Source organism: Malus domestica, chromosome 13 (assembly GCF_042453785.1).
Source record: "Malus domestica chromosome 13, GDT2T_hap1".
NCBI lineage: Eukaryota > Viridiplantae > Streptophyta > Magnoliopsida > Rosales > Rosaceae > Malus > Malus domestica.
Window position 1 is genome coordinate 9686200 of NC_091673.1, and position 63083 is coordinate 9749282.

At 39.0% G+C, this 63083-nt stretch overlaps 2 protein-coding genes and 1 long non-coding RNA gene across 8 annotated transcripts; 2 read left to right on the forward strand and 1 right to left on the reverse strand.

Moving 5' to 3' along the window:
- Nucleotides 1–13281: 13281 nt before the first annotated feature.
- Nucleotides 13282–18871, forward strand: LOC139190781 (uncharacterized). Its single transcript, XM_070811255.1, has 5 exons — nt 13282–13638; nt 18109–18167; nt 18304–18391; nt 18485–18547; nt 18623–18871. Exons 1-5 carry the CDS (start codon nt 13282–13284, stop codon nt 18869–18871), a joined length of 816 nt encoding a protein of 271 aa, XP_070667356.1.
- Nucleotides 18872–21414: 2543 nt separating this feature from the next.
- On the reverse strand, nt 21415–35478 carry LOC103452534 (uncharacterized). 6 transcript variants are annotated; one of them, XR_011574902.1, is made up of 6 exons: nt 35059–35476; nt 27779–28031; nt 27541–27623; nt 21921–22030; nt 21719–21801; nt 21415–21635 (listed from the first exon to the last, which is right to left on the reverse strand). It is a non-coding gene; the product is annotated as an uncharacterized lncRNA (long non-coding RNA). The 6 variants fall into 6 exon arrangements; XR_011574899.1 differs by having other exon boundaries at nt 21719–22030; nt 35059–35478; XR_011574903.1 differs by having other exon boundaries at nt 21415–21795; nt 35059–35475.
- Nucleotides 35479–55648: 20170 nt separating this feature from the next.
- On the forward strand, nt 55649–56888 carry LOC103452504 (small ribosomal subunit protein eS27y). The gene is made up of 4 exons (XM_008392003.3): nt 55649–55815; nt 56150–56251; nt 56364–56392; nt 56513–56888. The coding sequence occupies exons 1-4, from the start codon at nt 55813–55815 to the stop codon at nt 56637–56639; spliced, it is 261 nt and encodes an 86-aa protein (XP_008390225.1). The 5' UTR covers nt 55649–55812; the 3' UTR covers nt 56640–56888.
- The last annotated feature ends 6195 nt before the right edge of the window (nt 56889–63083 follow it).

The window sequence follows — 63083 nt, forward strand, 5'->3', positions numbered from 1 at the left end:
AAATACATTTTTATGTTTTGGATGTGACAATATGATATGTATATACTTATTTAGTATTATGTTTTTCATTTGATTATTTATTGGTTTAAAATATATTTTCCTTAACCGGTAACGGGACGGGTCATATTACCTGTTAATATTATCGGGTCGATTTTGAGTTGGGTCATTTTACCCGTTTATTTTAACGGGTGTTACACGACTCGACCCGTTAAGATATCAGGTATGACACGAACACGGAAAACACGACATGAATGCCAGGTCTAGTCTGAAGTCACCATATTTGAGATATTACAGCTGGGTAAGAATATGTAATCTTGATCAAAATCTTAACATCCATGCACCAAATCTCATCATTTAATTGCTTGCAATTAGATGCAGAGTCATGACGAGGCCAGGATGGTCCCATGCCTATCTTGATATTTTTTTCACACATTAAAGTTTAGTATTATGCTTATGATTTTCAAGATTTCCCCGTAAGCTCAAGGCCCTAATCCAACGTTTTTACTTTAATTTCGTTTATCGAGTTTGATTTGAGGTTGGTGGCTCCTATGGAGTTGAGGCCGTTTGTTGCTTGTGAGTTTTAAGGAGGACTCTGGTCTAGGAATTAGTGGAAGGAGAGGAAGAAAGTCAGAGAGGCTTGAGGTTTATGTTCAACAAAGAGGATGATGAGAACAATACCGTAACAGATCCAAACGATGTAGTCAGTTGCACACCACACGATAGAGTAATTTTTGTAAGATTAGGAAAACATTTTAGATTGAGACTTTTGGGCCCTTCTAAGCTAAAATATTGGCTCTGCCATTGCTTGCACCAAGATGTCATAGTAGCAACACCTCAAGTTAATAACCCATTACCATGAGGGAAAGTTAAATCACATTACCGTACGTGACTAATTTAAAAAACACTAATGTGGCATCTCATCTCATGTAAGTTTCTGCTCTCAAAAAGACATGCTAAGAGTCACATGGATCACATTTATCTTTATTCAGGTTTAGGCATTAACACAAGCATATGAGGTGCATTATGAATGATCCAGTCCTAGTAAAACAGCAATAACAACAATCGAGCTTTATCCCATCAAGTTGGAGTCGGCTGTATGAATTCTAGAACTGTCATTACTTTCGGTTTTGTGCCAAATCTTCTGTTAACTTTAATTACTTCATATATTTTCTAAATGATTCAATCGTGGTGAGAAAATGAAAAATAGTCTAATTACCACAATCCACTGATGATCACCCATGCGTTACTGCAGAGAAAAACTTATATACAGAAAAAAAATGTTTGTCATGGTGGTAAGTAGTCAATCGTATGTCATTTCGAGGACCCTATTCTGGAAATTGGAATCACCAAATTTATGATTAGACAAAACGAATGGAACAATATTTATCGGGATCAAACAAGTAAAGCCCCCCATGTTGGATTATAAATTTCTGGACTAAATAGTCCAACACTCAAGAAAGTGTTGGCTTGCAATCTGTCCCATCTGGTAACTGTAGGATTTGAGGACAAAGAGGGTACTATTTTTGGGTAAATAATTGTCCAACTAATACACAAACCCCAGCATACCGCTAAAAGTTCCTATTTTTCATAGGCTCCACTCATGTCCCAAGAAAAAAATATCCATTTCCCTTTCAAAGTATAGAACTTGGCTGCTGAAAGAATCAGCAACATCCATGCTGATTATCAATCACAGTTGGAAATGTATTCAAGTTGTGATTAAAAAATAAAATATTTAAACACGTGTCTAATCGTGATTGGTGATCAGTAAGGAGTGTTATTGATTCTTCAGCAGCCAAGTCTTGTTCCCTTTCAAAACCAATACTTGATGAACAATACTTACATGAATATATTACACACAAAAATCTATAACAATTCGCAGCATTAAATATCCTGTAATTTAAAACTCTTCTAATCTAACTGTTGTCTTAAGTCGCAGGTCATATTCAACACTCCAGCACATTATAAAAATTTATAATACTTTGCAGTATTGAATATTCAGCAATTTAAAACGCTTCCAATCTAACGGTTGTCCTGAGTGGTAGATCATATTCAATACTCCAGCGTATTGTAGCCTCACCCAATAAGGATGTATGAGAGATAAAAATAATGTGTGAATAACATTATCCTTCTATAATTTATGAACTGCCCGACTTCATAAAGTTGTAGACTTGGAGGAGAGAGTAAGCTACTTCATAAGTTGGCTAGAAATGGAAAAAGAAAGGCTTCTTTCTGGTCTTAAAACATCCACGAATTCACATAACAAAATGGCCCTATCAGAACTAATATTGTACGGCCTCAACAAAATGAACTGGTTTGAGGCTTTTAGGCTTTCAGCATGGGTCTCTCCAGCACTAATCGTGTATTTTTCTCTCATGTAGCATGTCATGACAGGGGTCTCAAAACTGTTGGGAGAGGTTGCTTGCTTGAGAACAGAAAAAAATATACATGGTAGCATACAACTATCATACACAACATAAATACCATGGAATAAGGTTTGATCCTATTTATGGGGATTTTGTAAAAATTCCAAGTATTGTATACGTCCTTAGTCCGATCCTTTGTAGGAACTACCCGTATTGACGAACTTGCAAAATGATTCTCTTTATGATAAAGATTGTTAGTGGCAGATTCATAATTTTTATTCTCAAAAGCAAGACGAAGCTCGCACGTTGCTTTCTCTAGCTGCCTTGGTTCCCTACCCTAGCTTGGCTTCTATAAGACATTTTGTCGAACATCTTAACCCCATGAGGACCATTCTCCATAGAAAGTGTCATAACTAGTTTAGCAAAAGAACATTACTATACAACATTCTATCCTAAAATGGTCCAGTAACATGCATTTGACGAGTTGAATTTGAGAGAAGAGTTGCATACCCCAAATCTTGAATATAACCAATGATTTATCACTTTCTATGTCTCGCATCACGTCGTGTCACGATGAATCCCTCCAGTTGTAGGCAAGTTCTTTTATTCATGGTGGCTCATTGGGATGTGTTAAAATTTGGCTAGCTGTTTTGGGAGTGTGTAACTATAAAGGGAGTTGAAGGAGGTTGCTTCAGGTAAAATAGTAGGCCGTCAAGTAAACGCATTGAGGGAAGCAATTGAATAATACAAAACCGTTGTTCGGTAAACAGATTGGAGAGGAAGAGAAATACTATAATAATGATTAATCAGTAATATTAAGACATATTGATCGGGATTTGCTAGATTTGGTTTCATTTAGGTCTTCATGTTTAAGATAAAACAAAGTAGGTGTCTTCTTGGGGGACACACTGCCCTTAAAATGAGCATGGGCAGAGGAGCAAACTAAGGGTGGGGAGGGAAGGGTGAGATCGCTCTCCACTTTCTCCCATCATATATTATCATTTGTTTGACCAAATAAAAGCTCCACCGTCAACCCTCCAGTTGTTCTTCAAATTAATGACCAAGTCAAAGAGAAAGAGAGAAATGTGGGCTTATATCATATGATTCACCACATGCTTAACATGCAGAACAAAAACGTCCCCAGCACTATTTTTTAGTGGTAATGGGAGGTTTATGGTTCGACCACATGAATGTCGAGTTTGGTACCTAATTATATTTGACCTATTATGTAGCTTACAATTTCAATTTTAAGGTTTTAGTTTCATAATGGTTAATTACTTGAAGTTTTAAGGATTATAATAAAAATCTCTCGCAAAACGCTCTCACTTTCCACATTTAGCAGGCAAGAGTTTCGATGGAATCTCTGGTGCCTGGAGGCTGACTTTGGTCCAACCCATCCTCCTTCTCATCATCGTGTTCTTCCTTCGTATGGCTCCTATTTGGGCAGGATGGTGGTTTGGCTCAATATGGACGACGGCGACACTATGACAATAGAGGATGGGGTTTGTATATCCATGCAAATCTAGAGGAGTGTGAGGTTTATGATTTTTAGGTCTTAGTATGTTTTATATTTAAGAAATGGCATATTACTAAGTTTGAGTTTGTTGTGTATTATGAGTGTTTTAGTTTTCTTTTACTATGGAACTGGAACTTCATGTCGTTATGCAATTGATCCGTGTCTCTGAGTAAGTGTGGTTTTGGTGATTGAATTCCAAATTTTATCATTTGTTGGTTTGCATGTAATTCTCTCTAGATCACTTCAACTTTGTCGTTGAACTCGTTGCAAAGATGATATTGAAATTGTGAATAGATTGAAATTGTGAATAGATGACTTTACTCATAGTCAGTGTCATATTTGGTCCCGATATTCAATGCTATATTTACAGAATGCATGATTTAAACCCTACGTAGCTAAATTCAACCTAAATATATATTGTATAAGAGGAAAGTTTTCTTTAGTTGAATTTTGTTTGACATTACAACTCACAGTACATCGATCTCTGAACTCTTCTTCTTCCTTCCAAAGCAAAGGGTTTGTGACATATCTAGCATACCACTGCATGTGATTCCAAAAGTAAACACGATTTCTAAGTTTTTAATATAACCCTAAAGCCATTACCTTTCCACCAGAAAGATTAATGTGTTCTTTAAAGTAGGCTATACTTTGTTTTAAGTGTTGCTTAAGCACTAATAATAACATGTTTGTCGGCTGTTTACTGTAGCGATTACACCCATTGGCCATAACTAACCGAAAAAAAACCTTATCAATTAGCAATTGGGGGACTAAATTAATAAGCAAGAACATGTTGCATAATCCTCGTTTAACTTAATTAATCACAATAATTATATGGAATTACTACAAAAACCTTGGCATACGCCTGAAGGCAAAAGAGCCGGCCTCAAGTCCATCCTACGCTACAACATTGTTTTTCAATTTTTGCGTCAACGAGTGGTTTGACAGAGAATTTTACTTTGAATATCTTAAGCACAACACATTAACCCAAAAGCCCCAGATCCAAGACCAAGTAGAGCTCCCAATTGGTGATTACTTCATATTAATTAATTTATGCACATTATTTATATAGCTTGTCACGTTTTCTTATTCACATGGTAAGTATAGATTTATGATTGCACTCACTCTTGAACTTAATATCAAAATTTGAGATTAAAATATTAAAAACACACACACACACACACACACACACACACACACACATATATATATATATATATATATATATATATATATATATATTTTTTTTTTTAATGAACAATATTATCCACACTAAAGGGAGGGGTTGTGTTTAGCCTCACAACTGGCTAGTAATAATGTGGTTCAAATTTGCATTTGGCGTGAATCAAACCTAAGATGTGACATCTCGTCCCAAAATTTTAAGTTTTATAAATTTTAAAGTAGTGATTTTACAAAAATACCCTTAGAGGCGAGGATGTTTGACTTTCGTTGACCGTTCGAAGTCACAATTAATGTTTCCAAATAGATCTTGAAGCTACAAACGTGTAGGCAAAAACCGTTTGTAAGTCCGGATTATAATGGTATAGTTACAAACGTTTGAAGTTGATTATTTAAAGTTAGTTAAATAATTTGAGCTCCCATTTTGTGGGAAGGAAGCCAATCAGCTTTTTGCAAGGGATTAAAGGACCAATCAATTTAAATGGAACCAAGGACCAATTAGAAAGGAAGGGGAAAAGAAAAAAAATGAGGAAAGCTTTTAGCTTTCCCCCGACCCGTACAATCCTCACACCCAACCTAACCAATTCCAACAAATTTCGCCATTTCTTCCATCGAATCATGACCATACAACACCTATAACCTCTTATACAACCTTCCCTCTTCCATCTTCACCCAAATTCGTGGGTTTTTAAGTCCAAAATCACCAAGAACAGTGCCGGAGCACCAGAGGTGTTCGAAGTTGATTTCACCGTTCTGGTGAGTTTCACTACCCACCACCACCCTCAATCAACTCCCTTTGGACCCAGGAACATGAACCAACCAGTGGTAGAGACACTGGAACACTGAGTTAGGAGAATTGAAGTTCACCCATTTTAGGGTTTCAATGGGTTTGAGTGAAATTGGAGCCTTTCCTGGCTAAATTGGACTTGGTCACAGGTATAAAACTTGCACTACTCTTTGAGATCTTCATTTTAGTAAAATTTGATAATTTGTTGAGATAGTTAAATTTTCCGGCGAATCGGGGCAGCCGATCGCCGTGTACGGCGAAGTGTAAGCCGAGTCATCCCCTGACCTTTCTAAGCTAAGTTTGACAGCCCAATTCCATAGGTGAAGTCCGATTGATGAAATCTCATCGTTTGAACATAGTTTTGATAAAGACTGCTACTTGAACATTATGTGAATTGACGATCCGACCGTTGGATCATCACAAAACTTTAATACAATATAGTATGTAATATTTGAGGATATTAGAAACTTACGGATTGGAAATCTAACATACAGATCTTCCTGAATTAGATTTGTAAGTTCGTAAAATAAAACGTTGACCGCCACTTGAATTGGCAATTGGCGGAGATCTAACTGTTGGATCGTAATGAAACTTTAGTATGATGTTTTAGAAACACACGTGGATCTTTGGAAGTTACAGAACGGAAATCCGAGATGTTGATCTTCCAGATTGAGTTATGTAAGGTTGTGGACCCTACTGTTGATCTTGATCGACGATTGACTTTTGGTCAATGGGTCTCAAATCATTCTAGAATGTCCTTGGGATGTGATTTATGTCAGTTATGTGTTCTATTGATAAGAGTTCTGAGACGTGACTGAATGATTGTTCTAGGTGAGGATTGTTCGTGATGTCTCGATATTCGTGTTAGGGAGTCGTATCGTGGACCTCAGGTGAGTGGGTCTTTTCCTTTTTATCGTATATATATGATTGATAATTCCATAAACACTTTTAAATTGATTTATGCACTTTATGCCATGTCATATATATATTTATATAATCTAAAATACTATGATATGATTGAGTTTTAAATTATGGCATATCCATATGCATATTACCTATATATAATTGTTGTGAATGCTTTGAAGTGCTAAGGTGAACGCGGGACGCGCAGGTAAGTTCAGGTGAGTTTATGGTGTTATTATAAATGATTGAGTGATGGCATAACTATATTTGTGTTTTATGCAACTCCGACACTGTCGTACATGTTGCAATAGGCAACTCCGACATTGTCGTACAGGTTGCAATGATAGGCAACTCCAACATTGTCATACAGGTTGCAATAAGCAACTTCGACACTGTCGTACAGGTTGCAATGATAGGCAACTCCGACATTGTCGTACATGTTACAATGATTGGCAACTCCAACATTGTCATACAGGTTGCAATAGGCAACTCCGACACTGTCGTACATGTTGCGATGATAGGCAACTCCGACATTATTGTACAGGTTGCAATGGTCAACTCCGACATTGTCGTACAGGTTGCCTATGAGTCATACATGTTGCATTAGGCAACTCCGACTCATGTGTTATCATAAATTGATTTATGACTCGTACAGGTTGCGTTAGGCAACTCCGACTCGTGGGTTATCATAGATTGATGAGCACCTGATTTTATTATGTTGTTGTCGATATGTAGTGATTTTGGATTATTCTTGGATTTAATGTTGATTTACATTTGTCTTCATACTTATATGTAGTATGATTTCCTGAAAACTATACTGGTACTACAACGAGGGGTTATATCGTTTAGAAGGTATTTAATAAAGCTTTATATTCAGGCCCACTCACTTTTGTTTTTTTATCCCTCCAGGTTTTAGTAGTAGAGTTTTTGTATTGACGAGGATTCGTGGCAAGTCTTGGTATTGAAGATTACCTTCGACGGTATGATTTTCAATCCACTCTACTGTACTTTACTTATGTTCTGACGTCACGTGTGAAATGGGTTCATTCTCGTTCAAAGCGCACTCTCGTGTTTAGGCACTTTTAAGTTTAAATTTATTTACATATTCCACATCACCACACTTTATAGCTTCATCACCTTCCAGGTGTCGGTCAACACAACTCGATTTGGAGTCATAATGGACAATTCAGGTCGGGATGTGTCAATTTGGTATCAGAGCATAAATTGGGCAATATTGCATTCATCATATGCGTGATGTAAGCATTATTGATTCTTGAACCTAATTTCCGAATCTTGCCATCTCATCGAATACGAAAAATGTGTTAGTTTTCCTAAGTTTGGGCAGTTTTGTCGACTTGTCGACGTTTTAGAAGATCATTTCGGTGAATGCCTCTAAATTATAAGGGAAAAATTTCCCTTCCAAGGAAAAATGTAGATTTGGGATAAGTTGGTGGCCCTAAAGCAGGGCTACTATATTGATAATGGTGTATCTCAAGGGGAGAATTTCCTATCAATTTCATTACTATCTAGTCATTTCTTCCAATCTTTTCGAGTTAGGAAACCATTGATAGTCTTGATTCCTTGGCAGTACTCGTTAATGTTTTACTTACCAGAATCTTTATGAAGTTTTAGTTTGTCAAAATTTTCAGAAATGTCTCGAGTGACAATGTAGTGCTATAGGGGTAACACTCGACGAAAGAGTATCTTGGGATAATCACTTTTGGTCCCTGATAGCACAAATTTTTTTCAAACACGCTAGTGATCATTCCGGATCTTCAGGGGGAAGATCGACTTTCGTTTAGGTCTATTCTAAAGTAGATTACTAGAAAATTCTTATTTTTTCTTCCGATTTTAAAACACTCCAACCAATACTAATTTCCCACATTACTTTTGGTGCTATACCTGTCATTTTGATAAGCATTGGCACGGAAGTAAGAATTGTTATATCTATGGTCAATGGAAGTCCCCGAAGCAGTAAGTTTTTTTTTCCTAGAATTATGGCACCAGTTCCTAGTACTAGTTCTTTACCAAAAGACTGACTAACAGTTATTGCTGGAGCCTAAGAAACTAAATCTCGGGAAGTTAGGGGCAAACTCTGTTTTAAGACAGTAAGCTCACGGTTATGTTAACCATATTACCCATTTAGGTAATCAAAACTTCTTTGGCTAGCCCTTCTTGATTACTTCCACAAATAGATAATAGAATCGAAATAAAAGATGATGTCTCACTGTTAGAGTGATTTGAGTGTCGAGAAAGCTGTGAAGACCTTTTTAGTTCATGTCGTAAAGTGGTTGGTAGTATAGTACGTTTTGAGGATGTATACCTTTGGTGTCATTTCTCAAAAAATTTTACTTGGGATGCCATCGAATGCGAGAAGTAGAATACACCATTGATCCACCTTGTTAACCTCACATTTATTCTCCCTATTTCTTATCAAACAACTCCTGTATCAGTTTTCCTTATGACTTTTCGAACAAGTCCTACTTTATTGGAAGAACTTAGTTATTAAACATTTTATCTTGGAAATCTCAAACCTATCTGCGAAGGTGAAAGACTGAGCTTCAGGATTGTACCTAGATTTTGGCAACCTCCTCAGATAACGATTAAAAACCACTATCCTTGACTCTAAATTGATGGTCTAATCGACCAACCTTTGTAACTCGAGTTTCCTTCTGTAGTTTGACGAATTCATAAATAGTCTTGTAGACAACTATTTCACCTATTCTAGTAACGAGATTAAATTCTCCAATTATCAACAGTCAGCTTTACATCAAATTCCTTAAATATTACCTTTATGTAAATGATACTTCTCCTGGGAGATGTGATTTCGTAAATGATATTCTTTTATTTTCTCCAAAAAGGTAGTAGCGGAAGAAAGTTGGAATTCTCACAAAATGTTATGAAATTCAAGACAATTTTTGGTCTTGTCGACCTTATTGACAAATGGTTATCGATTTTTTTGACTATAGTGTTTTTCTTCACTTGTCGACCAAGGAAAATTAGTTTGGTTTGGGATGTTAATTATGAATAAAGTTTTGACAAATGAACTGTTGCTTCACTTTACCTTTTCTTTACACCTTTCGATGACATTGATCATTTGGAAATCCATAATGACGTGTTCTCAATGTTTCGACTGAGTTGGGTCAGCATGATGGAGAATTGCTTATACTCCTATTCATGACTCGAGTCAAGTGTTATTATCTTCTTTTGAAACATCAGATGACACTTCTCAGTGAGAACGTGTCTAGAACCTTTACTAACCTTAGCTTTCTCAAATACATCTTCATTTGAGATAAGCTAAGATTTCTGATAGTGATGATGGAAGAACTAAATTAACTTCTACGATTGCACTATCGTGTATTATCCCGATTATGAAAATGTAATTACTATTTAATGCAACAAAAGACATATGTATACTTGAACACTTTCGGCCTGTCATATTCCGCCTTATAGGTATTGTTTTGATGTTACTTGCAAGATGTCAAGAAATGGTTTAAATAGTTGTAATCACTTCTTGTATATGAAGGGAGTTGGGAAGTATCATCATACACTTTCAATACGAGGTATCTTGTACATGGATAGACTTGACTAGTCAATCTATTTTTTTTATTGGTCCAAATGGACTACATTTTAGACCACTTGGTAAAATTTCTCATTCATGAGATTATCAGATTTCTCGGACGTTTAGACTAGCGTCTATTCTAATGGGGATTCCATATTCATCTATTTGTGCTGGAAGGTATTTTATAAATTTTGGGTCCATATCTACCCTACTACACTTTGTATTATTTTTGAAACAAGCAAATCGTCTAAAGGAGTTGCTAGGACATACATTTAGTCGTGAACATTAAATTCTCAATCACCCAACAAATACTCTGCTAAACGAATCTTAACCGTTGGTGATTGAATGTTCTAGAAACTACCATTGTAGGGAGATGTCATACATTAATTTAAATTTCCTTATATTCTAGATTTGTTGGACTTGTTTGACTTTCAAATTCTTGATTGTTTTTATTGATGTAGTTTTGCTAACTCGAGGGAAAATTCAATATGAACTTGCTCACTATGGTGTTATAAACTGCATTACTGGGTTATGTGGTGTGTATGTTGCTACTATATATCACCGCGACACATGTTTCATTTCTGAATCTTGGGAAGCTTTCTTGAAGGTCGTATGCGTTAAGCTTTGTTGCATATCGCATTTCACCCTCAGGCAAATGGTTAGTTTGAATGAACTATCCAGACATTAAAGGACATATTGCTTTTGAATATTTTACAGTTTTAGCCAGTCATGGTAAGCACTTACCTTGGTTAGAGTTATTTGTAGCTACGGCTACATTTCTGGTTTGGCTATGGTATTGTCTGAACCTTGGTATAAAGATTTTACGCACTGAGCATGTTTGAAAAAATGAGTATTGCGAACATGTATTTGGATGATCGAGATTATGATATAGAAAAATTACGATTATTGTTAATGTTACCCGTGAGGGTAGTGCGTGAGCATGATTGAGACTTAGATCAACGATGTATGCATGTTTCCCAATGAGGAGCAAGATGGTAATATTGCACCCTCGGGAATTTGTTACTTGTTTATTTTAACAACAATAAGTTGTTTGTATTGTGGACTGCAGACCGTTATATCAATAACTTATTCATTGGGTTCATTAAGCAAATAGACAAGTAGGTCATTCTATGTTAGCATTTGTATTTACTTATTTAGTTAGTTATTCATTGTCTAGGCTCAACCCAAAGATACTACATGTTCATCTTCGGGGTATGTAATGTAACGAGTGAGTAGGTGAAAAATAGTTTATCTTTAGTTTTAATTTTAGTACTGTTTGTACCATATTTAGGGCCTGCGTATTTAGACCTAGTATAAATACTCGGGGGACTCAAATGTAATTATGTAATAAATGAAGAGGCAAATATGTAATAAGTGATGAGCCCTTATTCTATAAAAGGACTCCTCACTCTCCTTATTAGGGGAGGTTAAGGTTTAGGCCATGGGAAGAGAGAAAACATCTCAGAGAGGGCAAACACAGAAAATAGGCTAGAGAGTACACTGCCTCTAGCCTTCTTGTATATTCACCATTTAGAGTGAAACAATATCAACATCAGTGTGGACGTAGCCCAAACATTGGGGTGAACCATGATACATTTTGTGTTCTTTACTTTCTTGCAGATTCACGGTCGGATTTATATTGTTCCAAGATCCCTCCGGTTTTGTGCATCAACATTTGGCGCCGTCTGTGGGAAACGACACGAAAAGCTATGTCGGTTCTCTTCCATATTTTCATCTCACCACCGTGAAACCTCACCACAATATCCACCGTGAATTTGCAGAAACCCAAGAACTAAACACCTGCAGAGTCACTGCATAACTCTACGCTGTTATCGCCATCCTAGTCTTCTGCCTCCTCGTAGCCACCCTTCTCATCTTCCTCTGCCTCCGCATAACTCGAGTCTCCCGAAAACGCAAGATACGCGTGAAACACAACTCGGGCTCAATCCCCCTAGTATCCAAAAAGATCGTCGAGATTAAGGAACCGAGTCCACACGCCGCCGACAATGGCGAGAGAAAATGTTGCTGTTGGAGAAGGAAGTTCATGCACTTGGAGGAGTACGGGAAATAGTTGGCTGACGCCTCCATGAGCTGAGAAGTAGCAGCAAGTCTATGCTGCTGAGCGGTTTTAGATCTAAGAAGTGATTCATGGTCCATCATCTCAAGCTTGCTCGGTGACCCAACAACCACCTATCCACCGCCGTCAATGACGGCGTCTCCAAGCCCGTCGCCGTGCAAGAATCTGCAGCTGGCTACGTTCTTGCAGTAGCCTCTGGTGAAATACAAGCAGGGTTTCCATTTTCTCTCTACCATTTCAAAAGTTGTAACTTGGAAAAACCCTTTTTCCTTCGCAAGTTAGCGACTTTTACCCCGATACCCTCTACCGCACTCTGAAATTTCGGTTAGGGTTTGGGTTCCGCCTATCCCAGCATCCATGGCTTCCTCAGTAGTCATCTCCCAACCACGCTCCAAGATCGAGTCTTATGTCGATAACAAGTGCAAGGAGGGCATTCGCCAGGTGAACATCACCGCCTCTCGCGCAATCACCGATGTCGCCCGAACCAACCTGGGACCCAAGGGTATGGATAAGATGATCTTCACCACCAACAGTGAGGTTATCATCACCAACAATGGCACCACGATTCTTAACAAGATGAAGGTCCTCCAACCGGTCGCCAAGATGCTTGTCGAGCTTTCTAAGTCCCAGGACGCAGCCGCTGGCGACGGCACCACTACTGTCGTCGTCATTGCCGGTGCTCTCCTGAAACAATGCTAAGTCCTTCTGTCCCACGACATTCACCCGACTATGATCTCTGACTCTCTTTACAAGGCATCCACCAAAACCGTTAACGTCTTGACCGCCATGACCGTCCCCGTCGAGCTCACGGATTGTGATTCGCTTGTCAAGTCTGCAAGCACATCACTCAACAGCAAGGTGGTGAACCAGTACTTGACTCTGTTCGCGCTGATGGCCATGGACGCTGTGCTCTCTGTGGTGGACCCCGCGAAGCCAGAGGTGGTGGACCTAAGAGATATCAGGATCACGAAGAAACTTAGAGGAACCGTGGATGATACTGAGACGGTGAAGGGACTTGTTTTCGATAAGAAGGCGAGCTACGCTGCTGGTGGGCCGACGAGGATGAAGAACGCCAAGATTGCTGTGATTCAGTTCCAGACTATGACGAGCAAGAAGAAGACTAAGTACGTGGTGGTGGAAGACGATGACAATGACATGGCAAATAAAGAACTACTGTCGGTGGAGAAGTTGTTCGGGAATCAATCATGCAAGAAGCTTTATCAAAAGCTACAGACCACCAAATTCAAAAGAAAGGTAAGATGCCTTTGCTTTTGCTTTTGGTTGAACAGTCAAGGATAGAATGTGTAGGAAGCTTTATCAAAAGCTATAGACCACCAAATTTAAAAAAAATATAAGTTTTTATTCCGTCAGCCATCTGCCATCTGCCAAAAGGAAAAAGAAAAAGCAAAACAGAAGAGAGGGATCCATTAGTCCACTCCCTGAAAAACCCACGTTCTGATATCATCCCACTGACCTGACAAAAAGATAAGATGCTCTCATTTAATATCCCATCATGTTACCTGCCATTTTAAAAAAAATGTCTGCCATGTGTGTGTGTGTGTGTGTGTGTGTGTATATTATATGCTTAATATATTATTAATTTATACAACATATGATTTATCACACAAACTGAATAAATCATTTATTCATAGAAGGCACATAATACAATATTTTGCCTTGACAAACTTTGTCATATATATAGGCTCCTAGGATTGTACTATCAAAGTATGAGAGACCATGCCTGCTGACCAAACCTACCTCCACGTGAAGGTTTTCTCCAACAACTGGACCGCTGAGGTTGATGTGAAGGGAGAAATCTCGCTGTTGCCAAGTCCCAATAGCTTTTTTGAATGATGTGATTTACTTTTCTTATCTTTTGGAGATATCTGTATAACTCCACCAGATGGTAATCATAAATAAAGAAAGAAGGCAACATGCTAAAAAAAAAAAGAAAAAAAAAAGGCAAAATGTCGGCAAGCCCAAAATAATGGGCTGGAATGTTATGTGGAGGGTGAATGCCCATATGCCTAAAAGAGCCAGGCCTTATGGCTTCAAACTCTAACCTTCATCCCTCTATTTAAGGTTCATCCTCTATTATCACCAACTAGGTGATCAAAAGTACGTCCAATACTCCAAAATTATTCAGCAGCAGTTGGTGATCAAAAGTACGTCCAGTACTCCAAAATTATTCAGCAGCCTGCCATTATTATCACCAACCAGGTGATCAAAAGTACAACCCGTCCTCTAAAAAATCATACATGAGCATCACTCATGACAATCACCATCATACATGAGCATCACTCATGTCAATTATACATAAACATTCATGAGCATCACTCATGTCAACATTCATGAGCATCACTCATGTCAACATTCATGAGCATCACTCATGTCAACATCCATGAGCATCACTTATGTCAATCAACATAAACATTTATAAGCATCACTCATGTCAATCAGCTTCGAAAGCTTCATTTACAGAGCTCTAGCTTCGAAAGCTTCATTTACATAACTCCAGCTTCGAAAGCTTCATTTACAGAGCTTCAGCTTCGAAAGCTTCATTTACATAGCTCCAGCTTCGAAAGCTTCATTTACATAGCTTTAGCTTCGAAAGCTTCATTTATAGAGCTCCAGCTTTGAAAGCTTCATTTTCAGAGCTCCAGCTTCGAAAGCTTCATTTACAAGAGCTCTAGCTTTGAAAACTTCATTTACAAAAGCTCCAGCTTCGAAAGCTTCATTTACAAAGCTCCAACTTCAAAGCTTCACTTTCAAAGCCTCACCTATAAAAATTTACTTTCAAAGCTTCACCTACAAAGCTTCAGTGCATGGTATACATAGACCGCATCCGAACAACCGCCACTTCGGCCCATACATGGATTGAATTTGAAGTCTCTAGCCAACAGACTCTATTGACTGAAGACTTGAGGGACTACACTATGTACCATATATTGGGCTTCCGCAACTGGGCCTCATGAAAAATACTTAGGGGACTTAGCCCATTATTTATGTACTGAGGAGTGAACCTTTATTCTATAAAAATGACTCTCTCACTTTCATTAGAGAGCACCCATTATTCATGTATTGAGGAGCGAACCCTTATTTTATAAAAGGGACTCCCTCACCTTCATTAGAGATGGACTTTTAACCCTTCACTTATGTATTGAGGAGCAAACCCTTATTCTATAAAAGGGACTCCCTCACTTTCATTAGAGAGCATAGCCGCCAGCTGAGCAACCGCCTCGCTGCGAGCATCACTCATAACCCATCACTTATATATTGAGAAACGAGCCCTTATTCTATAAAAGGGACTCTCTCACCATCATTAGAGAACATCACCGCCTGCTGAGCAACTGCCTCACCGCGAGCATCAATTCTAGCCCATCATTTATGTATTGAAGAGCGAGCCCTTATTCTATTAAAGGGATTCTCTCACCTTCAACGCCATAAGCCGAGCAGCCTCGCAACATGTGTTACTTCTAGTTGAGCATCATTTCACATTGAGCACTGCCTCTTATCAAGTATTAGTTCTAGACGACGTCTAGTTACTTCGGCTCACACATGGACTGAATTTCAAGTCTCCAGCCAAAATACTTTCTTGATTGAAAACTTGGGGGACTGCTGTTTGTACCATATTTAGGGCCTGCGTATTTAGACCTCGTATAAATACTCGGGGGACTCAAATGTAATTATGTAATAAATGAAAGGGTAAATATGTAATAAGTGAGTGACCTTTATTCTATAAAAGGACTTCTCACTCTCTTCATTAGGGGAGGTCAAGGTTTAGGCCATGGGAATAGAGAAAATATCTCAGAGAGGGCAAACACATAAAATAGGCTAGAGAGCACACTGCCTCTAGCCTTCTTGTATATTCACCATTCAGAGTGAAACAATATCAACATCAGTGTGGACGTAGCCCAAACATTGGGGTGAACCGCGATACATCTTGTGTTCTTTACTTTCTTGTAGATTCACGGTCGGATTTATGTTGTTCCAAGAACCCTTCGGTTTTGTGCATCAACTAGTGCAATAACTATTATACATATATATAAATAATTTTGACTGTATGTTTTATAAAAGTAGTATAGTATAATATTGTGCTAAAGGAGAAGGAAAGTACGAGTTTGGAGGCATGAAAGAGGAATCACTGCACTCCGATCATGACATAATGGTATTCTCTTTTATGCAACCATTTTAACTTGATATCTTCCTTACATATCTATTTCTCTGCTGTCTTTTCACTACTTTTGTATAACTAATGATTTTAAATTTCAGGGACGAAATTTTTTTAAGGTGGGTAGATCGTGACATCTCGTCCCAAAATTTTAAGTTTTATAAATTGCAAAGTAGTGATATTACGAAAATGCCCTTAGAGGCGAGGATGTTTGACTTTTGTTGACCGTTCGAAGTCACAATTAATGTTTCCAAATAGATCTTGAAGCTACGAACGTGTAGGCAAAAACCGTTTGTGAGTCCGGATTATAACGGTATAGTTACAAACGTTTGAAGTTGATTATTTAAAGTTAGTTAAATAATTTGAGCTCCCATTTTGTGGGAAAGAAGCCAATAAGCTTTTAGCAAGGGATTAAAGGACCAATCAATTTAAATGGAACTAAGGACCAATTAGAAAGGAGGAGGAAAAGAAAAAAAAAGAAAAAAAAAGAAAAAAAAAAAAGGAGGAAAACTTTCAGCTGTCCCCTGACCAGTACAACCCGCACACCCAACCCAACAAATTCTGGCGAATTTCGCCATTTCTTCTATCGAATCATGACCATACAACATCTGTAACCTCTTATACAACCTTCCCTCTTCCATCTTCGCCCAAATTCGTGGGTTTTTAAGTCCAAAACCACCAAGAACAGTGCCGGAGCATCAAAGGTGTTCAATGTCGATTTCACCTTTCCGATGAGTTTCACTACCCACCACCACCCTCAATCAACTCCCTTCGGATCCAGAAACATGACCCAACCAGTGGTAGAGACATTGGAACACCGAGGTAGGAGAATCGAAGTTCACCAATTTTAGGGTTCTGGCGAGTTTGAGTGAAATTGGAGCATTTTCCGGCCAAATTGGACTTGGCCACAGGTATAAAACTTGCTCTAATCTTTGAGATCTTCATTTTTGTAAAATTTGAGAATTTTTGGAGATAGTTGAATTTTCCGGCGAATCGGGACGGCCGACCGCCGTGTGCAGCGGAGTGTAAGCCGAGTCATCTCCTGACCTTTCTAAGCTAAGTTTGACACCCCAATTCTATAGGTGAAGTCTGATTGATGAAATCTCATCGTTTGAACATAGTTTTGATAAAGACCGCTACTTGAACATTATGTTCATTGACGATTCGACCATTGGATCGTCACCAAACTTTAATACAATATAGTATGTCATATTTGAGGATATTAGAAACTTATGGATTGAAAATCTAACATACGGATCTTCCCGAATTAGATTTGTAAGTTCGTAAAATAAAACGTTGACCGCCATTTGAATTGGCAATTGGCGGAGATCCAACTGTTGGATTATAATGAAACTTTAGTATGATGTTTAAGAAGCACAATGTGGATCTTTGGAAGTTACGTAGGGTTGTTGACCCTACCGTTGATCATGACCAACGGTTAACTTTTGGTCAATGAGTCTCAAATCATTCTAGAACGTCATTGGGATGTGTTTTATGTAAGTTACATGTTCTATTGATAAGAGTTTTGAGACGTAACTGAATAATTGTTCCAGGTGAGGATCGTTCGTGATGTCTCGATATTCGTGCTAGGGACTCGTAGCGCGGACCTCAGGTGAGTGGGTTTTTTCCTTTTTATCGTATATATATGATTGATAATTCCACAAACACTTTTAAATTGATTTATGCATTTTATGCCATGTCATATATATTTATATAATCTAAAATACTATGATATGATTGAGTTTTAGATTGCATTATGGCATATCCATATGCATATTACCTACATATAATTGTTGTGAATGCTTTGAAGTGCTAAGGTCAATGCGGGACGTGCAGGTAAGTTCAGGTGAATTTATGGTGTTATTAGAAATGATTGAGTGATGACATGACTATATTTGTGTTTTATGTAACTCCGACACTGTCGTACAGGTTGCAATAGGCAACTCCAACATTGTCGTACAAGTTGCAATGATAGGCAACTCCAACATTGTTGTATAGGTGCCAATAGGCAACTCCGACATTGTCGTACATGTTGCAATGATAGGAAACTCCGACATTGTTGTACAGGTTGCAATGATAGGCAACTTCGACATTGTCGTACAGGTTGCAATAGGCAACTCCGACATTGTCGTACATGTTGCAATTATAGGCAACTCTGACATTGTCGTACAAGTTGCAATGGGCAACTCCGACACTATCGTACAGGTTGCAATGATAGGCAACTTCGACATTGTCATACATGTTGCAATGGGCAACTCTAACACTGTCGTACAGGTTGCATCAGGCAACTTCGACTCATGTGTTATCATAGATTGATTTATGAGTCGTACAAGTTGCATTAGGCAACTCCGACTCGTGGGTTATCATAGATTGATGAGCACTTGATTTTATTATACTGTTGCCGATATGTAGTGATTTTGGATTATTCTTGGATTTAATGTTGATTTACATTTGACTTCGTACTTATATGTAGTATGATTTCCTGACAACTATACAGGTAGTACAACGAGGGGTTATATCATTTAGAAGGTCTTTATTAAAGCTTTATATTCAGGCCCACATTTTTTTGTTTTTTTATCCCTCTAGGTTCTAGTAGCAGAGTTTTCGTATCGACGAGGATTCGTGGCAAGTCTTGGTATTGAAGATTACCTTCGACGGTATGATTTTCAATCCACTCTACTGTACTTTACTTATGCTCTGACGTCACGTGTGAAATGAGTTCATTCCCGTTCACAGCGCACTCTCGTGTTTAGACAATTTTTTGGTTTAAATTTATTCACGTATTCCACATCACCACACTTTATGGCTTCATCACCTTCCAGGTGTCGATCAACACAACTCGATTCGGAGTCCTAGTGGACAATCCGGGTTGGGATGTATCATAAGACCTCTCATTTACAAGTTAAGAGGAATACCATTAGACCGTAGTACTAAGTGTCATAAAAAAAAACACATTTGTTTATTCTTTATATTTAATATCAAATTCAAAGGTCAATGTTCATGCATTCATTCATTGTCAAGTAACTAAGAGAACATTTTTAATATAATAATATACAATTTATATAACATGTTGCATTTTTATTTATGGGGGCGATCTATGACACTACTTGTTTTACATAATTTTTTACACTCATTTTTGTAGGATTGACTCCGTAATGTATTTCAACAATCTCAACCATCTATCTTTTAGGTTTTCCCTCAAAGATCAGTACCAAAAGTCATCCAAATCCAAAACCATCTGATTGTTCGATTAAATTTAGTTGTTTATTTGTAGAACATTATTCTTCCATTTCCTTCACTACAAATTAATGGTTTTGGATTTGTCTAATTTTTTGCAAGGATGATATGTGAATGATGTTTTAAAATATAGACTGTTCAAATCGTTGAAGTACATTACAAAATAGATCCTATAACATATGTAAAAAATTATATAAGAAAAATGATGACACAAAGTCCCTTTTGTCTATTTATATTTTTGGGCTAGAACATGAGTAGTTAAAGAATCAATCGATGAAAAAGGGTTACATGAGGTTAGGGAGGCCCATCACATATATTAATGGGCGGGTCGGTGATGGTCAATTTGATTTCCTTGTGAGGGTTGACATCGAACATTGTGGAATCTACAACTCTTATCATCAATGAAAATAAAATCAATATTTTTGAAACATCATAATTAAAGATAGAATTATAAAAGGTGGTAGATGGAATTTATAAATGGTGATACAATCATTCATAGGATTTAGGGTTATATAATTTGTGGATGATCATGTCAAAATTGGTGGTTTGGTCAATGTTGATTTTAATTTAGTGGCTTCCCAAATGAGACATTATCTTAGGGCACATGCAGATTTGTTCAAAGTACATGAGACTATAATTGTTTTTAATTTTTATATACAAATGATAGCAAAGAAGGAAAAATCAAACACATGATCTCAAGTAAATGATATTAGTCTACATGAAATCGGATTAAATAATTTTTATAAGTGAGAGTGGAGGTCATGTGGCTATGGGGTTGAAACCCTTTCACTAGGATGTGGGGTTGAAACCCTTTCATTAGGATGAAAGGGTCACCAAAAAAATTAAGTACTAGCTAGTTTTTTATTTTTAAAAAGGATATTAGCTTATGATTTTGCCATGATAGCCTACTTTTTTGGAGACCCTGAAAATTCACAGATGCATTTCAACCTTTCTGTGACCACTATTGTATAATTTACCAGCGCTAGAAGTCGAACTGAAAACGTTTCTACTTCCATGGTTTATGGGATTGAAATATGGTATAGAAGATTTGCTTTGAGACTGGTAATTTAAACTAAAATAACGCTGGCTTGGTTCTTTGAGATTACACTTAATGCTAAAAAATTCTTAAAAAAAAAACGATGGACTTGAGACATTTGCACATTAATTATAAAGCCCTTTTCCCACCATGTATCGTGATTTCCATTGCAAGGGATAAAATGCACACTCGATCTGCAAATCAAAGAGCGACCAAAGCGTTTGCATGCAGCTTTATTTCCTTGTCGAAAACACGTAATTAGCGGACAAGCTTCGTTTTATTTGACGTACATAGCCTTTAACGACGGTCAGTAACGCATCGCAACAAAGTGGTGTCGTAAATGTTTGATCAATTATATGCGATGCTTTGAATGCATTGCAAATACTATTTACTATGGGTTTGCGATAGTAGGTTATTCGTCGCAAATAAGTGGCCTCAAATTAAAAAATAATAATAATTGGGCGTCAAATGGGATGCCACTACGACATTATTTTTAATAGCTTCACCAAAATTATTTCATGTGAAATTTACTGTATATAGGTTCCAAACTAAAATTACAATCCAACCTCACTGATACTATTCATAATTCATAAATCAAAAACCATTTATTTGCTTTCTTTGAGAATGAAGAATGCATTTCACTTTTAGTATTTAAACGTATATACATTATCCTAAACGTTTATACCATCTATAATCCAAGAGGAATTATGTCACTCCATATTGGCTTGTTAGTTCGACAACTAACTTCCTCCCCTTGACCCTGCGAGTAATTATGTCACTCCTTGCAGCAGCTCTACTCTTAGTCCTCTGCATAGAGGCTCAAATTAAAACAGAGGTATGTCCACCTACTGACTGGGAATTAAAAGTATCTAATTCAATGAAACTCTTACTAGTAACACATTAATGATTCAGAGTCGTCTTCTTTCCCTTTGCTAGTGTAGGTTCTGTGAAGATCTCCATTGTCACCCTTATTCTCCGCATCAAATTCAGACATCAAAGCCTCAGCAACAAGTGCAAGAAATAAAATTATTACAAACACAAGGTCGGCAAATAATTTGGGAAACAAAAAGAAAAAACTGCAGCTCTGCTTACCAATGGGAGGTACAGTGTTATTGAAATACAATTGAATATGAAAGTTAACAAGTTGAACCCCAATAAACTTGGCAAGCACTCTGAGAGGCATATCACTGCGAACAAGGAATCTGCAGTCAGAAGCACATGATAAGCGATAAAACTATGAGAAAACACTTTCATATAAGACAAGCTATTAACAAAAAAGAGAGTTTCCCTTTGCAATAACAAGTGTGTCCTTTTTCTATGCAAATCTTAAATAATGACACGGTATGTGAAAATTATTTGGTACGTAGGCTTCACAATTAGGACCAATCTTAGAAATTCACGAGCAATCCCCCCCTCCGTGTACTTTTTATTTTGGTAAATATACGTATTCGATACAGTGAAATTCTTACAGGTAAAAACAGCAATCATATTTCATTGTAGTGATACAAATCAAGATAATTAAAGCACAAAGGAAATGGTAACTAATTAACTACTTGTGTGCATAATGGTTCCAGGGGGTCTAACAAACCATTGAACTTGAAAGCTGAATCATTCTGATTTTCCTACATGATAGTGTTTGGTTTCTGGGTTAGTTTCAATGGAAGTTCAAAGGTTAGTGAAATACACCGAAGAAGAAGGAGAGAAAATGTATTCAAAAGATTGTGTCGATTCTATTCACTTCACTTACATACTGAAAACCTCTTCAGCATATATGACAGTTAGAGGAGTGAAAGACAATTCCACAACTCTATTACAAAGCATTCACAACCATTCATTCTTAAGTCATCATGTAAGATGCTTACAATTGTCATGAGTTATGACTCATTACAATCTAATCTAAATGCCATATGGAATATGATCCAAAGGCTCACATTTGAACACAACTTGCTTAAAACAAAACTATCACAGCAAATACATTTACATATCAATACTCCCTTCTAAATGTTTTGCTGGTTTCACTCCAAGTGCAGTCCTCAAATACTCAAATCGATCCTTGGGAAGAGCCTTGGTAAAAATATCTGCCAATTGCTCTTCTGTACTGCAATAACTCAGTTCAATTGTCCCATCTTGAATTGCATCCCTTATGAAGTGATACCTCATGTTGATGTGTCTTGTTTTCTGGTGGAATACTGGATTCTTGGACATGGCTATAGCAGAGGTGTTATCACATAGCAAAGGTGTAGCTTCCACTTGTTCTTCTCCAAAGTCAGATAGTACAAACCTCAGCCACATTGCTTGTGTTGTAGCTTCTGCAGCACTCACATATTCAGCTTCTACAGTGGATAAAGCCACACTGCATTGCTTGACAGAAGCCCATGAGAATATCCCTGAACCAAAACTAAATCCATAGCCCGAGGTACTCTTCATGTCATCCAAACTTCCTGCCCAGTCACTATCACAGTAGCCTATCCACACAACAGCTTTACCTTCACATACTCAATCCCAAAATCCAGTGTCCCTTGTACATATCTCAGAACCCTTTTAGCTGTCCTCATATGCTTCCTGGTAGGTTTCTGCATAAACCGAGCCAACAAGCATGATGCATACATTAAATCTGGTCTAGTAGCTGTCAGATATAACAGACTACCAATCATTTTCCTGTACAAACTTTGATCAGCATCCTCACTTCCATCTTCTTTAGATAACTTGTCAGTGATTGCAAGTGGAGTTTTCACAGCTTTACAGTTTTTTAAGCCAAATTTCTCAAGTAAGGACTTGGCATATTTCTTCTGATGAATAAATATGCCCTTCTCAGTTTGAATTATGCCCAAACCAAGGAAATGATGCAGCAATCCCAAATCTGACATTTCATATTGTTTCATCATATCCTTCTTAAACTCTTAGATCATTTCATCAGAACTCCCTGTATAGATAATATCATCTAAATCAGAGATACAATAAGCACACCTGCATCACTAAATTTAGTATACAAGCTAGCTTCACTTTGACTTTTCTTAAATCCAGACCTGTTGAAGTATGTATCTATCTTATCATACCAAGCTCTGAGAGCTTGTTTTAGACCATATAAGGCCTTTTTCAACTTGTAGACCTTGTCTTCTTGCCCTTTTACTTCGAATCCCTGTGGTTGATCCACATATACTTCCTCATGCAATGTACCATTTAGGAATGCAGATTTGACATCTAATTGGAACAATTTCCATTCCTTTTGAGCTGCCAATGCAATTAGAGTCCTAATGGTATCAAGCCTTGCCACTGGTGCAAATGTTTCATTGAAATCAACCCCAGGTTTCTGAAAGTAGCCCTTAGCCACTAATCGTGCCTTGTTCTTCTGCATTGAGCCATCCAGATTAAGTTTTGTCTTGTAAGCCCATTTTACACCAATTACAGGTTTGTCACTTAGCCTATTTACCAACTCTCATGTATCATTCTTTTCAATCATTTCAATCTTCGTGGACATAGCTTTTCTCCAAGCCTCATCCTTTGATGCTTCTTCAAAACACTCAGGTTCCATTACACAGAAATTGCATCTCTCATAAGCTTCATTCAAGCTCCTGAATCTGAGAGCGTATAATCATACTCTTGTGAATTAGTGTGATCCACTTGCTCTTCTTGACTTGAAGAAGAAGCAATAGTTTGATCATGTTGTTCCTGTAATGGTTCTGTGTACTCCACATTTCCTTCATACTCTTCATTCTCAACATTGCTCCATTCATTTCCATTAGCAACTGAAATAGACAGGTTCTTCTTAGCACAAGATTTCCAGTCATAGCAAGTATTCTCATATAAAATCACATCCCTAGAAATAACAATTTTCTTGCTTTCAGGATTGTACAACCTGTACCCCCTTTCACAGGTTCCATAACCAAGAAAAATGCATTTAACACTTGTTGCATCAAGTTTCTGTCTTATCTGTGATGGAACTTGTGCATAGCATAAAGATCCAAATACCCTTAAGTGTTTCACTCCAGGTTTCCTTCCACTATAGGCTTCAAATGGAGTCTTCTTGTTCAGAGCTTTGGTAGGACATCTATTGAGAATATAGACTGCAGTATTAACTGCTTCTGCCCAAAACTCAACGGAATGCCCTTCTCCAACAGCATGCATTTAGCCATTTCTACAATGGTCCTATTTCTCCTCTCTGCTACACCATTTGGTTGAGGGGAATAAGCCACTGTGAGTTGTCTTTCTAGACCAAGATCAGCACAAAATTGAGAAAATTCCTAAGAAGCATGCTCTTCTCACCTGTCACTTCTTAATTTTTTCAGTTTGAACCCATTTTGTAGTTCAACAGTTGCTTTAAACATTTTGAACACACTAAATGCCTCAGATTTGTTCCTGAGAAAATACACCCATCCCATTCTGGTACAATCATCAGTGAATGTGATAAAATACTTATTTCCTGCTTTGGTAGGTGTTTGCATTGGTCCACATATATCAGTGTGGATCAACTCCAATGGTAAAACAACTCTCCACTTGGTTTATTTGGGAAATGCATCTCTGGAATGCTTGCCAAGGGCATACCTTTCACATACTATAGTGTTCACTTTCAGCTCAGATAAGCCATTGACCATATCAAGTTCTTGCAGCTGCATTAGAGCATTTATATTCAAATGCCCTAGCCTTCGATGCCATATCTCAGCAGGTTGCCCAACACTAGCTCTCATGACAATTTGTATTCCTGGTTGCAACTTCAAAGGAAAACTTCGATTCCCTTTCATTGGGATCTTGACAACTAGATTAGAACATGTGAGATCATCATAGATTTTGACTTCAGCACCTCTAAATACCAGATAGTAACCATGCTCCATCATCTGTCCTACACTTAACAGATTCTCTTTTAAACCAGATACTAACATAATCTCCTTTATGTACCTTTTTCCAAGCTTAGTGTCAACCAATAACTCTCTTTTTCCAACCACATTGACCAATTGTCCTGTACCCATCTCAACTTTAGCAGTAACACTCCTATCTATGTTCACCAGTAGATCTTCTTTTCTTGTCATGTGATTACTGTAGCCACTATCAACATACCAAATATCTTCATTCTTTTTCACTGCAACAGACATACACACATAGAACATCGTTGGATTGTTCTCCACTTGTTTGACATAATTGGCCTGTTCAGTAACCTTCTTTGACCTGCAATCCTTGGCAAAATGCCCTGGCTTATCACAGTTATGACACTTTGGTTTCCCTTTGAACCAACACTCCCCAAAATGTAATTTATCACAATATCTGCAAGGATTCTTGGCTCCATAAGAGGATCCAGTGAATTTCCCTTGCTGATGTACATGTTTGTTATTCCACTTCTTTCCCTTGGTCTTCTAATTCTTGGTGGGTTTAAAATGTTGATTTGCATTATATATAGACTTCCTAGGAGTTATACTCAAACTGGAAAATGCTTTTCAGTATCATTTTCAGAATGTCTCTCCATCCGTTGTTCATACCCCTTTAGAGTAACAACAACATCCTACACATCAACAATTTCCAAATCCCTAGTATTCTTTATCACAACAACAATACTATCATAGGATTTTGGAAGACTTATCAATAATTTTTGCACAATTCTTTGATTTCCAATATCTTCACCATAACTTTTCATGTGTGTAATAAGATCAAATAATCGCACAAGGTACACAAAAAATGCTTCATGCTCTTCCATTCGAGTATATTCAAAATCACGCCTTAAACTTTGAAATTTTACAGATCTCACCTATTTGTCTCTAATAAACTCTTGCTTCAGTATATCCCAGGCCTCCTTTGCCGTCTTCAGGATGGCGATCCTTGGGAAAATCTCATCTGACACAGCTCCTTGAATAATCCCAAAAGCCTTAGCATCCTTGACTATGTTCTCCTTCAGATTTTTATGCTCAGCTGCAGTGATCTCTTCTTCTCTCTTAGCCGGAGGACTGTACCTTTTCTCAATCATCTCCCATAGATCGTGAGATCTGAAAATGGTTTTCATCTTGATCTGCCAGAAATCAAAATTTTCTCCATTGAAAATTGGTGCGCGGAGATCCGCACCACTCGATCCAGCCATATTAGACTTGTTATCGAATTACCCAGAAATTTTCAGAACTTTCTTCAGTCACAGCAGAACCCAATTCTTGGTCGAGTTCCTTTGCTGCCAACCACGTCACAGTTTCACGCCCAGCTCGAGATCGAACCTGGCTTTGAGGCCATGATAGTGTTTGGTTTCTGGGTTAGTTTCAATGGAAGTTCAAAGGTTAACGAAATACAACGAAGAAGAAGGAGAGAAAATGTATCCAAAAGATTGTGTCGATTCTATTCACTTCACTTACATACTGAAAACCTCTTCAGCATATATGATAGTTAGAGGAGTGAAAGACAATTCCACTCACCCTATTACAAAGCAATCACAACCATTCATTCTTAAGTCATCATGTAAGATGCTTACACTTGTCATGAGTTATGACTCATTACAATCTAATCTAAATGCCATATGGAATATGATCCAAAGGCTCACATTTGAACACAACTTGCTTAAAACAAAACTATCACAGCAAATACATTTACATATCAATAACAAGCATAAATGAAAGGGAACCATTTTTTCCCATTGCAACAGCAAATTAAGACATTAAGACAACTAATTTTTTTTTCCTACGAGCATAATTCAGTGGAACTTTTACGTGTAACCGATTAAATCAAATAAATTCTACCAACCAACCGAGATGATCTTCACATTCCACGGTTTCACAATCTTTGCTTATTCCACACTATCATCTTCGAATCGCATGAAAAACCCCATAACTACATTATAAGACAACATACACAAACAACACAATCCATATCAGCTAGAATGCGCTTTCAAAAACATAAAACAAATTCAGAAAGCTACAATCTCAATGACCAAGATAACAATTTCTTAGTGCAATTAAAACCTTAGAACTGAAAGTTCCACTTACTCTTATTGAAAATCTTAGTAAGACGAAAACCACCACAACTTAGTCCCAATCCTTCGCCTTCAATGTCGAGGGTTTATCCCTAACCTCATAAGCAGTCACCACTGGATCCCTATCGTTGCTAAACTTCTCCTGCACTGTCACACAGTCCGACTTCACCCTCTTCATCTGCTTCACCTTCACATCAGTCGGTATATAAACCCCATCTTCCAAAAACTCCTTCACACTGTAAATCATAATCAGCGTCTGAAACGCACTGGGCACCAAAAAGAGCAATCAAACACTTCATTTACAAAGAGAACTGAAAGACCATTCCGTAAGTATGAAACACTGAGTGAGTGTGTGTGTGTGATGCTTTGTCATTGGGGGATCAATGTTTGCATAAAGAAAATGGTTTCATCAAACGGAGAAAGAAAAGGTCATGCAGATAATATTGATTGATCATTAGCCAAAAGCTTTGGGACATGCAAAGTTAATGATTGAGTTTTGCAAGTAATCTTTCCATGAGTTGGTCATATATATAGATAAATGGTCCTCATGATGATAGGGTCTTTGAAGGGTAGCTCGTGAGATAAAAAAAATTCAGAATTAAACCCATAAGATGAAGTTTGTTAAGAATTAAGCCCAAAATCAAAATTCTCGTTAGTTTCTCCATTAAGCTTTTTTTTTATTTCATTTTCTTTTTGTGTTTAAGTAAAGAGATTAGAATCATAAGAATAGTGTAACTGTAAAGGTGTAAAGACTCAAGATCAAAATGAAGCTTCAGATGGTGACACTTGTCAAGGGATTAAGGAATGTAATAGTTAGTCTGTTAGATTACTTAATGTGTAAGAAAATAGAATTGTATAAATACCAACTTGTACTGTTAAATTGAGTTAGTTAACAAAAGTCAATGCAAAAGCATTTCTTGTTGTAAAATCGACGGTGTGTGCAGTGGAATAAATAAACAAGACACAAGATTTACGAGGTTCCTCTATAGTCAGTGTGACTGGAGTACGTCCTCGAGGCAGCATTGGTGCTTTATTAATAATCTGGAATAATAATAGTACAAAGATAACTTTCTCTATTATCTCCTCTCCCCTTCTTCTCTTTTCTCTCTTCCTCTTCCTTCCTCTCTTTTCTTTTTTTCTTTTCCTTCCTCTCTCTCCCGTGAGCCTCTCACATTAATCTACTATCCTTTTGTTGTGTTCTATAAGACTTGCTTTTATAGAAGCAAATCACAAGCAGTATAGTAAAAGGCAAATGAGTAGGTTAGCGGCCAGCCATCCATTCACCTTTACAACATTTCTCAGTTTCTCTCTCTAAAAGTTCTTCAACTTCTCTCCCTTTTCTTCTTCTGATTCTATCTTACAGTAACCTCTTTAACATTTCTCATCAATGTTGTTCCAGAAATTTACTAGCTCAATCTAACCAAGAACAAGCTTGAATTCTAATAATCCTATTCGAGAGCAACAGTGAATCAAATTCTTCGAGCACTTTTTTGATAAATTTGTCATTTTTCTCTATTAAACAAAACTTGATTTTATAAATAGATGAATTGAATCCAAATTTTACTTGTTAGATTAGAACCTAAACAATCTTTGGCTCGAAAATTCATATAGCTGCTTGATTATACCATATTTAGGGCATCCGTATTTAGATCTCGTACAAATACTCGGAGGACTTAAATGTAATTATGTAATAAAGGAATGGGCAAATATGTAATAAGTGAGGAGCCCTTATTCTATAAAAGGACTCATCACCCTCACAATAGGGGGATGCCAATTCTTAGGCCATGGAAGGGCTCTCTCCCCCTCATAAGCTCTCTCCATCTCTCTCCCTCACAAACTTAGAAATACAATATCAGTGTGAACGTAGCCCAAACCTTGGGGTGAACCACGATACATCTTGTGTTATTTACATTTCTTGCATATTCACGGTCGAATTTACGTTGTTCCAAGACCTCCGGTTTTGTGTATCAACATTTAGCGCCGTCTGTGGGAATCGACACAAAAAGCTACGTCGGTTCTCTTTCATTTTTTTCATCTCACCACCATGAGACCTCACCACACTCCACCGTGAATATGCAGAAACCTAAGAACCAAACACCACACCAATATTCTGATTTGTCCTCGTCATTGCCAGCACTAAAGAGGAAAAGAGAAGAGCTGGGATAGAATACAGCAATCAGCAATGCCAAACTTGGTCCTCCACCGCCCACCATTCACCCATTTCCTTTCCTACCTCCCATCATCATCATCATCATCATCATCATCATCAAGCTTTCCAATTCGGACCCAGAAATGAACGGCCTCGTTTCCCCTAACAAAGCATGCGGTTCTGCTCCGTTGTCGGCCCAACACTATCAGGTGCATGGTGAACCCGCGCAGAGTGGCAATGGTGGCTAAGCAGATAAAGAGGGAGCTGTTTGACATGCTCTTAACTAATGAAGTCTTGCAGTACGCTATTCTTCCTGAGGTTTCTTTGGGTGCTAACCGTTACCTCTCTTCGCTAACCACCATAAGCGATGTTGAAGTCTCCACTGACTTGCAGGAAACCTTTTTAATGAATCAGTTGTGGGGCAGAACTTTGAGCTGGAAAACCCATGGATGTAGCGCTGGAGTGCTGGTCGGCCGAGCGAGCACGAACGAATAACACAGCCGAGCAAGGTTAGTAGGGTTTTCTCCCTTTCAATTCATGCTCAGGGGCTTCAGGGTTTTCTAAGTGGTAACCGGGTGGTGAAACCCTACACGAGTTTTGAAAACGAGTGAGTTGAATTGGGTTTCGGGTCTTGCGGGTTGGTCATGAATAATAATGGCACTGAAGGGTTTGAAGGGATGGGTAATACTCTCAATAACAACATTTCCAAGACTTTTAGCTGCCCGCCCACTATAGCCGCCGAGAAGACGTCCAGCGACACCGTTTTGTCTCAAAAGCTTAGCTTGCCTGCCGGGAAAGAAAGCTTTAAGAAGATGAAGGCTGATAAGGTGCAGATCAATAAGCCAATTCCAGATGGACACTTTCTGCTGAAGAGAGCAAGATCTATTGAATAGATTTGCTATGGAAGTGTCACAACGTCAAAAACAGGGAGAAAGCAAAAGGAGAAAGCCATCATTTTCTGATTTTTGAGAAAGCAAAAGGTGAAAGCCATCATTTTCTGATTTCTGAGAAAACAAAAAGAGAAAGTGCTCGCGGTTTGCATGTGAAATCATTTTCTGATTTCTGAGAAAGTAAAAACCATCTGCAATCTGAAGACTCCACTGATTTTATCGGCAAAAGCAGAAGGGGAAAAGAGACATTTCACATGATTTCCTTGTCTACCATTTGCAAAAGAGAAAAGAAAATTATAGGCGTGACCCATTGAGCAGAGGGTTGGATTTTATTTTTGAGTGATGTAATTTATTTTTCATATCTTTCGGAGACATCTGTATAAACCCCATCAGAGGGTAATATTTTTTAAAAAAAGAAAAAAAGCGGCAAGCCCAAAATAAATGGGCTGGAATGTTGTGTGGAGGGCGAAGGTCCATAAGCCCAAAATAACACCAACCAGGTGACCAAAACTACGTCCAGTACTACAAAAATTATTCGGCACCCTGCCGCTATTATCACCAACTAGGTGACCAAAAGTACGCCCAATACTACAAAAAATTATTCGGCACCCCGCCACTATTATAGCCAACCAGGTGATTAAAAGTACGCCCAGTACTTCAAATTATACATGAGCTTTACTCATATCAATCATACATAAACATTCATGAGCATTACTCATATCAATCATACATAAACATTCATGAGCATCACTCATGTCAACATCCATGAGCATCACTCATGTCAATTAACATAAACATTCATGAGCATCACTCATGTCAATCAGCTTCAAAAGCTTCATTTACAAAAGCTCTAGCTTCAAAAGCTTCCTTTACAGAGCTCTAGCTTCAAAAGCCTCATTTACAAATTCATTTACAAAAGCTCTAGCTTCAAAAGCTTAATTTACAGAGCTTCAGCTTTAAAAGCTTCATTTACAAAGCTCTAGCTTCAAAAGCTTCATTTACAGAGCTCCAGCTTCAAAAGCTTCATTTGCAGAGCTCTAGCTTCAAAAGCTTCATTTACAAAAACTCTAGCTTTAAAAGCTTCATTTACAAAAGCTCTAGCTTCAAAAGCTTCATTTACAGAGCTCTAGCTTCAAAGCTTCACTTGCAAAGCTTCACCTATAAAGCTTTAGTGCAGGGTATACAAATACCGCCTTCGAACAACCGCCACTTCGGCCCATACATGGATTCAATTTGGAGTCTTCAGCTAACAGACTCTATTGACCGAAGACTTGGGGGACTACACTATACACCATATATTGGGCCTCAACTGGGACTCATGAAAAATACTTGGGGGACTCTAGCCCATAATTTATGTATTGAGGAGCGAGCCTTTATTCTATAAAAGGGATTCCCTCACTCTCATTAGAGATGACTTATTCTTCATGTATTGAGGAGCAAGCCCTTATTTTATAAAAGGGACTCCCTCACCATCATTAGAGAGCATCGCCGCCTACTGAGCAACTGCCTCGCCACGAGCATCGACTCTAGCCCATCATTTATGTATTAAGGAGCGAGCCCTTATTCTATAAAAGGGACTTCCTCACCTTCAACGCCATAAGCCGAGTTAACCAAGGCAACATAAGCCACAAGCAGAGCAGCCTCGCAACATGTGCTACTTCAAGTTGAGCATCATTTCACTTTAAGCACCGCCTCATATCAAGTATCAATTCAAGACAACATCTAGCTACTTCGGCCCATACATGGACTGAATTTCAAGTCTCTAGCCAAAATACTCTCTTGACTGAAGACTTGGGGGACTATTGTTTATACCATATTTAGGGCCTCCGTATTTAGATCTCGTACAAATACTCAAGGGACTTAAATGTAATTATGTAATAAAGGAAGGGGCAAATATGTAATAAGTGAGGAGCCCTTATTCTATAAAAGGACTCCTCACCCTCACAATAGGGGGAGGCCAATTCTTAGGTCATGGAAGGGCTCTCTTACCCTCAGAAGCTCTCTCCATCTTTCTCCCTCACAAACTCAGAAATACAATATCAGTATGGACGTAGCCCAAACCTTGGGGTGAACCACGATACATCTTGTGTTAATTACATTTCTTGCAGATTCACGGTCGGATTTACGTTGTTCCAAGACTTCCAGTTTTGTGCATCAACACTGCTACTAAAAATATTTTACTAAAATAATCTACATAATTCTAGTTGCTCAGCAAAATCGAGAGACTTGGGTCATTGAATTTCCCTTTCATTTCCTATCCCATGGCATCGTGTTTGCTCTATCCAAGTGAAAAACAAAAATTCTATAAATAAAACTTATAATTTCAAACTTCATAGCAATGATATGGTAGATATGTACAAAGAAATGAATTTTATTCCTTGTGTTTCCCTTCAGCCGTTAGCATCCCAAGTGCTCTTTGTCACGCCCCGATCCCAACATACGTCGAGAATCGACACGTGACAAGGAAAATAACGTCCTTTGAATACGGTATAAGTTAAGGAATAAAATACTTTAACTGATAAACCATAATAGTATGAAGGTGGCTAAGTTCTCCACTAAATATTTACAAATATGTACATCCCAAAAAGAAGCATAATCTTTGCTTTACTAAGAACAAGATTGAGGTGTTCAAAGAAAGTCCCAAAGATAAAGTACAAGATAGGATATAGGGGTAACCTAGCACTCCAAGTCTCTGATAACTATACCGCTACCCCACCTACGAACCTCTCGAAGCTACTCAGACTTGTTACCTGTAAGATCAGTGCCTACACCATCGAAATGGTGCACCGGGCAACCAGCAACCCGGATAAGCTACGAAGCTTGTGTGAGCAATAAATAATACAAGTATATGATACTAATAATAAAGCCAACCATCATTCACAATTATAAACCTTGAATATAAATCATTTATAAGAAATCGCTACCAAACCTTGCAACCTCCGAAGGGGTCACACATACATCCAACGAGTTTTCTAAATCAAAACTCAGAGTTCTCAAAGCCACATTCACAGATATATTCAAAACTAGATTTAGAGAGACGTCGTTCGGCCGAAGCCTACGCAAATGACCAAATAGGGAGTGGCCCTCCAAAAGGGATCAACCAAGCAAAGCTACCCCTAAGAAAGTAATCAAATAGGTAGTGACCCCCAAATGCGGATTAACCAAGCAGAGTCACCCCTAAGAAAAAAACCAAATAGGTAATGACCCCCCAATGCGGATTAACCAAGTAGAATCACTCCTATAACTATTGGAAGGTGATCATCCAATGCGGATTAACTAAGCATGATCATCTTGAAATGTGTATGGCCATACCTAGACTATAAGGATCGCCCAACGCAGATTAACCAAGCACGATCCACAAATAGTATGGTCCCCTAACGCGGATAAACCAACCAGGACCATCTAGGACCATTGCTACGTGGTGTAGACTTAGTGTCACCTAACCCCATGACACTAGGGTAATGGTCCTTCACAATCCACCATTTTTATCATCCATCACATATATATCCCAAAACACAATCCATCATTTTTATCATCCATCACATATATATCCCAAAACACAATCTATCATTTTTATCAACCATCATATATATATATATATATATATATATATCCCAAAACACAATCCATCACAGTTCAAATATCCAAGTCACCTAATGTTTCAGAAGTAGATCGACGGGAACTTACTAGCAACAATTATTTAACATCAGAACTATTTTAAGAATCCATAGTGTAACCACAAAGTTTATTAGCACAAAATATTTCAAAGCAATAACCATAACACATAGATTAGAATCACTCATCTGAGATCCTCACTAATGCACTCAAACATGAGAGCCAAGGCATCACGTTCTATCATCACCTAACAATGTACAAACCACATTTAGATTTCCTTCGATAATTCACCTACTTAAAACTCTTATATATTTCCCACAACAACATTTAATGAGGAATCAAACCGTCATTCTAATGTAAAGTCCATGATCTTACGTCATTTGCTTCGTAAAATCCAATCACTAGATTTTCACTTATAAGTCCCTAAGGTCCTTAAATATTATTTACCATAGCATACTAAAAGTGGTGTCAATTCAATGGTAAGATCATAAATCGCTAGAATAATCAAGTGGTGGAGCTTATCGATAAAATACTCAACCAACAACATTTTTATAAATCGAATGTCAAAATTTGACTTTCTCCAAAAATTCTCAAATTTTACAGGAATAAAGATTTCAACAAGTAGAGTAAATTTTATACCTGTGGTCGATTCTAATTTGGCCAGGAAGGCCCTCAAATTGGCTCGCACCTAACGAAACCCTAAGGTAGGTGTCCTTCAATTCGGCTTCCTTGGTGTTCCAACGCCCCAACCACCAGTTGGATCTTGTTCTTGGGTCCAAGGGAAATTGATTAAGGGTGGTGGTGGGTGGTGAGACTAGCCGGAATGGCGGAATCGCCGTCAAAACTCCTTGGGTCACTCGCACGGTTTTACACTATTTTGGACCTAAAACCCCTCAAATTTGGGTGGAGATGGAAGATGGGAGATGGTGGAAGAGGTTGCAGGTGATGGATGGTTGAATTTCTCCTGAAAAAATGGTGGAAATGGTCGAAACCCACTCCGGTGGGCATGTGTAAATGGGTCGACGGAAATGGAGGGTAAAATCCTCTTTTTCCTCTTTTTGGTCATTCCTTCCTATGGTCCTTTCTCCTTCTTAAAAAAATCTGATGTGTCCCCTTTTAAGGTTGTTGACTAATCTTTTTCCACCACATAAAATGCCCAATTCCACTTATAGTAGCCGGTCCATTAATCAAAAAAAGTTTGGGCCTTTTCCCCATAAGTGGAAATTAGAATAATTCCCACAATCTATATTTTCACTACTTCAAACGTCCGTAACTATACCTTTATAATTCGAACTCGCAAACGGCTTTCGTCTATGCGTTCAGAGGTTCGAGATCTATTTAAAAACACTAGTTGTAACTTCGAAATATCAACGAAAGATAAAGATTGATTATGAAATTTGCAACTCGATAACTAAACAATTACTAAACTTAAAATTAATGGAATTAAAATTAACTAATAAAGTTAACATAAGCGCGAAATACGAGTTTTAAAATACGAGATACGTAATAATTGGTGAAATTCCGGGGATGGAATTTCACACTCTTTATGGAGGCAACAATCAAGTTGATTCCAAGCTATGGTTGGCTGCTTTGCAACTAGCAGTGGCAGCGGAGTAAGCTTGGATGTTTAATGTGAAGCCATGGCTAATGGGGTTAACAAAGCGATAATGAAAATTTTATTTTTGGGCTAAAGTCCTAATAGAGTCCACAACAAGGATTAATTTTTTTTTATTTTTTTTTGTCATGAATGTAACCTTCCAACTACCTCGTTACCACAAGAATTATTTATCCAATTAGACCAACAAACTATGATATGTGATGGTCAATTTGGTAATGGAAATAAAATCAATATTTTTGCACCATTATAATTAATTCGAAATAGAATTGTAAAAAGGTGATACATGCACTCTTATGATTTAGGGTTATATGATTTGCTTATGATCATGTCAATATTGGGGGCTTGGTCAATGTTAATTTTAATTTAGTGGTTGTAATAAGAGATTATCACAGGGCACATGAACACTTGTTCACAAGTCATTTGAGGCATTATTTTTTATGAGAAATCATATCGGGAGAAATCAAACACATATTTTGAATGCATGGATAATTCCTATTATTAGTCAACATGAAGTTGAATTAAAGGTGTAAGAGAAAGTGGAGGTGATTGGCACCACCTTGTCACCACCCATTCGGTTGGCATTGATCTCTTTTTTGCAAGAGAACACTGAGGTCTTCGCCTGGTCATACGAGGACATGCCAGGCATCTCTCCCGATATCATCTGTCATCACTTAAGTATTGACCCCAAGACCAAGCCAGTGAGACAGAAGCGAAGATCTTATGATGCTGAACGGTACGAGGCAATGAAGGTAGAAGTTGAAAAACTCAAAGGCATAGGCTTCGTCCGCGAAGTCAATTATCCAACGTGGGTAGCAAATGTTGTCCTTGTTAAGAAGAATCCGACCAAGGAAAGTCTCATGCTCCAAAAGGTATTGTGGAGAATGTGTGTCGATTACACCGACCTAAACAAAGGATGCCCGAAAGATAGCTTTCCTCTTCCTCTCATAGACAGACTTATAGACTCTACAGTAGGGTGTGAACTTCTGAGCTTCATAGATGCTTACTCAGGATACAACCAAATCCTCATGAAGCTTCCAGACCAAGAACACACAACCTTCACTACTGACAGGGGACTATATTGTTATAAAGTCATGCCCTTCGGCCTAAAGAATGCAGGAGCAACTTATCAGAGACTAGTCAATTCAATGTTCGTCGAACAGATTGGGAAGAGTATGAAAGTTTATGTTGATGATATGCTAGTCAAGAGCAAACATGCTGACCAACACATCACCAACCTATTTGAAACTTTCACCATTCTGAAGAGGTATCGAATGAGGTTGAACCCCAACAAATATGCCTTCGGCGTAGGCTCTGGAAAATTCTTAGGCTTCATAATAAGCCAACGAGGCATTGAGGCTAATCCCGAGAAGATCAAAGCAATCCTCGACATGAAGGAACCGGTAACTTCAAAAGACATCCAGAGCCTTACTGGCAAGGTGGCAGCCTTAACTAGGTTCATCTCTAAGGCCACAGACAGATGTGCTCATTTCTTCAAAACACTTAAAGGAAGTAAGAAGTACATTACATGGACTGATGAATGTGCTGAGGCATTCAAGAACCTCAAAGACTACATGAGTAAAGCATCTCTGCTCTTCAAACCTGAGGTTGGTGACACTCTCATTATCTAACTGTTGGTATCGGCTTCAACAGTAAGTTTCGTTCTCATTTGAAAGGATGGTAATGTCGAATGACCTGTCTACGATGCTAGCAAGGCCTTGCAAGATGCAGAGACACGAAACTTCAGAGAAATTGCCTCTAACATTGGTCATGTTTTCTCAAAAACTTCGCCCTTACTTCCAAGCACACTATATCATCGTGCTTACCAATCATCATCTTCAACAGATACTCTAAAGTCCTGACACTTCGAGGCAAATGATAAAATGGGCGATAGCATTGGGTGAGTTTGACATCTCCTACCAACCAAAACCAGCTAAGAAGGGCCAAACAGTGGCAGACTTCATCGCTGACTTCACATATCCTGTTGACATTGTTTTTATGCCTAAAGAAGTGGTTTCATTGCCCTTGGAAGCTCATAAAATAGAACCAACAGCCCCAGCATGGAGTCTATATGTTGATGGCTCGTCTAACCAACAGGGTTGTGGAGTAGGACTAGTCCTTACGACCCCTGAGAAAGTAGCGATGGAGTATGCTCATTGTTTCAAATTCAAGGCGTCGAACAATGAGGCCGAATATGAAGCCCTCATAACAGGCTTACGTTTAGCCAAACACCTTAGGGTTAAACGAATTGATATCTTCAGTGACTCCCAATTGGTGGTTAATTGATAAGCTCATATTTATATATACTTTACATCAAATTCACTTGTCTTTTCTTAGTTAGGTCCTTATTTTTTAAGCTATTTACTTTGTTTTTGTGTTTTCTAGGATTTGTCAAGCAAATAAAAGAAAAATAGCACAAGTTGGAATTAACAAATTCGTCAAAACTGCCTGTGCAGGTCAGCTGACTGTGGAAGCAAGTTGCGAACAGCTCAAAATGATTTAGAGAATTAGCCTTATATTCTTGGAAAGCTACGGATGTCTATTTTCTGGAACATTTCGCGGATTGTTAATAGCATTTTTGTAGAAGAAGTTAAGGCCATTTTAACACTAAAAGGTTCACAAGAGACTGGGCAGTTTGTAACTGCAATGAAAGCAATAAACCCAATAAATCTAGCAGCCAAAACTGAAGAAATTGCAACAAACCCTATTCAAATATCAGAGGAAATGAAAATAAAGATGAGGATTAAGTGGGAGTAATTGGCATAAAGGCTACCCAAAGAGTTACAATTGTTTTACCATTTCCTCTCACTTATTGTCATCACTAAATGGCTGTTAGTGGGGTGAGTTATGGAGCAGAAATGGGGCAGCAAGCATGGGCATAAAGGCTGAGGTTGCAGCGGCAAAAGAGGAGTTTTTTTTAGGAAAAAAAGATAGGAAAAAAAGGAAGGAAAGGAAGAAAAAAAGGCAAGGCTGCTGCGTTGAGAAAGGAAGGAAAGGAATGAGGAAATCTTGGCATTCTCTTCTTTCGGTTTTATCTTCTCAAACTCATGTCTTTCTTTTGGTTTAATTTGAGAATTATGTGTAACTAAATTTTTAGAAGTTAGGGACTGTTTTGAAGCCCCGAATATGATTGCAAGTTTGTTATGACATTTCGTTTGAATTACTTTTATGAATGGATGAAAATTGGTTCACTACTTGTCTCATTGATGAATTCTTTATTTGTTTTCTATGGATGCATACTTAGTAAGCATATCTAGGATTCTAATGCTATGAATATGTGTGTGCCTGCCCTTGTCGAATGAGGACTTACATATGTTCTAGAGTAGTACTTGTTAATTGCGATTAACATGTGAACCAATTTCTAGGATAAGTAAGACAACGCCAGTACTTACGATACCTTGTGATGACTCAAACTCTTTTCGTTCTTAATGATTTCTACTTGTTAAATCTATGAACACACCATTCTAGATTGCATGCTAGAGACTAAGTTAAGTTGAAAACGTCATTCTCTTAACATACTACGTAAGAAAGAGTAATTGGTTGAGTTCTAACATTGAGCCAACTTGAGCATCTTCATCCGGAAATAAAAGGAATTTGAATGAAACATAACATGTTTGCATGATTATTTGGTGGTGGATAGCAATTCCCCTAACTCGTTTTTCTTAATTTGTGAACTACTTAAAATTTATTTATGTCCTGTTTTTGTTCAATTTAATTTAAATAGCAAATCAACTCCAAAAATCCCAAAAATTTGTAGGAGTGTAGTTCTGTGTGTCTAGTATCTTCATATAAACTTTCGTAGAATTTAGATAAGTGTAATAATTATTTTTCGGTGGCTGGTCAGTAGGGACAACAACCAGTTTTTGTGACATTTTAAGTAGTTAGATAAATCAATCTTCTGCGGGAAAGACCCTTATTTTCATATGCTACAATTGACAAATCTTAGTGTTAATAAGGAAAATAAATAGGACATTTGTGTGCTACTTTGTGGTGTGCTTTTAATCTTATCATTAACCAGGTCACCAACAACTTTGACACTAAGGATAGCTCCATGGCAGCATATCTGGCACAAACACAATTATTGCTCAAGCACCTCCACTACCAGATCACCCAAATTCCTCAAGCGGCAAACAGTCATGCAGATGCTTTGGCTCGCCTCACCTCAGCGGTGGAAGACAAGATTGGGAGAAAAATTCAGGTTGAATTGTTGGCAGCACCAAGCACCATGGCTGCGGAAGTGTGCAACTTACAACAAGGGGATAATTGGATTACCCCAATTTATAGATTCCTTGCTCATGGCACCCTTCCAAATGACAAAGTCCAAGCTAAGCAGATTCAATACAATGCTACCCGTTTCTTAATCATTAATGACCAACTCTACAAGCGGGCTTTTAACCTACCATACCTAAGATGCCTTAGGCCCGCAGAGGCGAAAATTGTGCTTCGGGAAATACATGAAGGAGTCTAAGGAGATCATGCTAGATCTCGATCCCTAGCACACAACGCTTTTCACCAAGGATATTATTGGCCAACACTCCTCCAAGATGCCATCAGAATATCTCGCTCATGTGATAAGTGTCAACGCTACGCAACTATTCCTCACTCCCCTCTCGAGCCGCTCACTCCTATGATTAGCCCTTGGCCCTTCGCCCAATGGGGACTTGATTTGATCGACCCAATGCCTGCAGAGAAGGGTAAGGTCTGCTATGCAATCATTGCAGTTGACTACTTCACAAAGTGGGCTGAAGTAGAACCCTTGGTAACCATTACTAAGGCAAAAATAGAAGACTTCGTATGGAAGAACATCCTTTGTAGATTCGGCATTCCCAATACGATAGTCACTGACAACGGGTGACAGTTCGACAACAATAAGTTCAAGATGTTCTACTCTAAGTTTAACATCAGCTTATGTTTTGCCTCCCCAGCTCATCCCCAGTCTAATGGACAAGTTAAAACCATCAACAAAATAATCAAGTGAACTTTGAAAACCAGCTTGGACAAGGCTAAAGGTTGTTGGCCAGAATTTGTACCCAAAGTTCTTTGGTCATAACGCACTTCGTACCGGACATGAACAGGAAAAACCTCATTCTCACTTGCCTTTGGTACAGAGGCAGTTGTCCCAGTTGAGCTTGAGCAAGCAACGTTTCGAGTCCAGAACTACGTGCAAAGCGAAAATGACAAACAACTTACCCTTAACTTAGATCTATTCGAGGAACACAAAAACTAGGCTCACTTGAGGAATGTCGCTTACAAGCAGCGCATCTCCAACTACTATGACTCAAGGGTCAAACCTCGTTCTTTCAAAGTGGGGGACTGGGTATTGAAGAAAAGATTACTCTATGACAGAGTCCCGAGTGAATGAACACTTAGTCCAAACTGGGATGGACCGTTTGAAGTTGTTGGCATCAATCGCCTTGGCTCCTACAAGCTTAGAAGCACCGATGGCAAGACCCTTGGCCATCCATGGAATGTTGATCACTTGAAGTACTATTACAAGTAAACTCACATTGTACAAGTGTTAAGCTTCAGCCGTTCAGCATCCTATGTAACGAAGACTATTTGGCATAAATTCAATAAAAAGGTGATTTAGACAACTCGGTCGTAATCCTCTTACATTCCTAGCAATGAAACAATCGGGTTCAAAGCTTCAACATGAATGCTTGTAACATGAAACAAAGTCTAAGTATATGTCAACAAGACTATACAAATAAACAAACAGCTTCACAGTATATTCGTTCAATCATACATTCCAACACATTCATACATAAGCCAACTGTGCTTTGAAAGGGTTCAACATACTTTGTGTCATTCGACACTTGCTACAATATGCCTAGACACCTTGCCCTTATTCTCACCAACCATGTAATGAAATGTGAAGAAAGAACTCATCTTCATGCTACCAACCAGGTGATGAAATGTACAACCCGTACTTTCCTTCATGCCACCGACCAGGTGATGAAATGTATAACTCATACTCTAATATCATTTGGCAACTTGCCACTCATGTCACCAACTAGGTGAAGAAAGAACTCATCTTTATGCCACCAACCAGGTGATGAAATGTACAACCCGTACTCTCCTTCATGCCACTAACCAGGTGATGAAATGTACAACCCGTACTCTAATATCATTTGGCAACTTGTCATTCATGCCATCAACAAAGTGATGCAATGTACAACCCGTACTCTCCTTCATGCCACCAACCAGGTGATGAAATGTACAACCCGTACTCTAATATTATTTGGCAACTTGCCACTCATGCCACCAACCAGGTGAAGAAGGAACTCATCTTCATGTCACCAACCAGGTGATGAAATGTACAACCCGTACTCTCCTTCATGCCACCAACCAGGTGATAAAATGTACAACCCATACTCTAATATCATTTGGCAACTTGCCATTCATGCCACCAACCAGGTGAAGAAGGAACTCATCATCATGCCACCAACCAGGTGATGAATTGTGATGAAAGGTGATAAAGGAACTCACCATCGTACCACCAACTAAGTGATGAAAGCAACTCACCATTCATTCCACCTACCAGAAGACGAGTGGTACAACTTGTACATGTGAACTCCTAGCATTCACAAATAATCAAAAAACCTTAAGCTTGACAACTCAACTAGGGGAACACTTATGCCCAACAAGAGTTATAGTCACCAACAAAGTCATTTTACAAGCCAACAACAACTTCAGTGCATGGCATACGAAGATCAAGCTATTCAGCCCTCTTGCATCTGCTTCAGACATTTCTCCTCTGTAACAATGTAAACACTACACCTCGTAGAAAGCTTCACATACTCTTGATCAAGACAGTGTAAAGCAAAACCAATTTATGGTGCCAACAAGAGCTTCATCAAAGGAGTTCAACCACAATTTTCAAAAGCTTCACACACTATTAATCAAGATAATATGAAGCAAAACCAATTTATGGTGCCAACAAGAGCTTCATCAATGGAGGGCAACCACAATTCTCAAAAGCTTTACACACTCTTGATCAAGACAGTGTGAAGCAAAACCAATTTATGGCGCCAACAAGAGCTTCATCAATGAAAGACAACCACAATTCTCAAAAGCTTCACACACTCTTGATCAAGATAGTGTGAAGCAAAACCAATTTATGGTGCCAACAAAAGCTTCGTCAAAGGAGTTCAACCACAATTCTCAAAAGCTTCACACATTCTTGATCAAGACAGTGTGAAGCAAAACCAATTTATGATGCCAACAAGAGCTTCATCAATGGAGGGCAACCACAATTCTCAAAAGATTCACACACTCTTGATCAAGATAGTGTGAAGCAAAACCAATTTATGGTGCCAACAAAAACTTCATCAATAAAGGGCAACTACAATTCTTAAACCTTCGAAGCAAATTCAAGACTGTTCGAAGCAAATTCAATTTATATGGTTCATCCAAACGTTCGACTACTACAAGGTGTGGCTTGCATCACAATCTCTTGCTCAATAGTGTGGAAGCAAAATTTGTATATGTTGTCTCTCCCACATTTTCAAATTTCTAGTTTATTTTTTTTTTAAAAATGGGAAATTTAACAAAGCTTCATCAATGAAGGACAACTACAAATTCTCAAAAGCTTCACATTATCTTGATTAAGATAGTGTGAAGCAAAATTAATTCATTGTACCCAACAAAAGCTTCAATTCCAAAGCTTCACCTACAAAGCTTCAACTCCAAAGCTTCACCTACAAAAGCTTCAACACAAAAGCTTCACCTCCAAAAGCTTCAACACAAAAGCTTCACCTACAAAGTTTCAACTCCAAAGCTTCACCTACAAAAGCTTTAACACAAAAGCTTCACCTACAAAACTTCAACTCCAAAGCTTCACCAACAAAAGCTTCACCCTCAAAAGCTTCACCCACCACATAAAAGCTTCACCAACAAAAGCTTCACCCTCAAAAGCTTCACCCACAAAAGCTTCACCCACCACAAAAATTTCACTCATAAAAGCTTCACCCACAAAAACTTCACCCACAAAAGCTTCACCCATAAAAGCTTTACCAACAAAAGCACCCACAAAAGCTTCATCCACCATAAAAGCTTCACCACAAAAGCTTCACCCACCACAAAAGCTTCACCCATAAAAGCTTCACCTAGAAAAGCTTTGTTTGTACTATACTTAGGGCCTTCGTATTTAGACCTCGTATAAATACTCGGGGGACTCAAATGTAATTATGTAATAAAGGAAGGGGCAAATATGTAAAAAGGGGAGGAGCCTTTATTCTATAAAAGTGCCTCTTCATCCTCACAAACCCTAAGCCTCTCCTATCTAGAGCAAAGCTCTCAAGCTCTTCTTCCCTCACAATCTTCTCAGAAATACAATATCAGTGTGGACGTAGCCCAAACCTTGGGTGAACCACGATACATCTTGTGTTATTTACATTACTTGCATATTCACGGTCGGATTTACGTTGTCCCAAGACTTCCGGTTTTGTGCATTAACATTTGACGACTTCTGTGGGAAACGACACGAAAAGTTATGTCGGTTCTCTCTCAATTTTTCACCTCCACCATGAATCTGCAAAACCCAAGAGCCCAAAACCTCACTTTTGGATTTTTTCCATAAAACCTTCAATCTCTATCTCTCTGGGTTTTATTTATTGGTGTTGTACTTGGTGCATTTCTGAAAAAGTCGCTCACAAGCAGCAGCTCTCTGATTCCCATCAAATCTACCTTCCTCCAGGGCCAGTCTCTCTCTTTTTCCTGCTTCCACGACACCACCAACCCCTCACCCATCAAATCAATCAAACCCTAAGCATTTTCAAGAAATCCAAGAATTAAAAAAAAACACAGTTCCTTCCTTTCTGTGTGAAAAGCCAACGTAGAGGAAAAATCATCTTCGGTTGCTGGAAACCATGACCCACACAGCGTCGTCTTTTGGGGAAGAAATAGAGTTCGACTCCAGTTGCCGAGCTAACCGTCGATCGAGCAGAAGGAGGAGGGCCAGAAGAACGAGGAACATGTGGCGCTTGTCAAGGAGTACATATCCAAGGTCGAGTCTGAGCTCTCTGATGTCTGCACTAGCATATTGAAGCTCTTAGAGTCCAATCTCGTGCCGTCGGCGTCGGCCACTGAGTCCAAAGTTTTCTTTCTGTATGCTCAAGACCACCGACTGTTGAAACTACAAGTCGCTGACGACACTGCACACATCGTCGGGCGCGGGCGACGGGACGATGGTGGTGGAGTCGTAAGTTGTCGACGTGCCGCACGGGAACACAAAGGATGACACGTGTATGTTCGTGGACACCATTGTTCGATGCAACCTGCAATCTCCCGCTCAGATCGCCGAGGATTTAGCAAAACGCAACCTCATAAAACTATCGTGAATGTCTATGATTGAGGCTATGAGCTAGTCATCTGTGTTTGTACTTTTTTTGGCGTTTCTGCCATCATTTTGTGATTTTAATCCAGATGAAGATGAAAAACTCATCAACTACATCACAACACATGGCCATGGCTGCTGGAGCTCAGTTCCTAAACTTGCAGGCCTACAGAGATGTGGAAAGAGTTGTAGACTGAGATGGATAAATTATCTGAGACCTGACTTAAAATGTGGGAAACTCACGTCATGGGGCACTCTGCTGCTTCTCCTCCCCCATCGTTGCTGTTGTGTGTTGCACTGACGGTCCTCTCGGTCCGTCCATCAAAGGCCAAGAGCAGCGCAAGCAATGAGAAGAATGAATACAAGGATGTCGGTGATGGTGGGCCCATATTCGTTATAAATTCTGCAACTTGTATGTATTTTTCAGGATGTTTAGTACGAAGATGAGCAGCCACAGGGAGTCCACCATCCCACTATCTGAAAAAACACTCACGAAGAAGATAAGCTTTTTCAATACTCAACCTATTATTATTCCTACCATCTGCAAAAGGAAAAAGAAAAAGAAAAAGGGGCCTCGGGAGCACATAAGAAACAAAAGCAGAAACGAGAAAGTAAAAGTAAAAGAAAGCAGAAAAGGAAAAGCTGAAAAGAAGATGCTCTACTATTCCACTATTCCACTATCCTATAGGATAACATGATTAAAGATAAGAAGATGCCCACCAAGGTTCCCCGTCTCCACGTTCTGTTAGACCAGAAAATGCCATCAACATGCTGAAAACATGTAATTTATTTTGCTTATCTTTCGGAGACATTTATATAAACCCCATCAGAGGGTAATAATAATTATAAAAAAAAAAGCGGCAAAGCCAAAAATAAATGGGCTGGAATGTTGTGTGGATGGCGAAGGCCCATAAGCCCAAAATAGCACCAACAAGGTGACCAAAAGTATTCCCAGTACTACAAAAAATTATTTGGCACCCCGCCGCTATTATCGCCAACCAAATGATCAAAATTACACCCAGTACTCCACAATTATTCGGCAGCCTGCCGCTATTACCACCAATCAGGTGATCAAAAGTACGCCCAGTACTCCAAATTTATTCAGCAGCTTGCTGCTATTACCACCAACCAGGTGATCAAAAGTACGCCCAGTACTTCAAAATTATACATGAGCACTACTCATGTCAATCATACATAAACATTCATGAGCATCACTCATATCAATCATACATAAACATTCATGAGCATCACTCATGTCAACATTCATGAGCATTACTCATATCAACATTCATGAGCATCACTCATGACAACATCCATGAGCATCACTCATGTCAATCATACATAAACATTCATGAGCATCACTTATGTCAATCAGCCTCAAAAGCTTCATTTACAAAGCTCTAGCTTCAAAAGCTTCATGTACAAAGCTCTAGCTTCAAAAACTTCATTTACAAAAGCTCTAGCTTTAAAAGCTTCATATACAGAGCTACAGCTTCAAAAGCTTCATTTACAAAAGCTCTAGCTTCAAAAGCTTCATTTATAGAGCTACAGCTTCAAAAGTTTCATTTACAAAAGCTCTAGCTTCAAAAGCTTTATTTACAAGAACTCTAGCTTCAAAAGCTTCATTTACAGAGCTCTAGCTTCAAAGATTCAACTTGCAAAGCTTCACCTACAAAGCTTCAGTGCATGGTCTACAAAGACCGCCTAGGAACAACTTCCACTTCAGCCTATACATGGATTTAATTTGAAGTCTCCAGCCAACAGACTCTATTGACCGAAGACTTGGGGGACTACATTATGTACCATATATTGGGCCTCAACTGGGCCTCATAAAAATATACTTGGGGGACTTAGCCCATTATTTATGTATTGATGAGCGAACCCTTATCTTATAAAAGGGACTCCCTCACCTTCGTTAAAGAGCAACGCCGCCAGCTGAGCAAACCGCATCGTCGCGAGCATCACTCCTAACCCATCATTTATGTATTGAGGAGTGAGCCCTTAATTTATAAAAGGGATTCCCTCACTTTCATTAGAAAGCACACATCACTTATGTATTGAGGAGCGAGCCCTTATCTTATACAAGGGACTCACCTTCGTTAGAGAGCAACGCCGCCAGCTGAGCAAACCATATCGCTGCGGGCATAATTCCTAACCCATCACTTATGTATTGAGGAACGAGCCCTTATTCTATAAAAGAGACTCCCTCACCATCATTAGAGAGCATCGCCGCCTACTGAGCAACCGCCTTGCCGCTAGCATCAACTGTAGCCCATCATTTATGTATTGAGGAATGAGCCCTTATTCTATAAAAGGGACTCATTCACCTTCAAACGCCACAAGCCGAGCTAACCAAGGCAACATAAGCCACAAGCCGAGCAGCCTCGCAACATGTGCTACATCTAGTTAAGCCTCATTTCACATTGAGCGCCGCCTCATATCGAGTATTCAGCTCTAGACGACATCTAGCTATTTCGGCCCACACATGGACTGAATTTCAAGTCTCCAGCCAAAAGACTCTCTTAACTGAAGATTTAAGGGACTACTGTTTGTACCATACTTAGAGCCTCCGTATTTAGATCTCGTATAAATACTCAAATGACTTAAATGTAATTATGTAATAAAGGAATGGGCACCTATGTAATAACTGATGAACCCTTATTCTATAAAAGGACTCATCACCCTCACAATTAAGGAGACCAATTCCTCGGCCCTCTCACTCTCATAAGCTCTCTTTCACAATCCTCTCAGAAATACAATCAGTGTGGACGTAGCCCAAACCTTGGGGTGAACCATGATACATCTTGTGTTATTTACATTTCTTGCAGATTCACGGTCGGATTTACTTTGTTCCAAGACCTCCAGTTTTGTGCATCAACAAGCTTCACCAACAAAAACTTCACCCACAAAAGCTTCACCCACCACAAAAGCTTCACCTACAAAAACTTCACCAACAAAAGCTTCACCCACCACAAAAGCTTCACTTACAAAAGTTTCACCTATAAAAGCTTCACCAACAAAAGCTTCACCCACCACAAAAGCTTCACCCACAAAAGCTTCACCCACAAAAGCTTCACCTACAAAAGTTTCACACTATCTTGATCAAGATAATGTGAAGCAAAATCAATTCATGGTACCCAACAAAGCTTCAACCTCAAAGCTTCATCTACAAAGCTTCACCTACAAAGCTAATATATATATATATATATATATATTTGGAAATTTGAAAAAAAAAATTGCCTAGGCCTTATCTTCTTTGGGCTTAACAACTTTCATAACAAATATATATGAAGAAGTAGTTTTGGGCTACCACTTAGAAAGGAAATGCCTCTTTCGTCAACTCCCTCGACCTGAGACTTAGGGGACTCCTACCATATGCTACTGCACCTTGATACTTGAAAGTCTCATGACCACTCAGTGACTTGAATTTTTCAAGTCTCAAACCGAGAAGTTTTCCTCACTTGGGAAATTGAGGGAACACTACCTCAACATACATGCTTCACTCTCAAAGCTTCAACATACAAGCTTCAACAAAAGAAAAAATTCAAAGAAATTAGTGAAGAAGGCCTTGGTGTATTTAACACAATACATTGAAATGAAGCAAAGCTTGTTTATTGATATCTCTGATAAGTTACAAATATGTACATATACATGAATCAAAATAAACAAACAAGAATGAGCCTTCACAAAGGTTGCTCATGAGAAGTCTCAGCAGTCAGCAGAGCCCCAGAAAGAGGAGGCACCGGAGGGTGATTATTCAGAGCCTTGAATCAAAATAAACAAACAAGAAGGAGCCTTCACAAAGGTTGCTCATGAGAAGTCTCAGCAGTCGGCAGAGCCCCAGAAAGAGGAGGCACCGGAGGGTGATTATTCAGAGCCTTAGTACTAGGCAGAATCCCAGAAGGATGAGGCACCGAAGGTTGATCATTTGGAACTTCATTACGCGGTACAGCCCTAGAAGACGAAGGCAATAAATGCTTTTGGAACAAACCCACAAACCTCTTATGATCAAGTAAAATTGCGAGCCTGTGCAACTGTTTATTCTCATGCTTGAGCCATCTGACCTCCTATTTGAGACTTATCACTTCAGCCGCCAATGATTCAACTTGGTGGGTTTGAGCAAATAGGCGTTGGGCCATATTAGACACTGAACCTGCACACTGAACACTGAGAGCCAGAGAATCCTTAACAGCCAACTCATTAGACCGTTTGGAAAGTAGTCTATTATCTTTGAGAGTGAGAAGGTTCTTGGCCACCACCGCAGCAGTCATATCATTCTTTATCACAGAGTCCCCAATGGTAAGAAGACCAATAGGGATAAGAAAGATGGGTGCCATATATTGTCTTGATAAGGCATGGTTGCCTCTTCACCAAAGTTCAAGTCAAAACGACGGTCGGATGGGCCAGACATTCTCAGAAATGATGAAGGAGAAATAAGGTGCAATAAATCTCTGAAGTACAAAAATAAGGAGAAAATTCCTACAAGCAATAACTCTCTGAACGTACTTCTTGCACACAATTGGTGCCCCTATAAAAGAAAGGACAACAGGGCCGTTGGTTCAAAAATCGAAGAGGCACCACTCTCCGGATTTCGAGAAGCAGATTTTCTTGAGTAAAATATATCGACAATCCCCACACGCAACATCAGCTCCTCGGGTACCACATATAACTTTGCCAAAGATCTCTGACAAAGTTTAGACATATAAATTTTGAAGGTCCAGCTACCCTACTATTACCCACAATGGTAAATGAACAACACAACTGCTTGATAACTGGAAAGTCCCCATATGTGTCAACCTTCGTGCTCCGTGGCAAGGAAAATTGGCAAACATGCCCAACCTTTACTCACATTCGAGAAAACACTCCCAACAAGATTGCTTGCTCAAAAATCAAAGAGGCACCGCTCTCTAAATCTCAAGAGCCAGACTCCCAACAAGATTACTTGCTCAAAAATCGAAGAGGCACAGCCCTCCGAATCTCGAGAGTCAGACTTCCAACAAGATTACTTGTTCAAAAATCGAAGAGGCACCGCTTTCCGAATCTTGAGAGCCAGACTTCCAACAGGATTACTTGCTCAAAAATCGAAGAGGCACCGCTATCCGAATCTCAAGAGCCAGACTCCCAACATGATTGCTTTCTCAAAAATTGAAGAGGCACCATTCTCCGAATCTCGAGAGCCAGATCCCCGACAGGATTGCTTGTTCGAAAACCAAAGAGGCACCGCTCTTCGAACTTCAAAAGCCAGATTTCCTTGGATGAAGCTTGTCTGCAATCTTCACACACAACATCAGCTTTCCAGATACTACAAACCACTTTTTCAAAGTGCTCTGACAAAGTTAAAACACGTAAATCTTGCAACTCCCACTACATTGCTATGACCGAGAAGGGTAAAGGAACAGTGATACCACTTTCTTTTGGGACAATTCCTATATTTGTCGACCTTCATCCTCCACAGCCAGGCATACCGACAAATAAAAAAAAATGCTCAAATTTTCTTCACATCCGAAAGGGCACTCTCAATAGAGTCTCTCGAAATACTTAGCTTCTTTTCCCCCCGATAATACCTCTGCAAACAAGCCATACCAGAGCAAGAGTATCTCATATTATCAAGATTAAAAGCAAGAGTATCTCATATCATGTTTTTTTCCTGTCTTTTCCTTTGACCTTGTTCTTCCTGCAAGACAAGGAATAAAAGAGCAATCAGTCAGCACTTAGAATCAAGCTTCCAGTCAGGAACTGACTGCCTGGAACCTCTTGCCTGATTACTTACCTGGCATTGCTCTCGAGTACTCATCTTCAACATCTTATGCTTCCAGAGAAAATACCACATTTGTATCTGCCTAAGGAACAGATAGAGCAAGTGAGAAAGATACAATGAAGCATGTGGAGACAAGCGTAATAGAACACGTGCTGATACATTCACTACTTTGTCAACAGCAAAAGTATCTCATATCATCAGGGTCGAACATACTCTAGGTTTGATGGACTTGTTTTGACCCTCAAATTCTTGAGTCGGCCTTATACTCTGGAGGAAACCAGAAAACCCTACAGCCCAGTTCAAGAATAAGCTTGTGGAAAGTTACTTTTTCAAAAGTAAAAGTATCTCATATCATTCTCCCTTTTCTTCTCTTTATCCTTCTTGCTGCCTGCAAGATAGGGAGAATGAGAACAATCAGCCGGAACTCGAAATCAAACTTCTGATCTGGGACTGATTGCTTAGAACTCTGATTGCTTACCTTGTCTGTCACCTCTTTCGGCAAATCTCCTAACTCGACGACTTGGGGACTCTTACTACATGGTTTGTATCGCGCTTGATCAAGCCTGAAACTACAAGTAAGCTTCAAGTCAAATTGATACATTACCTTGTGCATCTCCACCGGTTAAAGATACCACCCTTGGATAGAGAAAAAGTACTTTCAGAAAAGATGTCACATCTACTTATGAGACAGATAAGGCAAGTGAAGACGATACCACACTTCAGTACTTAGAAGTTTCGTGATTACTCAGGGGCTTGGATCTTGCAAGTCCCCAACCGAGGAGCTTCCCTCACTCGGGAACTTAGGGGAGCACTGTTTATACCATACTTGACCAATCCCGAAACTATTGAGCACCGGTCAACATTATACCATCAAGGACCCAGAAGAGTTTCCCTCCAACCAGGAGGCCAATCACAGCGCGACACGTGTCGACATCAGAAGCCAATCATAGCGCGACACATGTCAACATCAGAAGCCAATCATAGCGCGACACGTGTCAATGTCAAAACAAAGTTAGAAACTCTCTTCTATAAAAAGAAATCATTCTCCCACAATATTTTCTAATGTCATTTGTACTAAATCATTCACTAGTACTCACTAAAAGAGAGCTTGAACCTATGTACTTGTGTAAACCCTTCACAATTAATGAGAACTCCTCTACTCCGTGGACGTAGCCAATCTGGGTGAACCACGTACATCTTGTGTTTGCTTCCCTGTCTCTATCCATTTACATATTTATCCACACTAGTGACAGGAGCAATCTAACGAAAGTCACAAACTTAACACTTTCTGTTGTACCAAACTTTCCACTGATTTTATGTATCAACAAAGTCATTTCTTGGAAGCAAACTGCGTAACATTGTCCCACGTCTCCTCCTGCATCTTGGCCATGGACTACTTGTGCTGCATGCCATGCTAGCATCACAAGACCAAGTATAAAAGCACACTCGACCTCATTGCCAGACCCGTGAACTAATTATTTAAAGAATAGTACGCTTCTTGTTGTTATTGGGAAGCCTGTTCTATATATAATGTGATACAGTTTGATCATGGAGGAGTTTATACAACAAAAAAATGCATGCGGGTACGTATATATATTGTCAGCCAACTTACAGCATTTTTTGCGTGAATAATGGTTACATCACATTCCGGACGCATGACAATTTAAGAATAATGCTATTGGGACTTTATGCCGATCACCTTGTTGTGGGGACTTATCCAAGCTTTTTGGACTCTATTTACTGATTACCTTGATTATTATTTTTCTTATGAAATTCTAACACTATTCTTAAATTAACTTGGATGGGTCCTTTTGGTTGGACAACTTGTGATAGAACTAATTGATTAAGCTAAGGACAATATTAATGCAATTTGAGACGAGCCTAAAGAACATGACTCTCTCTTGAAATCGATCCAACAAAACCCAAACCCAAACCCTTTGGCAATGATAGCGAGTGTATTTACTTGTACACTCGAACATGCTGTTTCCCAGATCCCTAGGAAAAATAAGTGAGGGATGACAATGGCACCATGCATTATATAAACTCACAACTCTGAAAAGATCATTTCCAAAACAACACAAAACAGAGCCTTCTGTGGGCCAAATCCAGACTCCAGTTACAACTTACAAGTTGTTGATTGATTAACACCCAATAAGTAATACCTTAACAAAATATAAATTAGAGAAAAGTTTATTTATATGCATTATTTTTTTTTTCCATGACAGTTTGCTACTCAATAACAATATCGTTACTAAATGTTTGGAAGAAAAACACTTAAGCTGGACGATCAATCTAACACTTAAAATTAGAAGGAAATCAAACAAACACAAACATACAATATTTATTTCATAAGATATTATACTCGTATAGAGAGTTTTTTCTGGTACGTATGTACTTTTATGAGTTCATAACTTGTTGACCACATATGTAATACAAGTGAATTCCACCTAAAAAAAAGGGGGGCTTAACTCTATTACATAGGTGGTAATTAAGCAAATGTGTTCCAAATAGCATTATTCATAAATTAAGTAAAATGTAGGAAGAGATATTGCAATTAAGTTGTATAATTGATCAAAGCTTAATTATGAAGCACAAAGCCTTTTATTTTATTGGACGTAGACATTACTTAGAGCAGTAGGCTACACACTCGCATATATACATATGTGTGTGTGTGTGTGTGTGTGTGTGTGTGAAGTTGATCAACTCCAGGCTTATGGTAATTTAGGTGGCTGTGACTGCATTGCTCGTGGTGGAGGTGGTGGTAGAAGAGGTGATCGAGGGCAATGCTCGTTGCACTTTGTGTTTTTACCGTTGCAGTCATTAATGCATGCATCCGCCCCGCTGCCGCCGTGTCCCAAACAAGCAGTGACGCATGAGTACCAGCCTTCAAAACAGAGCATGGCTCATGCCAGGGCTGCAGCATCTTGACCTTGATCGCCATGGACTACTGTTGCTGCAGGCCATGCTACCAGAAGCATTGCCACAAGACCCAGTACAGGAATTAATGCACTGCTGCTCGACCTCATTGGCGGGGACCTAATTATGTGAACTGATATTTGTAAGTAGTCAATTTTTTGTAATATATGTGATGCATTTGGGGGTGTTTATATAAGAAAAAAGCCGGGCAGATGTATGTTTCCGTTAGACAAAAATTAAGCATTTTTCTGTGGGATGGTTGCATCACATTCTGGACGCATGAATGAGATCAGTTACTTTACTCACATGAGGAAAAAAAGAAGTCTCTGTAACATTTGTAAATGGTGGATTGCTCTAGTGAATTTCTCCTCACTTCATTACATTTCGAGTTTGAACCTTCTCCGTATTTTTACGGTAGCTTAAAGTGATATTGTCGTTTGAAATATAAAAGTTATATAACCCTTTAGTAATCAAGATTACTTAGGGCATCTCTAGAGGGTCTAAATACAACCCGAACTATGTTTTAGCATACACTCGCCACGATGTCGATTATAAGCACCTAAAATTTTCTTTATCCGACAGAAAAAAAAATTTGGCCAAGTAAACTCTTATAATAGTGAGATATAAATCAATTGCATATGTGAGCCACTTGCAACCAATTAGAATAGAATATCGTCTTGTCACAAGTTAATTGTATTTAAAAATCATAATCACTTTTATTTAAAATAAAGAGACTTTTACACCCATGTATAAAATTGCCATAAAGTGCTTAGTGATTTCTTAAAAGGGTTAATCGGATAAACAGTCCCCGTGGTGATAAGGTAATCGGAAAGTAGCCCCCGTGGTAAAAAAATTAGGATTTAAACCCTCGTGGTGTAGTCTGTTAGCAAATTTAGTCCAAAATTGATTTTTCCATTAAATGTCTGTTATATGCAAGGGTAAAAATGTACATTTATACCCTACTGCATTGGCACCCATGTCTTTGAGCTTCTTCATGGTCAGATTCACCAACTGGAACTTACTCAGACCTTTCCTCTGGAAAATCCTAACAAACTACCCCCAGTCCTAGTGATGCTAACCACCTGCTGAACCCGCCAGCTTTATGAAGCTTCCTCTCAAGATTCAGAGCTCTCAACTTTTGATTCAGTAGCATTCCGTGATCAAGGAAAATACTCGGGCCATGTCGTAATTTTCTTGGCTGAATGATGGCTTTTGAGGTTTTAAATACTCCCGGTGTTCTATGAGACTATGAAGAAGAAGACACACATCAATGTACATTTTTACCCTTGCATATAACAGACTTTTAATGGAAAAATCACTTTTGGACTAAATTTGCTAACAGACTACACCACGAGGGTTTAAATCCTAATTTTTTTACCACAGGGGCTACTTTCCGATTACCTTATCATCACATGGACCGTTTATCCGATTAGGCCTTCTTAAAAAAATAAGCTTTGAATGCTTTGGATTGGACCAAGGGCACAAAATTGGACAAAAATAAGCCCATTATTCACAAAGGTGACAAATTTTAGAGGCCCAAAATGAAATAGAAACTTAGACGCAAAGGACGACAATGCTAGTGAAAGGCTAAGATCGAACTTGCTGCTGATCCAAGGGCCAGAATCATTCAGCCATTCATTTATATTCGCCCTTAACTATAAACCCTAAATCTCCTCTCTCACCAGCCATCGTTGCAAGCTCTCTCGTTCCCTAGAGTCTTCCATTCGCGGTCGCCGCCGTTTTCTACGATCTTCGTTTTCACTCAAGATGGTAAGCCCAACCGACCTTCCTCTCTTCGGATCTGTAATTCTCCATCGTTTTCTTCTTTTCCGGTACCTCAGAACGCAGCCATGTCTATATCTGTTTATATATACTTGAAACGTGAACCCATTGGATATCTGTTAGGATAGAGGATCGAACTCCGCTTATCTTATTCTGCGTCGTTCTAAAAATTAGGGTTCGGGTTTGAGCACAGTACATAACCAGGTTCGACATGATTTTGTTTTGATAAAATGATTAGTGAAATTAGAGAAAATAGAAATAAGTTAATGATTTGAGAAATGGGTTGTGTTGTAATGGATGTTTGGTTGCTTCGTGTTAACAGGTGCTTCAGAACGATATCGATTTGCTCCATCCACCAGCTGAGCTTGAGAAGAGGAAGCACAAGCTCAAGAGGCTCGTGCAGACCCCCAACTCTTTCTTTATGGTATGGATATTAATCGATGGATGCTTACGCTTTTGGGTTTCGTATTTAGGTTGTTTAGTTTTGAATGTTTAAGTGGGATAATACTAATTCTGATTGTTTTGAACTTGAATAGGATGTCAAGTGCCAGGGGTGCTTCAACATGTAAGTATTTATCCTTTTTGCGGTTTTCGTTTAAGTATTTATTAAACTATGTGCAAAATTCGGAGATAAGAGTATTTATTTGTTGTTTAGAAGTGAATGTAATGGAAAATGTTTTTGCAGAACCACTGTGTTCAGTCACTCTCAAACAGTTGTGGTGTGCGGGAACTGCCAGACTGTGCTGTGCCAGCCTACTGGTGGTCGTGCCAGGCTCACTGAAGGTTGCTCTTTCAGGAGGAAGGGGGACTGATGATCCTGCCAAGACCACTTTTGACTCATCTTAGTTTATTTGAAAGCAGGCCTTTTGAAGGTTCATCTCGTGGAAGAAAAGAAATGGGTGCTGTCGTTATTGCCAAGTTATTTAGATTTGGGTTCCGATATTTAATTTTGTTAGGATCGTTCTGGACATAGTATGACAGTGCTGCGTTTTGATTCTGTTTTAATTGAGTTTGCTGTTTGACATTTTGAGGTATCAATTACATCTTGAGATTATATATTATTGAGGAAGTGTTTTCCTGTTCTTTTTATTTGATATTTATTATTTACTTGTTTGCTATCGCTGTTTTTATATCTATGCCTTGTGAATTTTGAATTTTGTGTTTGTCTGTTATAATGTATTCTTCTATCTCTTTTGCCTTAAAGGTTTTAACGATCATCTCATATCATAAAAGTAGTTATTTTCATGCTTTTTGGGCCTTTGTTTTACGTTTATTGAGCATTGGTGGTGCTCTGTGTGCATCTCTCTCTGTGGACACAGTTTTAGGGATGTATAGGGGGTGTTAGGATTGTTTAATTACTCTGTTTTAGGGCAGTATTTATGTATCCGTTAAGGCTCATTTCGCCATTGCTTTGCCGGATAATTGGATATTGATAGGATCGTTGGGTTCAAAGAAGGCCTATGAGTTAGAGGTAGGTGACATGGGTTCAAACTCTTATCAGAGAGTTAAGAGTTCCAACTTGTATCATGCATGTAACTAGATAAGGTATTCTCAGATTGGAGTTTGAAGTCTCTACAGCTCGGTTGCATGCAGTAGATAATTACTGTCTAATATTTCTTGAGCGTTTCAATATTGGCTTCGGCCACCATGGTGGGAGGTAGAGTAGACCTAGTCGGAGGGGGAGGGTGAGGGAGATATGTGGCCGGGAAAATGTTAGCCATTGTGTTTGTGATTGTGGTTCTGGTTGGTTATTGAGTCGTTTATGCTCAATTGCAGGAGTATGATCTGGCCAGTTAAAAATGCATCCTCTGCTACTTCTAGCGTGGTTGATTGGGTTTCAACCCTAGCTGTGGAACCGCAGTTTGTGTATTCTTGGGGAAGCATTATTTCCTTCCACCATCCCCTTTTTGGAAAGCTCTGGGATTTGAGCCCAGCTGGGGAAAGCCTGGTCGTGGAAGGGGAAGCCGTTGGCATCCTTTCGCAAGCATTTCCTACCCTTTTCGCTCCCTCGACAATTCTTGTGTGTTTAGTTTGCTGGGCTCCCGTAAGACTTGTTAACAATTAGGTCCGCAGAATTATGTTTTTTGGGTCGTTGCATATGAAAGTCTTTTCAATCCAAGGCAAAAAAAGCCCAGATGTGCTTTACCTAAACTTAGGCCCCTCTCTTTTGTGCATGCCGCTGCCTGGTGCTTTGTGATGTGACCGTCTTTGGTCTTTTCCACAAAACAAAATAAATGTTCTGTGCTGCCGTCAACGGTCGTTGCGCGGTGGGGACGATGGGGTTAAAGTTGTTGAGGTGCTTTGATGTAATGCACCATTTCATCAATGACCGCAGCTGAACTATTCATTGTTGTAATGTATCGTCTCGGTTCGTTGTGGGACTCACATCAGTTGACGGTCGTGTGTCATGAACGGTCGTGTTTCATGAACGGTTGTGTTTTTCGAATGTGTGGATGGACGATTGACGCCACGTTTGTCTATCATCAACGTTCTTATCTCTCGCATTAGTTTTTAGCAGGTTTAGAATATATGACGGTGTTCGATGGTGAGAGCGTTGACCCCAAGTAAACGGTTTTGGCTTTTCCTCTGTAATGTTGTGACACTTTTCTCCCAATAATTCATGCTACTAATTACTTCTAGAGGCCCCGCTAATTTCTATCTTGCAATCATTCCCAATAAACAAGTCACAAAGTAAAATTTCTAGTCCCTCGTAATATAGAATATTACAGTATTCGTTTGAGATGTTTTTAAATGATTAAAATCACTTTTAGAAAAAGAAAATTGGGTTTCTAAAAGAATTAGAAGCGTTTTTTAAGAATTTACTTGCATTTTTTTAAGGATTAGCTTCAAAAATATTTTCATTAAAATCGTTTTCAATCATTTTAAAAGACACTTCTTCTTGTGAGTTATATATTAGTTAAAGTGTAAATAGTAGTTTATTGTCCTACATTGGTGAAATACATATGTAATACCAATTGTAACTCCTATATGTACTCTACTTTGGAGATTAATGAATATATAAGAAATTTCCAAATATTGTCATGTATATTTTTGGTATTTACTATGTTTAGTTTAATATTGGTATTTACTAAAGGGATAAGTAGTCATAGCTAACAGCTGTCATTTTCAGATGTACAGCTGTCATGTTTAGATGTAACAGTTTTGCAACTAATCTTTGTATTAGATACCTACTAAAGTATAATTAGGTACTAAGCTTTATTAGAGAACTGTATATATATTGAGTTGTAATCCTTACACATTAAGTAATGAAATACAAAGAGTTATTTCTTATATGGTATCACCGCCTATCTGCCTAACCGCCTCTCGATCCCTCTTTTTCTTGCGATTTTTTTTTTCGATCGATTTGTTCTTCGATCGTGGTGCTTCTCAGATCTTTGATCTTTGGCCATGGCATCTTCGACTTCTTCTCCTGTGCAACCTGAAATTGTTGCTACTCCTCCTGCAACTTCTTCCCCCAATTTTGCTACGATGAACCCTAATTCTTCCTCCTCTTCAATTTCTTCTCTAACTGTTCAGAATATCAGTTGTATGGTTCCTACGAAGCTCAAACGTGACAATTATCTCGTCTGGAAAGCTCTATTCGCTCCAATTTTTCGACGATACAAACTCACCGGCATTGTTGATGGCTCGGAAATTTGCCCGCCGCCGTTTGTTCTTGATGCATCTGGTTGCAGCACTGGAGTTCCAAATCCTGACTTCGAGGCGTGGTATGAAAAAGATCAGAATATCCTGATCTGGTTGAATTCCACTCTTTCTGAGGATATTGTTCCGTTTACTGTTGGTGTCGCTTCGTCTCGCGATCTCTGGTTAAACCTTGAGCATCTATTTGGTGGTGTGTCTGCCGCTCACATTCATCAGCTCCGTTCTCGCCTTCACTCTGTTCACAAAGGCGATCTCTCTATCTCAGATTATCTGCAGCGCATCAAAGGTCTTGCTGATTCTTTAATGGCTGCTGGAGCTCCGGTTTCTGATCATGATTTGATTGCCGTCACTCTTAATGGCTTACCTGATGAATATGAGTCATTCATTGACTCTATCATGCTCAGGATTTCTACCACAACACTGGATGAACTTCATGGATTGTTGATTAACAAGGAAGTTTTCATGCATCGCAAGAAGAACAATGTGGCCTCCTCTGCTTCTGAGCCTTTTCAGGCATTTGCTGCGCAGTATCAACCTCCTCTTCTTCCTACACCATCCCAGTTCTATAATTTTCCTCAAGCATTTGCTGCTCACCAGTCATCTTACAGTGCGCCATCCAAGTTTCACACCAATAATCGAGGTCGAGGTTTCTCTCCGCGCAATCCTCGTGGTAATTTTTCTAAGAATTCCAACAATCGTGGTCAATTCAACAATTCTGGTGGGAATCATGGCAATTACAGAAACTTCTCTGGAAATCGCAATCATTTTGGTGGTAATCGTAGTCAATTCAACAATTCTGGTGGTCGAACTTCCTGCCAAATATGTAATTCGTTTGATCACGAAGCTCTGGATTGCTATGCCCGGATGAATCATGCTTTTGCTGGCAAAATCCCTCCTGCACAGCTAGCTGCTATGTGTGTTCACACCAACTCTAAGCCATCCTCTCCCACTTGGTTAATGGACTCGGGTGCCACCTCTCATATTGTTAATGATATATCTGCAATTCAGGCTCCCCGTCCGTATTCTGGCGATGACAAGGTGTATGTTGGTGATGGTCAAGGTATGGCTATTCATCATACTGGTAACTCTACAGTCTCAACACCACATGCTTCTTTCCGATTAAATAATATTCTTCATGTTCCGCTGATGAAATTCAACTTACTCTCTGCCTATCAATTCTTGAAAGATAACTATTGTTCTTTGACCCTTGATTCTGATGGTTCTGAAATCAAGGATCGTTCTTCGGGGAGGACGCTTTTTCGAGGGCCAGTTAAAGAAGGTTTCTATCCATTTCAAGGTCTCTCTTCGGTTTCTTCTTCACATACTGCTCTTCTCAGCACTAAAGCCTCTTTGAAGACATGGCATCACAGACTTGGTCATCCTTCCTCTGCTATGTTTAGGAAAGTCTTAAATAAGCATTGTATTGATCACATTGGTGACCAGTCTGTATCTTTCTTTTGCTCCGACTGTGCCATCGGCAAAAACCACAAGCTGCCTTTTTTTTCTAGTACTAGTTCTGCTTCAACTAGTTTAGAGTTACTCCATTGTGATGTTTGGGGTCCCTCTCCAGTTCTTTCTGTTACTGGTTACAGATTCTACCTGTTGATTGTGGATGAGTTTACTAAATACACATGGATGTTTCCCATGAAAGCTAAGTCTGAGGTTTTTTCTCTATTTGTCTTCTTCAAAGCTTATGTAGAAACCTTGATTGGAAATAAAATAAAGATTTTGCGATCAGATTCAGGGGGTGAGTTCACCAGTTCCGAGTTCAATTCTTTTCTAGCTCGCAATGGTATTTCTCATCAATATAGCTGTCCTCACACTCCGGAACAAAATGGGTGTGTTGAACGGAAGCATCGTCATCTTACAGAGACTGCAAGAACTCTTTTGGTTTCTTCTCGGGTTCCACACAAGTTTTGGGTTGAAGCTTTTGCAACTGCTCTTTATCTCATTAACCGCCTGCCTATTTCTCGGTTGGATACATCTCCTTGGGAACTTCTTTTTCGACGTCCTCCAGATTATTCCAAGTTAAAGGTCTTTGGATGCAGCTGCTACCCTTGGCTCAAACCCTATGTTTCCTCGAAATTGGACGGCAAAAGCACACATTGTGTCTTCCTTGGTTATAGTCTTCAGCACAAAGGCTATCGTTGCTTAGATCTCCAATCTCAACGCCTTTATATTTCAAGGCATGTTATGTTTAATGAAGAGCATTTTCCGTTTCATGATGCCCATCACCTTTCTTCTTCCTCCCTGCCACAGTCCACTGCCTCTACATCATCTCCACACTTCACTCTCCCTTTCCCTTTCTTTCAGCATACTCCAGCTTCCTCATCACTCTCTTCATCTCCGCTAGTTCATCCTGAACTATCTCTGCCATTATCTTCTTCTCCGGTACTGTCATCCTCCTCTTCCTCTTCTTCTAATGCTTCCTTACCTCTGCCTTCCCATCCATCCTCTTCCGTTCAACCCTCTATTCCCTCTAATTCTCATCCTATGCTCACCCGATCTAAAGCCGGTATTTTCAAACCTAAAGCTCTATCTGCCACTAAGCATCCCATCGATATTGATACTTTTGTGCCTACCACTTATCTGCAAGCATCTAAGCATGCTCATTGGGTTCAGGCCATGTCAGAGGAATTTGAGGCTCTTCGACACACTGGTACTTGGACATTGGTACCTTCCTCTCCTCACCACAATATTGTTGGCTGCAAATGGGTGTTTCGGATTAAAAGGAAACCTGATGGCTCGATTGATCGTTACAAGGCTCGCCTTGTAGCCAAAGGATTTCACCAGCAGGCCGGTATTGATTTTACAGAAACTTTCAGCCCGTTGCCAAACCAGTAACCATTCGCATTCTATTAACACTTGCTGTCCACCATGACTGGTTCCTTAATCAGTTGGATATTAGTAATGCGTTTCTTCATGGTTCACTGAAAGAAGAGGTGTTTATGCAACAACCTCCTGGTTTTGTTGATGCTTCTCAGCCTTCTTTTGTCTGTAAGCTCAATCGCTCTCTTTATGGCTTAAAACAAGCCCCTCGGGCTTGGTATGATAAACTTGGATCTACCTTGCTCTCTCTTGGGTTTGCTAATTCTAAATCTGATTGCTCTCTGTTTGTGTGTACCTCTCCTTCTTTGGTGATTGTCTTGGTGTACGTTGATGACATATTAGTCACCGGACCCAATACCTCTCATTGCCAAGCTTTCATTCAAAAGCTCAGTACCCTGTTTCCTGTCAAAGACTTAGGTCCTCTCCACTATTTCCTTGGTCTTGAAGTCCATCGATCCTCTGATGGTATCTTCATGTCTCAAGGCAAATATGCTATGGATCTTCTTATTAAGACGAAAATGGAAGGATGCAAGCCTTGTGCCACTCCTCTTGGTACTGCCAAATTGGATCACATTGGAACTTTGTTGCCTGATCCAAAGGAGTATCGGTCCATCGTTGGTGCTCTCCAATATCTCACATGGACTAGGCCAGATCTGTCCTTTGCTGTGAACCAAGTCTGTCAGTTTCTTCATTGCCCTCGTGACACTCATTTTCAGGCTGTTAAACGTATTCTTCGGTTTCTCAAGGGTTCTGTTGATCAAGGC

Bases quoted from the DNA above. Each gene is read 5' to 3' on its own strand.
- LOC103452504 (XM_008392003.3), top strand. The intron at 56,252-56,363 runs GTATGGATATTA...GAACTTGAATAG, and splicing joins CCCCCAACTCTTTCTTTATG to GATGTCAAGTGCCAGGGGTG. The intron at 56,393-56,512 runs GTAAGTATTTAT...ATGTTTTTGCAG, and splicing joins TGCCAGGGGTGCTTCAACAT to AACCACTGTGTTCAGTCACT.
- LOC139190781 (XM_070811255.1), top strand. From the start codon at position 13,282: ATGGACGCTGTGCTCTCTGTGGTGGACCCCGCGAAGCCAGAGGTGGTG. The intron at 18,392-18,484 runs GTAAGTTCAGGT...ACTGTCGTACAG, and splicing joins GGTCAATGCGGGACGTGCAG to GTTGCAATAGGCAACTCCAA. The intron at 18,548-18,622 runs GTATAGGTGCCA...ATTGTTGTACAG, and splicing joins TAGGCAACTCCAACATTGTT to GTTGCAATGATAGGCAACTT.